The sequence below is a fragment of the Helianthus annuus genome, chromosome 3 (assembly GCF_002127325.2).
Source record: "Helianthus annuus cultivar XRQ/B chromosome 3, HanXRQr2.0-SUNRISE, whole genome shotgun sequence".
Classification (NCBI taxonomy): Eukaryota; Viridiplantae; Streptophyta; class Magnoliopsida; order Asterales; family Asteraceae; genus Helianthus; species Helianthus annuus.
The window spans coordinates 102,447,921-102,520,009 of record NC_035435.2 but is presented as its reverse complement, the minus strand read 5'-3'; the positions used below and the strand labels follow the sequence as shown (position 1 = coordinate 102,520,009).

The window sequence follows — 72,089 nt, the reverse complement described above, 5'->3', positions numbered from 1 at the left end:
CAAAAATTAGAGTGCAGTGATAGTGTAGCGTAGGCGAGAATAGCGAGAAATAGCAGGTAAGCTCGTACAAAACCCCTACAGGGTATGCACAAGTCGGTCTGTTGGTACCTAACTATAGACTAGGTCGTTTCTAAGACATCGACCCGGACTAGGTCGAGTCTTGCCTAATTCCCTATAGTTATGGCTCTGATACCAATCTGTCACACCCCAACCGATGGCGGAAACATCGGGGCGTGGCACTGAGCGAAACAGATTGTCCAGAAGTTTCCATAACAACTACGATTACCAATTATTTAAAGCATCACGTCCCATACCATGACATAATAAGTAACATAATTATTACAGGCAAAATCAAGACAAATTGTTCTGTTTCGACAACGCAGAATTTAAATACAGACAATTCGTTTATTTGTTTCAAGACCTTTCCTAGCCTCGATTTCACAGCAAGCCAGGCATTTAAACATCTTAAGCACCTGCCACATACGTTAAAGTAAAAGTCAATACACATAGTGTAAAGGTGAGCATCCAAGTTTAATAGATATAATAGAGTTCGAAATCGTTTACGCATAACCAACACGTACACAGTGTGAAATGAAGCACGTAAGTTATCGACATGATCCAATCAATACCAATGACTACGGGTTGACTGCGCAAGGCAGTTCGTAATACATGTTCACCACTGTGACCGATGTGATTAATTGTCCTTAACAACCCCTGAGTGAACAGGTGCTGAGTCCAAACTATAGTACTATCGTTGCTAAGGCAGGAAGATGATGGAGAGGGTGAAACCCGAGCTTTAGAGTGTCTAAATATCATGTCTTATGTGCGTTTGATGTGTTTATTTGCTTAGAATGAAGTAACTATGAGATTTTGGTGATTCGCAGGTAAAGCGCGTAATTCGATGCATTTACGGTGATTAAAGATGAAGTTACAAGCATTGGATGGGATGTTGCAGCTCAAGAATGAATGTCGAAGCTTGTTCGGGTGATACAAAGGCTCACGAGTGAAAGGAGTGTGAGAAAGCAAAGTTCAGGGACTAATTCGGTACTTTATGAAAGTTGTGTGGAGCTTAGATATGCAAAAAATAAGGAGTAATAAAGTTCGAGGGTCATTTGGCAATTAATGGAAAGTTATAATATAGTGAACATGTGAGAAGAATGAAGAAACAAACTAGAAGGGGCCAATATGTAAGTTGTTGAAAGATGTTACGTAGAAAGGCAAGGAACAGAGATCACAAACTGTAAGCTATGGATTCTGTTCGTAGCTTACGAGTTGTTTGTGCCATTTGGAATTTTGGACAGAAATTTTGTTTCGTAGGCTACAGTTTTTAGCTGTAGCTTACGAGTTGTCATATGCATCAAGAATTGGGCCGATCATTACTAGATTTTTGTTTTAAGGGGCCCATGATTTGGGGAGAAAAAAAAATAACATAATCATCATCAATATCACGGCAGACAAAAAAAAAAAAAAGAAGTCAACATCATTAATTGGGAGGATCACACCTTTGATGGTCAACATCAAGTGAAGTTTTTGAAGACAATCATCATATAATCCATCATCACAGCCGCCACATGCGACCTTGGGGGACGAGATCAAACAATTGAGTTTTATTAATTTTATTATCATTCTTTATATTATATTATAAGGAAGATGATGATTTTGATTACTATTCAAGCCTGTGAAGATCGTTCAACCAATATGAGCGGCTAAATTTTTTGTGGTTTCCTCCGGATGGAGGGTTTTTGTAAGTTAGACAATTCTATGTGTTTGCTACAATCGTTTTATCTTGGTGATCTAAGCATTCGATGCTTTTCACTTTGATTTGATTTGATTTATTGGTTGTAAACAATTGCATTTATTTAAACCTTAATTTCTAAGCATTCAGTTCCCGAGAGTTCTAGTAATTGGGATATATTTGACATGGGGTTAGGGTTTGTAAATTGTAATTGATAATCATTCGATAACCTCCCGTTATGTATTGACCGGAGTACTTAGTCGTTGGTTATCACAATTAGTTAATCAGGTTTAACACCTATGTCTATGTAGGTAACGATTAAACACATAGTTGAAGTTAACTGGAAAACCTGAAATCTGGAGGAACCATTTTCTCACCTATTGATTTAAACCTTAGTTTTTATTCGTTAACTTAGACAATTCTCTCAAACAGTCAAACTCTGAATTGATTTTTATTTCTTAGCATTAATTAATTAAATACTTAGCATAATAACACTTTCCACAATCCTCCCTTGGTTCGATACCCTGCTTATTCTATACTAATAGTTTAAATAGGTTTTTGCATGTCCATAACGACAGACATCAAAATGGCGCCGTTGCCGGGGAGGCGTGCGCAAAGTGTTTAGTGTTAAGTTTTAGTTTTTAAAAAAAAAAATTCCAAAAATAGTGTCTTTTTAATTTGTTCTGTTTTGTTCGGATTTACGCGAGGTTTTCTTGTTTTTGTTTGTGAAGGTGATCTAGGAAGTGTATGCATCACACTCGGAATTCCGGGAAGTCATCACCATTAGTGTTCGACCCAGAGATCGAGAGAACAGTAAAGCATACAAAGCGAGTACTACATCGTGAGAACAAGATTCTACAATCACCTATACCAACATTTAAAACAATGGAGAACTTAGCAACACCGGAGAAACAACCCGCAACTTCACAACCACAACAATTCTCGCCAACACCTACCCAACCTTCACCAAACACTACCATACCAATTCCACCACAACAACCGCAATCTACACAACCTACCTCTACATCTCCAGTACCATCATTCTCAACCTTTTTCCCAAACTTTGATAACAATCAACCAACTTCCACCCAAACAACATCTCTTCAACACCCAACTACGACCCAGACTGTTAATTTACAGCAGTCGTCTCCTTACGTTAGAATCATTCCTGATGACACTCCATTACCGAGTCAAACTCAAGCACCTAACGCAACATCAATTCCGTCAGCCGCCCGACCAGTTATTTCACAGCAAAGTCAGCCAATGCCAAATATTTATAGATCAACCATCTATGATCAAGGAAATAACTCAGGTGATTTTGATGATGGCTATGAGGAATATGATAACTACATGGGTCAGAACGATAGACAAGTGGTCAACACGGGTAGCTATGAGAGGCAAACAGTCGGATTGGGTGCGGCCGAGAGAGTCAATCAAGGGAACGTAGGGTATCAACAATATGTGCAATCAACGCCTATACAACAGATTCCACAACAATATCATCAACCTGACCCACTCAATCAGCAGCCTGCTCCGAGAAGGTCGGTAGTGGACATTCCATTACCACCGCCGGCACCTCAGATGCAGGGTCAGGCAAGACCGCTGCCACGAAACTTACACCGACCAGTGATTTTACCGGAAGGAATTCCACGTCGAAATAATCAAGGTCCAGTTCGGGGCATAGAGAGCCACTTCAGGCCTGCTATAGTTAACAACCCATCACCGGTTGTGATCCCGCAATTACAAGGAGGGCGGTCATTCGAAGTTCGAACGCAATCAATATCCAGTCTGCCTAAGTTTCATGGTCACGCACATGAAGAACCATATCTACACATTGCTGCATATGATGCACGTTGCAACACAATCAGAAGCCAAGGTTTCTCAGTTGATGATGTGAAATTGGTCCTTTTCCAATTCACACTTGAAGACAAAGCGCAACAATGGTTTCATTCGCTACCATCAGCTTCGATCTTCACATGGGGCGAAATGCAGCAACAATTTTTAGATGAGTTCTATACTCATTTGCGTACTAACAATGCAAGGAAGGATATTCGAGCGTTTCGACAACAACCCGGTGAGTTATTTCACGAAGCGTTCAATCGTTTCAAAATGATGCTCAAGAACTGTCCACATCATGAGATATATTTATGGGAGCTGATTAATACATTCCACGAAGGCCTAACCGATGAAGATGCCAGGGATGTAAATTCAATATCCAATGGCACTTTTGGAATGAATTACGAAGAAGATGATTGGGAATATTTGGAGAGAAACGCAAGGGCGTCAAAACGCAAGGCTCAATCCTCTAGAAGTGCACGACATTCGACAGTGAGAGCAGTAGAGAATCCACCGGAGGTAAATGGTCAGTTTCCATTGTGCGGACATTGTGGAGATCTAGGGCATATAGCGGATCAATACCCAAGCATAATTGGTGAAAATGAAGATGTGAACTATGTGCAAGGTGGGGGTGGTGGAAGAAATTTCAACATGCAATCTAACACATATCACCCGGGCCTTAGAAATCACCCGAATTTTAGCTATGGGAATGCGAATAATCAGCAAAATCCGGGATTTCAAGGCAACAATCAGTCTGGTAGTCAAAGAAACTTCAATCAGAACAGATTTCAGGGTAACTTTCAAGGTGGCTACCAAAATGATCAAAGAGGACAAGCTGGGTCGTCTAACACTTCGGGGGGTAACGATATGATGGAGATGTTGAAATCAATTCAGCTCGACTTACAGAGTCAAAGACTTGAATTGAAAAATCTTGCTCAGAAGGAGGAGATGCGAGAGAAAGCCGTTCAATCATTAACCACACAAATGGCCCAACTTGCAACCGATGTGAAGGAGCTGAAACAGAATAGTGGGAAACTACCAAGTGATACAACACCAAATCCCGCTCATCAAAAGAAGGGCAGTCCAGTTGGCCAGGTAAGTACTTTACGTAGTGGTAGGAATTATCACAAGGTCGACACTCCACCACAGCTCGTGGATGGTGTGGTGGAGGATTTAGGTGAAAATGGTGAGAGTGACGATGAGTCGGAACCTAACATTGTTAAAAGTAATGGTAAAAACACCCGACCTACAACTTCTGAAACAATCAAGGCTAAGGACGGGGAACATATTCTACCTCCCTTTCCTGAAGCCTTGAAGGATCCGGGTAACACGAAAATAATCAATAAAAGGGGACCTCAACCGGAGGAAATTTTAGAGGTATTTAAACAAGTAAAAATCAACTTACCCTTAATCGACGCCATTAAACATGTTCCGGCTTATGCTAAGTATCTAAAGGATTTGTGCACTCAAAAACGGCAGCACAAAGTCCCTAAAAAAGTGGATCTCACTGATGCAGTTAGTGCCGTATTGAATGGGGTCCTTCCACCTAAGCTACGAGATCCCGGGACGCCTTTAATTTCTATACAAGTTGGCGATTTTAAAATGAGTAGGGCGTTGTTGGATCTCGGAGCTAGCGTGAGTATCCTTCCGGGAAGCTTGTACGACCAATATGATTTTGGTCCACTGCGTCGTGCCGACACAACTGTTGTGTTGGCAGATTTGACCCCTAAGCTTCCTCGAGGGATAGTTCGCGATGTGATAGTTAAGGTGGAAGAGTTCTTTTTCCCTGTAGACTTTTTGGTGCTAGATTATGTTTCTGCTGATAAAAACAATCAACCAAATGTTATCTTGGGCCGACCTTTCTTAGCCACTGCACATGCTCAGATCGATTGTCGCACCGGCACGGTCGATATGACATTCGGCAATAGAAAGGTCCGATTGAATGTGTTTTCTAATGTTTCTGACATGTTTCAAAGTGATGAATGTTTCATGGCAGATATTATAGATGGATGCGATCCTCATGTTGAGGATGAGGTGCCCGAGTGTTGTTTGTTTTGTGACAGGGTAGAAGAAAATCACATATGTGATTTGGAAGAGGAAGTTCGGAAGTTGGAAGCACAAGCGGTGCAGGAGAGAAGGCCTCCATGGTCTCATCAAGTGGAGAGCCTTCCAGCTGAGATTTCTTCAGGGTTGAAACCGTCCCTAGTCAGCCCACCAAAGGTAGAGTTGAAAGAGCTGCCCGCGCATCTAAAGTATGCGTTCTTAGGAGAGGATCAGACTCTCCTGGTAATTATTGCAGCTAATTTGGAGAAAGAACAAGAAGAAGCACTACTGAAAGTGCTGAAGACCCACCGAGCTGCGATCGGGTGGACTCTCGCTGATTTGAAAGGTATAAGTCCTTCTGTTTGTATGCATAAAATTATTACTGATGCAGATGCGAAGCCTGCACGGGATACACAAAGGAGGCTTAATCCTAACATGCGAGAAGTGGTAAAGAAAGAGGTAATCAAGTGGTTGGACAATGGGATCATATATCCCATTTCAGATAGCGCGTGGGTGAGTCCAACCCAAACGGTGCCGAAGAAAGCAGGCATTCAGATTGTCAAGGGTGATAATGGTGAGCAGATAGCCACCCGGCCGGTAACCGGGTGGCGGGTATGTATCGACTACCGGAAGCTAAACGCTGCCACATCAAAGGATCACTTTCCTTTGCCCTTTATTGACCAGATTGTCGAAAAATTATCAGGTCAGAAATTTTACTGCTTTCTTGATGGTTATTCAGGGTATAATCAGATTGCTATCCACCCTGATGACCAAGAAAAGACCACCTTCACATGCCCCTATGGCACATTCGCATTTAGGCGAATGCCATTTGGGTTGTGCAACGCCCCAGCCACCTTTCAAAGGTGTATGATGAGCATATTCTCGGATATGGTTGGGGACACCCTAGAGATATTTATGGATGACTTTTCGGTCTTTGGGTCATCATTTGATACATGTTTAGATGAACTATCTAGGGTATTAGAGAGATGTGTCCAAACGAATCTAGTGCTCAGTTGGGAGAAGAGCCATTTTATGGTTCAAGAGGGTATAGTGTTAGGACATGTCGTGTCAAGTAAGGGGATAGAAGTCGATAGAGCAAAAGTGAGAGTCATTTCTACTTTACCTCCCCCTACTAATGTGAAAGGCGTTCGTTCCTTTTTAGGACACGCCGGCTTTTACCGTAGATTTATTAAGGGCTTTAGCGTTATAACGAAACCTTTATGTAATCTTTTGTTAAAAGACGTTCCATTTGAATTCGATGATAAATGTTTAAACGCTTTTAATGCATTAAAAGAACAACTAGTACAAGCCCCAATTTTGCAATCACCTGATTGGACAAAGCCATTTGAAATAATGTGTGATGCAAGCGATTTCGCTATTGGGGCTGTACTTGGCCAACGAGTAGATAAGAAGCCGGTTGTTATTTACTACGCAAGCAAAACCCTCTCCGATGCTCAGTTGAATTATACCACAACGGAGAAGGAGTTGCTTGCTGTTGTTTATGCTTTGGATAAATTCCGGTCTTATATTTGTGGAAGCAAAGTAATTGTTTACTCTGATCATAGTGCAGTCAGGTATTTAATGGAGAAAAAGGATGCCAAACCGAGACTAATTCGGTGGGTCCTACTGTTGCAAGAGTTTGATCTCGAAATCAGAGACAAGAAGGGGTGTGAAAATGTAGTTGCTGACCACCTGTCACGACTACCGGTTGAAGTAGAGGAGTTCACACCCGAGATCAATGAGCATTTTCCGGATGAGTTTATAATGGCTGCGAGTTCCGGACCTTGGTATGCTAACTTTGCAAATTATCTTGTGATTGTAGATGGCTAAACAACGAGTGATTCAAGAGCCTAACTTGGCTAATTTTTCGAGAGGAACAAAACCTTGCCCTCGGTTTTCACCGAAAACGCCCAGATTTGCACGAATCAAGTCGAGCTCGAAGAACCCTAAAATTCAAATTTGGGGCTTTTTGCTCAAACTTCATATACAAGCTCTCTAAGTGTTCTCCAGCCTTTCTAAACTAAAAAGGTATGATTTTTACTACAATTTTGCTCTGAATTGATGAAGTCAAGGTATTTTTTGTTATATTCATGCTTTGTTCTTGGTTGTTTAGTCATTTAATGGTTAAATGAGCATGTAATAGGTGATGGAATCATGATTTTATCTTGGTTAATGAATTGAAACGGGGCAAAATTGCTATATGAGGGGTTAGATTGATGTTATGGCTTAAGGGGATGTTGTTAAATTTTTTTTAAGCTAGTTAATGAACCACATTATGAGTTTTGGACTGAATTTGTGAATTGAAATTATTTTGGGTAATGATTTAACTAGTAACAAGTTGAGCCATGGTTTAGAACAAGTGTGGGGAGGTCTCACGGGTTATACACTTGTTCTAGCATATTAATATCCACTGATTCGAATTAACTTGAGGTGTTTGGTTGTCGTTGTGTGATTGTAGATGGCTAAACAACGCAAAGGAAAGGAAAAGGAAACTCAATCAGTAGAGAATGTAGCGGTTGGGTCGAAAAGAGCAAGGACGGGAACCGGAATTGAGATTAGGGAAACGCCAGTAGATGATTTTGTTCAACCTCCACGAGGGCACGGTGATGTTCCTTACCACCCTACGTGGAGAGATGGACCTTTGCATAAGCAAAATGCAGCATACCAAGCTGAGTTATTCTATGCAAAGATGGGCGATACACATTCTATTAGAACAAATACTTGTTTCGAGAAGCGCATCAATATAACCGATCTACGGATGTTGGGGTTGTATGAAAAATTTGCTGCACTCGGTTGGGAAGAAGTGTTGGGCTTTCGAGGTAACGAGAGTGGAGAGGTGTATCTTAAAAGCGTTACAGAGTGGCTAAGTACACTAACGAAGGATGATGGCAATGATCCGCCAAGAACCGTCACATTGACAGGGAAAGTTAATGGGAAGCCGGCGACCATGTCTTTGGATTCGTTGAGCCAAATTGCAAAATTTGATTCTAAGGGGGATAACTTCTACACTTATATCAAAGAAAAGGATTACTTCAGTGACCCGAAGGATATTGTGGCTGAAAATGTAATGTTCTCGGAATTGTTTTTGCTGGAAAAAGGGGTCACACTGAAGCGAGACAACCTCAAGCCATTGGTGAGGGTGTTATTGAGTTTGGTATTGTCGAATGTAGCACCCCGGTTGGGGGATATGATGGGTATACGGAAATGGGAGTTGTTGGTGCTTTACGCTCTCATGACGGGGCAAATTCATTTGTCGTTTCGGCAGTTGGTGATGCTTCATATATGGCAAAGCCGGAACAAAAGACAAAAGAAGCTGATTCCGCATGCTCGTTTGATTAGTGTTTTTCTTCGGCAACAAAGGGTGGTACCGATTTCTGAAAAGGCTTTTCAAAAGCCACATGCTACTTGGTCGATCGCTGAGACGTGTGATGGGGATAGAGTAACCTATATGAAAACCAAGTTCTGGATAAAAATCAAGTTCGGAGATGGAGCTAAATTGAAGGTGTTGCAGTGGGGGAAGCAACCTCCAAGTCGAGGCGAAATGGACGATTTGGATTCTAGTGATGAAGAGGTATTGAGGTTGAGGCGAGAAGCGGGTTTGCAAGTAAGAGAAAGTGGAAGTGGGCAGCATGAGGGGCCACGGCAGTCAGATTACTCTTGGGGAGTGTTTGATGACGATATGCAGGCAAGGGTGCAGAGTAGCCAACCGCCAGAATATGCGGGTTGGGACAGGTGGCAACAGTGTTTGTATGATCAAGGCTCGCGGTTGGAAATAAGTAGGGAGAGGCAACATCGGGAGTCAATGGAAAGTAGAGAGAGACAACATGAGGAGATGATGGGATTTCTACGACGTGCCGACCGGGCACGTCACATCAGCAATGAAATGGAATTGAACATGAGGGCGTATGACGACAACCAAACGCGCCAGTATTTCAATTATTATAATGGAGTTCCATTTTGCGAGAATCCACCTCATGTGGACTTCAGTCAGTTGCAGCCATATGAGCCAGGTATGCCCCGTCTTCCGATGCCCCAGGTTCATGGATCGATGTGGTTGCCAAGAGAATACTCGGAGCCGCATTTTCAAAGCTCCTACCCATATCGACCTCCACCTTATGATTACTCGGCTCGCCAAAGTCAACCACATACAGCTCAAGCGTCTTCTTCTCAGTCGCAGCAAGGTCCGCAAGGAGGTTTAGCGGACATTTTTGATATGAGCTCATTTTATGAGCATTTGGGTGGATATCGTGGTGGACCGCCGGGTCCATCATATCATTGAGCACTCTCTGACATGTTCAGGTCCACGTGCTTTTTCCTTTCTGAACAATTAATTGTCTTTTTATCTTTCTTTCGTTTCATGTTTTGTACTTGGTGGTGTTTAAACTCTATGTGTTGTTTTATGGGATGTGTGTCGTTTGGTTTGTTTGTGATGAGTTAGCCGCTTATTTAGGATAGTGGTTTGTTTTCCCGGGCTTATATTTTAAAAGTACCATACATTGGTGTGACAACTCGAAATTTAGAACCTTTCGTTGTAACTTGCTTGTACGTTATGTGACTAGTTTAAATGATAACGTGAACCTTTTTATGTGATAAGTGCTTTGTTACGTGTGTATTGTATTTATATGTGTACGTGTTATATGTGAACCGAGAACCCGACACGAAACAACAAGGAACCCGACTCGAGACCATGAGGTCTCGAGTGACTAGTAATCGGTTTTGGGCCTTGGGCCGAGAACCTTTGGCCGGTTGGGCCTTTGGGCCGTAAACCCCACTCGAAACCCACTAAGGGTGCACACTTGGAACTAGCCTATATATAAACTACCCTTAGTTAGTTCTTGCCATTTGTTGAACAATACAACACACACACTCTCCTACTTCTCTCTCTAAGCCTTAAGAACACAAACACACCTCCAAGACTCTCGGATCTAATCGGTTAGCACAAGGACTCTCGGGTTTGGAACTTTGGATCGGCACACACACACCTCACCAACCGGTTAGTATTTCTTGTTGGATATTGTTGAATGCATAAGTGTCAAATATGTTCATGATGTGTTTGTGCTTGAATAAATGTATGATGAGATTATGTGACAATATGTTAAGTTGTTAAGTTTTACATAATGTTTTGAAAAAGAAATCGGTTCATGGTATGACAAAAAGGTGAATGATGATATTGGTTGCATTTGGGTTTGATCCGAAAAGTTTGGGTGTTTATACTAAGAAAAATCGGCTAATAAATATGGTTGTCAAGTAGGATGCATGCTAGAAAATTGTATCTTGATGGTTGTTCATGATTTTGGGTGAATAAGTGTTGTTTATGTTATGAAGAACTTGAATATATGCTTTGAATATGTGAAGAACACTTTGAATGATAGTTAAGAATGTGAAAACCCTTGTGATTTTGATCCATCTTTGACTAGTAACCTGATTAGGAAAACTGTTAGTGGAATGCTATTGGTAGTTTCCGGATTTGGGCCTGATTATACTGTACCATTAATCTGACCATCTGCATCAACACGTGAACTTGAAAACGACTGCTACCGACTCGCAATCACGCAGTTGCGACTCGCAACCACAGCGTGATGACTCGAGACCACGCGGTTGCGACTCGCAACCATAGCAGGACAAGCCGAAACCACAGGTTACGAGTCCCGTTGCGACTCGAGACCTCAGCATGATGAACCGAGACTACGGTTGCGACACCGGTTGCGACTCGCAACCATCCATAATCAACACACAGCATGACTCGAGACCATGCTTGCGAGTCCGGTTGCGACTCGAGACCACACTTTTTGGGCCTTAGTTAATGGGCCAGACTGATGGGCTTCTGTGTTAACTGCTTTTACGTGTTTGGGCCTAAGTAGTTGGGCTGAACTTGTGAACCGTATGTGCTACTGTTGACTGTTAACTGTTACTGCTAAACGTGCTTGCCAAACATGTTGAACATTTGTGCACTACTTGGTTCGAATCTGATTATACGTGATATCCGTGTTAGGACGTTATTGACTACTTGCGACTTGATTGACTTTCTGTGTTTGACTGCCGAGCAAACCAAGGTGAGTTCACACCCTTTACAAAGCATGGGATTCCCTGGGTTGGGAACGGGGTTAAGGAACGTGGTTCCTCGTCTACCTTGGGTAGGACGTCAGTGGTTCAGGAATGTGATTCCTCGTCCGGATGGACGGATAAACGTACTAGACTAAAACTCTATCACGAAGTCCCTCCTTTTTGTATCGACTAATCGCCGGGCCAATGGCGAGCGGGTCATTAGTTAGATAGCGCTATTTAGGTCTGACAAGCCTCACACCGTGCCGCAGAGGACGGGCGTGAACTAATGGATCTGGGGCACGTCAATGATGATAGACATTGATGTTTTCAGGGCACATAAACATGACTACAGTCAGCAATCGATACGGTAACGAGTCTAGTATACACATGGGGTAGCCCCCACGGCTGGATAGCCAGATGATGTACATGGGGTAGCCCCCACGGTCGAAATGCCTGATAACTACATGGGGTAGCCCCCACGGCCGGAGTGCCGGAGTAACTGGGAACGAACTGGTCACGTTTTTAAACTATGGGGTAACCCCCACGGCAGGATGCCAGATAAAGTAAACTGTTTTCGAAACAACTAAAACGAACGCCCACCCGTGAACTCACTCAACTAGTTGTTGACTCGTTACTACATGCTTTGCAGGACCATAGGTACTCAGTGGGAGCTTGCATGGAGGAGGATCGTTGTGGGACAGGGATTGCTACAAGACTATGTTAAACTTGAAACTTTTGGAACTTATGTTATAACTTTAAACTTATGCTTCCGCTTGCAACTTAACTTGTTTGTTTTGAAACACCAATTGTGATGGTTAAACTTTTATAACTACTTATATGCTTGTTCAGTATGATTGGTGGCTGGATCCTGGTCAGTCACGCCCTCGGAGCGGGCGTTATCCGCAGGTGGATTTTGGGGGTGTGACAGATTGGTATCAGAGCCATTGGTTATAGTGAACTTGGTTTTAATAAAGGAGAAACGTTTTTGTTAAAACCAGACTATAACCGGTTTAGTGCTCAACGGTCCACAACGACACTTCGCTCCTCATGCAAGGCTCGACGTTCTAGGTAATATGATGTATGTATATTGCCTACTTGTTAGTTACGTAGTACATTGCTCATGGCATGCTTGATTAGTATAGCTACTGTTGTTTGAACGCGTGTGTACTTACTCTGTCCTACTATCGTGCTTTCGCGAACCTCTCTCACACGTATTGCTTTTATTATGAAGAACCATGTCTGGACGCGTTAACATGACACAAGCCCAGTTGACGGCTTTGATCAACGAGCGAGTTGCCGCAGCGCTCGCAGCTGCACACGCAGGAGGTATATCCTGCAGTCCGAAATTGTCCTAGGATCATTTGGATCCTACTCTCGTGAACCAACCTTTGTGTTAAACTCTGTCTTTTCTTTCACCTACCTTAGGTCAGGCACCGGTGTGCACTTTTAAGACTTTTATGGACTGTCGACCCACGACTTTTAGCGGCACTGAAGGAGCAGTAGGTCTCCTACACTGGTTTGAGAAACTGGAGTCTGTGTTCGAAATGTGCGAATGCCCTGAAGCGCGCAGGGTGAAGTATGCTACTGGTACTCTCGAGGGTTTGGCCCTCACGTGGTGGAATGCTCAAGTGCAGATGTTAGGGTTGGTTGCTGCCAACGCCACCCCATGGGAAACTTTCAAGGAAATGATCAGGGAGGAATACTGCAGTCGTGACGACATTCACAAACTGGAAGATGAGTTCTACAATCTTAAGATGTCGGGGTCAGAAATTGAGGCATACACTAAGAGATCGCATGAGCTTGCTTTGTTGTGTCCTACTATGGTGGATCCTCCCTACAAGCGAATTGAACTCTATCTCAAGGGCTTGGTGCCAGAGATCCAAAGTCATGTGACTTCAGCAAGGTTGACTACTATCCAGCAGGTTGTACAGTTGGCTCACCGTCTTACTGACCAAGCGGTGGAGCAGAACAAGTTACCGAAGCGTATAGGTGCTGCAACTACTTCTGGTGCTTCTAGTGGGGATAAACGGAAATGGGATGGAACTTCAAGCAGGGGTTCAACTTCAGTACAAACTCAGTCTCAGCAGAGAAAGACGGACGATCACAAGAGCCCCAGTCAGCAGTCGTCTGGTGGTCAAAGTCATGGTGGATACAAGGGGAATCACCCCAAGTGCAATCGCTGCAGCCTACACCACAGTGGGCCATGCACCAGGGGCAACTGTCATCGATGCAACAAGCCTGGTCATGTTGCAAAGGATTGCAGAAGCGCATACCCCGTCAACCAGAATCGTCAGCAACCTCAGCAGAATCAGCGACAGCAGCAGGGTAACAACAAAGGGTGCTTTCAGTGTGGAGCTGAAGGTCATTTCAAGAAAGATTGTCCCCAACTGAACCAGAACAACAACAACAACCAGGGGAATGGTAACAATGGAAACAACAACAATGGTGCTAGGGGACGAGTGTTCGTGATTGGTCAAGGTGAAGCAAGGAATGATCCCAACGTGGTGACGGGTAAGTTCCTTCTCGACGACTTTTATGTTACAGTCTTATTTGATTCGGGTGCCGATACTAGCTATGTGTCACTAGAAGTTAGTAAGATGCTTAAGCGTATTCCTACACCCCTGAGCGACAAGCACACCGTAGAGCTAGCTAATGGTAAGAGTTTGGAAGCCTCACACGTAGTCAAGGGTTGCCAGCTTATTCTCGCTAACCAGACCTTCTCTATCGATCTTATTCCTATTGTCTTGGGTAGTTTCGACGTTGTCATTGGGATGGATTGGTTATCCCAACACCGAGCAGAGATTCTTTGCAACGAGAAGATCGTTCGTATTCCTGGTCTAGGTAGTGAACCTCTCATGATTCGTGGCGACAAGAGAAGTGCTGTTGAGAACATTATCTCTCTTCTTAAGGCTCAGAAGTGCTTACGAAAGGGCCACACTGCGATTTTGGCTTTAGTTACTGATACCACAGAGAAGGAGAAGAAGTTAGAAGATTTTCCCGTTGTACGCGACTATCCTGAGGTATTCCCTGAGGAATTACCTGGTCTTCCGCCCCATCGCCAAGTCGAGTTTCAGATTGATCTAGCTCCTGGAGCCGCGCCTGTAGCCCGTGCACCTTATCGTTTAGCGCCATCAGAGTTGGAAGAACTCTCCACGCAACTACAAGAACTCTTGGATAAGGGTTTTATTCGTCCTAGCTCATCGCCTTGGGGAGCTCCAGTGTTATTTGTGAAGAAGAAGGACGGTACCTTCAGAATGTGTATCGACTATCGCGAACTCAACAAGGTGACTGTGAAGAATCGTTATCCTCTACCGCGTATTGACGACTTGTTCGACCAGTTGCAGGGGTCGAGCTACTATTCAAAGATCGATCTGAGATCGGGATATCATCAGCTGAGAGTTCGGGAAGAGGATGTCTCTAAGACGGCCTTTAGAACTCGTTATGGGCACTATGAGTTTCTGGTCATGCCGTTTGGGCTGACGAACGCACCGGCAGTTTTTATGGATTTGATGAATCGAGTGTGCAAGCCGTACCTGGATAAGTTTGTTATAGTCTTTATCGACGACATCCTGATCTATTCTAAGAGCAAGGAAGAGCACGAACAACATCTACGACTTATTTTGGAACTCCTTCGGAAGGAACAGCTTTACGCGAAATTCTCGAAATGCGACTTCTGGCTTCGAGAGGTCCATTTCCTAGGGCATGTGGTGAACAAGGATGGGATTCACGTTGATCCATCCAAAGTGGAATCTATTAAGGACTGGCCTGCGCCTCGCACACCAAAGGAAATTCGCCAATTTTTGGGATTGGCAGGTTACTACAGGAGATTCATTAAGGATTTTTCTAAGATCGCGCAGCCTCTCACGTTGTTAACACAGAAAGGCGTTGTTTATCATTGGGGAAACGCACAAGAGTTAGCTTTTCAGCATCTAAAGGATAGACTTTGTAGTGCACCTATCCTTTCATTGCCAGAGGGCACAGAAGATTTTGTGGTTTACTGTGATGCATCAATTCAAGGTCTTGGTTGTGTATTGATGCAACGAGATAAAGTCATAGCCTACGCCTCACGACAACTCAAAGTTCACGAGAAGAACTACACGACACATGATTTGGAACTGGGAGCTGTTGTTTTCGCACTTAAACTATGGCGGCATTACCTGTACGGAACCAAGTGCGCCATCTACACCGACCACAGAAGTTTAGAACACATATTCAAGCAGAAGGAACTGAATATGCGGCAACGACGATGGGTCGAACTGCTGAATGATTACGAGTGCTCTATCAGGTATCACCCGGGCAAGGCCAATGTTGTGGCAGACGCCCTCAGTCGAAAGGACACTACGCCTAAGCGTGTAAGAGCTTTACAACTCACGATCCATTCTAGTCTACCTTCGCAAATACGAGCTGCTCAGATAGAAGCACTGAAGCCAGAAAACGTTAGAGCTGAAGCTCTACGCGGGTCAAGGCAACGCTTAGAACAGAAGGAAGACGGTGCTTATTATGTAACAGGACGCATTTGGGTCCCACTCTATGGCGATTTACGAGAACTTGTGATGGATGAAGCGCACAAATCTCGCTACTCGGTACACCCTGGTTCGGACAAGATGTACCACGATATTAAAACTACGTATTGGTGGCCTAGCATGAAGGCCCACATAGCAACTTATGTCAGCAAGTGTTTGACTTGTGCGAGAGTTAAGACGGAATATCAGAAACCTTCAGGCCTACTTCAGCAACCAGAGATACCACAATGGAAATGGGAGCAAATTTCCATGGATTTCGTTACTGGCCTACCTAGATCACAGCGCGGAAACGATACTATCTGGGTGATCGTGGATCGACTCACGAAATCCGCACACTTTTTGGCAATCAAGGAAACGGATAAGTTCTCCACTCTAGCGGAGATATACCTCAAGGAAGTTGTTTCGAGGCACGGGGTGCCCACTTCTATCATCTCTGATCGAGATGCACGTTTTACTTCGGAACTGTGGCAGGCAATGCACAAGTCTTTTGGCTCACGTTTAGATATGAGCACAGCGTATCACCCACAGACGGACGGGCAGTCCGAGCGAACTATTCAGACCTTAGAAGACATGCTTCGCGCTTGTGTAATCGACTTTGGCAACAGCTGGGAAAGACATCTGCCACTTGTAGAATTTTCGTATAATAACAGCTACCACACCAGCATTAAAGCTGCTCCGTTTGAGGCATTGTACGGACGTAAATGCCGGTCACCCCTCTGTTGGGCAGAGGTGGGGGATAGTCAAATCACTGGTCCAGAACATGTGGTAGACACTACTGAGCGGATTGCTCAAATACGACAACGCATGGCGGCCGCTCGTGACCGTCAGAAGGCCTACGCCGATAAGGGCAGGAAACCACTTGAGCTCCAGGTTGGGGAGCGGGTATTACTCAAAGTTTCACCCTGGAAGGGTGTGGTTCGTTTTGGTAAACGCGGCAAACTCAACCCACGATACGTTGGACCTTTCGAAATCCTTGAGAAAATAGGCAAGGTGGCTTACAGACTGAAATTACCAGCAGAACTCGGTGCAGTTCACAACGTTTTCCATGTGTCGAATCTGAAGAAGTGTCTGTCAGATGAGACGCACGTAGTTCCTCTGAAGGAACTCACGATCGACGAACAGTTGAAATTCGTCGAAGAACCTGTCGAGATCACGGACCGGGATGTTAAGGTCCTCAAGAGCACTAGAATACCTCTTGTTCGAGTTCGTTGGAACTCACGTCGCGGCCCAGAGTTTACCTGGGAGCGCGAAGATCGGATGAAACAAAAGTATCCCCAACTGTTTGAGAACAGTACAAACGCTACTGAGGCTGAAGCTACGGAATTTCGGGACGAAATTCCAGATCAACGGGGGGTGGATGTGACACCCCAGGAAAACCGGGAAAACCATGCAACTTAACTAGCTTCCTCAGTGAGTGCCATCAAATTTCGGGACGAAATTTCTTTCAACTTGGGGATGATGTGACAACTCGAAATTTAGAACCTTTCGTTGTAACTTGCTTGTACGTTATGTGACTAGTTTAAATGATAACGTGAACCTTTTTATGTGATAAGTGCTTTGTTACGTGTGTATTGTATTTATATGTGTACGTGTTATATGTGAACCGAGAACCCGACACGAAACAACAAGGAACCCGACTCGAGACCATGAGGTCTCGAGTGACTAGTAATCGGTTTTGGGCCTTGGGCCGAGAACCTTTGGCCGGTTGGGCCTTTGGGCCGTAAACCCCACTCGAAACCCACTAAGGGTGCACACTTGGAACTAGCCTATATATAAACTACCCTTAGTTAGTTCTTGCCATTTGTTGAACAATACAACACACACACTCTCCTACTTCTCTCTCTAAGCCTTAAGAACACAAACACACCTCCAAGACTCTCGGATCTAATCGGTTAGCACAAGGACTCTCGGGTTTGGAACTTTGGATCGGCACACACACACCTCACCAACCGGTTAGTATTTCTTGTTGGATATTGTTGAATGCATAAGTGTCAAATATGTTCATGATGTGTTTGTGCTTGAATAAATGTATGATGAGATTATGTGACAATATGTTAAGTTGTTAAGTTTTACATAATGTTTTGAAAAAGAAATCGGTTCATGGTATGACAAAAAGGTGAATGATGATATTGGTTGCATTTGGGTTTGATCCGAAAAGTTTGGGTGTTTATACTAAGAAAAATCGGCTAATAAATATGGTTGTCAAGTAGGATGCATGCTAGAAAATTGTATCTTGATGGTTGTTCATGATTTTGGGTGAATAAGTGTTGTTTATGTTATGAAGAACTTGAATATATGCTTTGAATATGTGAAGAACACTTTGAATGATAGTTAAGAATGTGAAAACCCTTGTGATTTTGATCCATCTTTGACTAGTAACCTGATTAGGAAAACTGTTAGTGGAATGCTATTGGTAGTTTCCGGATTTGGGCCTGATTATACTGTACCATTAATCTGACCATCTGCATCAACACGTGAACTTGAAAACGACTGCTACCGACTCGCAATCACGCAGTTGCGACTCGCAACCACAGCGTGATGACTCGAGACCACGCGGTTGCGACTCGCAACCATAGCAGGACAAGCCGAAACCACAGGTTACGAGTCCCGTTGCGACTCGAGACCTCAGCATGATGAACCGAGACTACGGTTGCGACACCGGTTGCGACTCGCAACCATCCATAATCAACACACAGCATGACTCGAGACCATGCTTGCGAGTCCGGTTGCGACTCGAGACCACACTTTTTGGGCCTTAGTTAATGGGCCAGACTGATGGGCTTCTGTGTTAACTGCTTTTACGTGTTTGGGCCTAAGTAGTTGGGCTGAACTTGTGAACCGTATGTGCTACTGTTGACTGTTAACTGTTACTGCTAAACGTGCTTGCCAAACATGTTGAACATTTGTGCACTACTTGGTTCGAATCTGATTATACGTGATATCCGTGTTAGGACGTTATTGACTACTTGCGACTTGATTGACTTTCTGTGTTTGACTGCCGAGCAAACCAAGGTGAGTTCACACCCTTTACAAAGCATGGGATTCCCTGGGTTGGGAACGGGGTTAAGGAACGTGGTTCCTCGTCTACCTTGGGTAGGACGTCAGTGGTTCAGGAATGTGATTCCTCGTCCGGATGGACGGATAAACGTACTAGACTAAAACTCTATCACGAAGTCCCTCCTTTTTGTATCGACTAATCGCCGGGCCAATGGCGAGCGGGTCATTAGTTAGATAGCGCTATTTAGGTCTGACAAGCCTCACACCGTGCCGCAGAGGACGGGCGTGAACTAATGGATCTGGGGCACGTCAATGATGATAGACATTGATGTTTTCAGGGCACATAAACATGACTACAGTCAGCAATCGATACGGTAACGAGTCTAGTATACACATGGGGTAGCCCCCACGGCTGGATAGCCAGATGATGTACATGGGGTAGCCCCCACGGCCGAAATGCCTGATAACTACATGGGGTAGCCCCCACGGCCGGAGTGCCGGAGTAACTGGGAACGAACTGGTCACGTTTTTAAACTATGGGGTAACCCCCACGGCAGGATGCCAGATAAAGTAAACTGTTTTCGAAACAACTAAAACGAACGCCCACCCGTGAACTCACTCAACTAGTTGTTGACTCGTTACTACATGCTTTGCAGGACCATAGGTACTCAGTGGGAGCTTGCATGGAGGAGGATCGTTGTGGGACAGGGATTGCTACAAGACTATGTTAAACTTGAAACTTTTGGAACTTATGTTATAACTTTAAACTTATGCTTCCGCTTGCAACTTAACTTGTTTGTTTTGAAACACCAATTGTGATGGTTAAACTTTTATAACTACTTATATGCTTGTTCAGTATGATTGGTGGCTGGATCCTGGTCAGTCACGCCCTCGGAGCGGGCGTTATCCGCAGGTGGATTTTGGGGGTGTGACAATTGGGGACAATGTATCCCAAGTGTGGGGATGGGGGAGCCCGGGAAGGGATTTGCAGATAAAGCTTTGAAGCGATTGAAAGTGGTTGAAATCGATGAAAATTGGAAATTTTGAAAAGTTTGAAAATTTTTCATCGCCTTAAACAAGCTAATTGGATACGAAAACCTAAAGTTTCAATCACTAATAGGCTTCTTACCGGTAGTAAGCTAGATTAGTCCCTTGTCATGGATGTCCCTTTAAGTTTCATGAGAGTAGGTTTGACAAGTGTTTTTATAGAAAATGGTTGAAAAGAGATGTCTATCTAGGGGTAACATGTTTTAATTGCATATGCTACATGTCGTCAACCTTTTTACCTTTTCTTGGTGAGATTTTGAGCCTGTAGACGGATAGGATACACTATATTATGAATTCATTTGTTGAGTGCAGGCGACGTGTTATTTTGTGTTAGAACTTGTGTGATTCGATGCATGCTAAGACTGTGGGTTTGACATGTGCACATAGATGATAAAGGCATTAGGATTTCCTGTTACACCCTTTGTGTTTGTGCTTCTTTTGCGTTATTCACCAATTTCCCTTAGTAGCCCTGTTGAGCCTAACTACCCTTCGTTTGTTTACCCATTATCTATTGTGAAAAAACCGACCGTGATGATATTGTTAAAAAAAAAATAGAAAAATAAGTGAAGAAAAATGAAAAAGAAAAGAACAAAAAATATAAGTGTTGTGAATATTGTCTATGTTCTTGGGTAGAAACAAACCCAATAATATAAGTTGTGTTTGAATAAAGTTATCACGGTTTGGTTATTGTTTGTGAGCCAATTAGAAAAGAAAAGAAAAGGAACCTAAAAATATTCTCCTACCTTTACCTCAAGCCCAAAACCCGGAAGTCCTTTTGATATGTGCCATGTTAGACAATACGGTGGAGGTGTGATTGTCATACAAGCCTATGATGACAAGATTTCATGTTTGCTTATTGAGTGTTTATATACTAGCACATTACACGCTAGTCCAGATATTAACCCGAGAGGAGAGTATATTGTGAGGGGTGTGTAGCATGTGTTAATTGTAAACATGTTAGTTTTAGATAGACAAGTCTTGAGTTTTGAAATTGCATCATTTACTTGTCAGACTGTCAATCTCGATTGTGTCAGTCTATGGGATAGGTATGACTTGGGACTGAACAGGTTGAACCGGTTAGGGAGTTTAGAGGTGTTGTTGCTATGGTGATTAGTTCTAGTTGGTTTGCTTGGGGACAAGCAAAGGCAAGTGTGGGAATGTGATGGAGAGGGTGAAACCAGAGCTTTAGAGTGTCTAAATATCATGTCTTATGTGCGTTTGATGTGTTTATTTGCTTAGAATGAAGTAACTATGAGATTTTGGTGATTCGCAGGTAAAGCGCGTAATTCGATGCATTTACGGTGATTAAAGATGAAGTTACAAGCATTCGATGGGATGTTGCAGCTCAAGAATGAATGTCGAAGCTTGTTCGGGTGATACAAAGGCTCACAAGTGAAAGGAGTGTGAGAAAGCAAAGTTCAGGGACTAATTCGGTACTTTATGAAAGTTGTGTGGAGCTTAGATATGCAAAAAATCAAGGAGTAATAAAGTTCGAGGGTCATTTGGCAATTAATGGAAAGTTATAATATAGTGAACATGTGAGAAGAATGAAGAAACAAACTAGAAGGGGCCAATATGTAAGTTGTTGAAAGATGTTACGTAGAAAGGCAAGGAACAGAGATCACAAACTGTAAGCTATGGGTTCTGTTCGTAGCTTACGAGTTGTTTGTGCCATTTGGAATTTTGGACAGAAATTTTGTTTCGTAGGCTACAGTTTTTAGCTGTAGCTTACGAGTTGTCATATGCATCAAGAATTGGGCCGATCATTACTAGATTTTTGTTTTAAGGGGCCCATGATTTGGGGAGAAAAAAAAAATAACATAATCATCATCAATATCACGACAGACAAAAAAAAAGAAGTCAACATCATTAATTGGGGGGATCACACCTTTGACGGTCAACATCAAGTGAAGTTTTTGAAGACAATCATCATATAATCCATCATCACAGCCGCCACATGCGACCTTGGGGGACGAGATCAAACAATTGAGTTTTATTAATTTTATTATCATTCTTTATATTATATTATAAGGAAGATGATGATTTTGATTACTATTCAAGCCTGTGAAGATCGTTCAACCAATATGAGCGGCTAAATTTTTTGTGGTTTCCTCCGGATGGAGGGTTTTTGTAAGTTAGACAATTCTATGTGTTTGCTACAATCGTTTTATCTTGGTGATCTAAGCATTCGATGCTTTTCACTTTGATTTGATTTGATTTATTGGTTGTAAACAATTGCATTTATTTAAACCTTAATTTCTAAGCATTCAGTTCCCGAGAGTTCTAGTAATTGGGATATATTTGACATGGGGTTAGGGTTTGTAAATTGTAATTGATAATCATTCGATAACCTCCCGTTATGTATTGACCGGAGTACTTAGTCGTTGGTTATCACAATTAGTTAATCAAGTTTAACACCTATGTCTATGTAGGTAACGATTAAACACATAGTTGAAGTTAACTCGAAAACCTGAAATCTGGAGGAACCATTTTCTCACCTATTGATTTAAACCTTAGTTTTTATTCGTTAACTTAGACAATTCTCTCAAACAGTCAAACTCTGAATTGATTTTTATTTCTTAGCATTAGTTAATTAAATACTTAGCATAATAACACTTTCCACAATCCTCCCTTGGTTCGATACCCTGCTTATTCTATACTAATAGTTTAAATAGGTTTTTGCATGTCCATAACGACAGACATCAGAAGACAACAATCCATATGTAAACATAACAAACAAGCATTCATTAAGTCACGTATAGCATGCGGTAACGGTTAGCATTATAGTATTGCGTAGTGTGTTCGATTTGATTTAGAATAAGAAACGTATGTAACACCCAAAAGTGCATAAAGCAAAAAGAGTTCGAGTATAGTCACAGCCTGATCAGAACGATAGCATGAACGATAAGCAGCGCGTAAAACGGAGCAAAGTGTCAACGGATCGGATGGTAATCCGATCGGATGGCAATCCGATCGGGTGGCCATTCCATTGGATTGTCACCTTGTTTGGTGAGTGATGCGTTTGTGTATGATGGTTTGTACTTTGAAGTTTTCATTGTAGCATTCTAAAAACAGAGAGGTATCTCTACCCTTCAGGTCGGTCGATCGAACGGCGGTCCGATCGAACAGCGATCCGATTGGCGAGGCTTCTCAGTTTGAGAATAAGTTCACAGTAGGACGGTCACTCGATCGGATGGCTATCCGATCGGATGGCAATCCGTTGGAACTGTTAATGCATTGAACATGTTGAAAATTGTTTAAGTGTTGAAGTTCAAACATCACATGGTCGGGTGGTAATCCGATCGGATGTCAATCCGATCGGACGGCAATCCGTTCGATGTTCAAAACCTCAAAAAGTTGAAATAAAAGTTAAGTGGGGGGCCAAGGTGCAAGCCGATCGGGTGGCAATCCGATCAGACGGCCATCCGTCCCGGTAGCCTGATCGTCTTGTTACTTGGTCGTTTTGATAGTCTGCGTTTTCTTGAGACTGTACGATCTCGTGTCAAACAACAGAAACCTCGTCAAGACTTAGTGGCCCGATCGGGTAGGAATCACCCTAGTCCGACCAGTCAACTGTTCGAGATGGTATTTCATGTTTAACCCGAAATCGGTAATCTCTTGGATAGAATCCAGATCTTGGACCAACACATCACTAAGAAGGAGTAGAAGATCAGAACAAGCTCCGACTCTATCGGTTTTGAGTGCATTGAGTGTAAAAGAGTTGAAAGAAAGTTAGAAACCATCTTTCAATCCTTTTCACCTTGAATGTGTTCAGATCTATGCAAGATCTTTGTTTATTCATGTGGAAATCGTTCAGATCTAACTTGTTCTTGGTGGATTGAAGTCAAAACATGAAGTTCATAAGAACTCCATGATGACATCATCATAGAACACCTTGAATCTGGTGATTTCACGGTTAAAAGTTAAGATTCAAAAGATAGAAAGGTGTAGGAGTGCGTGTAGATCAAGAAAATACAAGATTTAGGTTGAAAATTTACAAGAATCGCGAGGAATCGGAAGAAATAGAGGCTGAAGCAAGCTGGTCGAGTGAGAGGCTGTCAACATCAAGTGATGTTGACATATGAGGGGTATTTATAGGGTTTCCATAAAAGGAAAGTGGGGAAAGTGGCTGGTCGATCGGGTGGCAGCCCAATCGGGTGGCCACTCGATTGGAGTGTTCAGCGCGACGAGTTTTGCTGTTTCGATTCGCGTGTTGAGCATTGCGATGTGATAGTGTTTCTTATTAAATTAATTTTAATCCCAACAACTATATCTAACATACAATCATCCGAATTAACTTACGTTTAGCGTTTGCGATTCAATTGTCAGCTATTTCTTTGGTTGTCAAATATTTGATAATAGGGGTTTTTTTGTTTAACAGGTGGTGTAGGGAAGAGGGGTAGATTATTAGAAGTGAGTGGTGTAGGGTTGAAAATTGGTTTAGAAGTTGAATCCTTAGGTCTGTAAGATTTATAGAAAGGTTTTGAGTAGGAGTATGATGCAAGAAGTTTGAGATTATCATCTTGTTGCCTAGCCAACATATATGCCTCAGGTAGGTGGACTGAAAATTCGAAGGAGTTTTAGAGGATTACCAATTTCTGGTTTAAGTGCTTTCAAAAATAGGCTAATTGCATATTCTTCACAAAGAGATACCCGAGTTAATGCTAAATCAAATTCTTGACACAACTCTTGCACAGTCCCTGTTTGTGTGATAGAGGCTAATGAACTCATAGCATTTTGGCCCATATGATGGCCGATTCAATACACCTCACTCTGTTCCATTCATTGATTACATTCCATGTGCTAATTGTCAGTATATCATTCATTGTATTGCATGTAACAATTAAGTGCAAATTCAATTTGAAAAGTGATAATAGTATTGACGGCTCATAAATTGTTTCAATAAAATTGCATGTGATCGTGATAAAATTTGTCGGCCATATGATAAAAGATGAATACCCGTGTGAATGTTGACTAATTGATTGTTGTCTGACATTTATTTTTGAGGTCCAATTAGATTGTATTGATTGTCGGCCATCTACAATTTGATTGCATGTAAGTTGATCTGCCACGTGATGCTTTGAGTTTATGTAGCAATTCATGAGATATTTGCATTTGAGAATTCATTAAATGTCAATTTCATTGTATAAGTCAAAGTGAAAATGCCACCCAATCGATCAAGACTTTTGTCTTTTGTGACATCAAACGAGTGGTGGGTCGAACGGACAACCCACTCTATTCAAAGCATAGTCAGCCGACCGGACAACATATTTGTCGTGTAGTGCTGATCGATCGGACAGAGGCTTGAACGATTGACACCCTATCTATTGCATAAGTTGTTTTGAAGTGTTACCCGTTCAGACAGCAACCCCACCCGAACGGACAGCAATCTCAACCGATCGGACAACATACACACCCGGTCGGACAGTATTCCCATCCGGTCGAACAACTTCTGTTCATCCGCTCGGATCACAAAGACTCATCTGAACGAAGTTTATTTTTGGCCCATCCGATCCAAGTGTTTGATATTTTAGTTGTAACTAATCATTGTTATTTGATTGTGTCTTGTTTTGTGATTTACGAGGTGTGAATATCGAGGAAATAAAATCATGGATGAAATAAAGGAGAAAACTCGAGAAGAAATTCTGAGTGAGAAAACCGATAGAGAAATATTCATTATTGGGTGCAGAATGGAGAAAATGCAGGAAGAGTATGAAAATGTTGTAAGAAATAAAAGATGGGACAAGAAGCGAGAGTGTTATGTCAACAAAGATGGTGAACTTGTTGTCCACAGGAGTGACATAGTTCATGATGATGTTCTTTTAGTAATTCCTCTATCCGGCGAGTATTACTCAAGTGTTGAAAAAGACAAAACCTACAAGAAAAGGCTAGATAAAATCATCAGAGATGCTATGACATCAAGTCTGAGGAAGAGAGATGAAGAAAGAATGAAGAAAAATGTTGAGTGTATGGTGAACGATTTGAAGAAAGTTGCTGAAAAGGTTAAAACCGAAGTTGTTAAAGAAGAAGATGTGAAGATTTCTGAAGATGTGAAAGAAACTGTTACTGAAGAAGAGAAGGTTGAGAAAGTTGTTAACAAAGAACAGCAGTTTGATGAGATGAAGAAGAAAGAAGAAAAAGAAGAAGTGAAGATAGAGAAGTTGAATGCTGATGTTGGAGATGATGCTGGTGATGAAAAGAAGAAAGATGCTGATCAGACTGAAACAACAAAGAATGCCGAGGTGCCAATCACTGAGGTAAATTCTGATTCTGAAATCTTAAAAACTGTTGAACAGTGCAAGAAATGCATGGAACCATGCAGTGCTTGTACTGAAAAAGACGAAAAATTCAGAACAAGAGATCTTGAATTCAATAAAATCGAAGAAGTTTTCAAAAATAAATGCAAAGAAATGTTAGAAAACGAAAAGATTTTAAAAGATAATGACGAAAAACTTTCAGAAAAATGTAAAAAGTTAGAAAAAGAAAATGAAGTTTTGAAAGAAAATGTTTTGAAAAAGACAGAAGAATGTGATAAAAAAAAGAGAATGTTTTTCAAGAGATGAAAAAGAAATACGACTCAACAAAATTGGCATATCACATTAGAAAAGAGTCATATGAAAATGTGAAAAGTCAAATGAAACATGTTCAATCCAGATTGAAATACTGTTATGAAATAACTGATACGCTTAAGCGACAGTATTCAATAGAGCAACAAGTTGTCAATTCTTACATTGAGGATGTTGCTAAGCTAAAGCGTCAAATAGCTGATTTAGAACAGGATAAAAACAAGTTACAAAGTTATCATGCATCATCATATGTGCTTGAAAGAATTTTCAACATAAAACCGGGGGATGATGATTCTGAGAAAAACAAGAAAGGTATTGGCTCAGAGTTTCATCAAGTTCCACCACCGGAAAAGTTCACATTTTATGATGATGAGAAGGTCGAAAAAGCTTTCAACATGGTTGATCACTTGCCAGATAACATTGACGTAACCTATTCCAAATCTGATGATTCAAGTGATTCAGAGGTGGTAGGTAAGGTCGTTGAAAGTGTTTTGAAAGAAGAGTCTGTTGATACATGTAAATCTGAATCACAAGATGAAAATGAAGGTCCAATCTTGACTTTGACTTTGACTTTCGAAACACGGGGTGTTACACGTGACTCTCATCGTTGAATAAGATGTGACACCCATAATAGCATTTAGTGAAATCTGTGGATCAAGGACTGCCGGACAACTAGAATCCCATTCTTCACCCTCTTCCTCATCTTCCCACACTTGTATAGAAAATAATTGCTTAGCCTTACATTTATGGGTTAAAGAATACTTTTCATTGCAACCAAAGCACTCTCCCCTTGCTCTTTTGTCAGCTATTTCTTTGGTTGTCAGATATTTGATAATAGGGTTTTTTTGTTTAACAGGTGGTGTAGGGAAGAGGGGTAGATTATTAGAAGTGAGTGGTGTAGGGTTGAAAACTGGTTTAGAAGTTGAATCCTTAGGTCTGTAAGATTTATAGAAAGGTTTTGAGTAGGAGTATGATGCAAGAAGTTTGAGATTATCATCTTGTTGCCTAGCCAACATATATGCCTCAGGTAGGTGGACTGAAAATTCGAAGGAGTTTTAGAGGATTACCAATTTCTGGTTTAAGTGCTTTCAAAAATAGGCTAATTGCATATTCTTCACAAAGAGATACCCGAGTTAATGCTAAATCAAATTCTTGACACAACTCTTGCACAGTCCTTGTTTGTGTGATAGAGGCTAATGAACTTATAGCATTTTGGCCCATATGATGAAAAATCGGTTAGCTATTGAACCTCTATACTCAAACCAAGGCATACCATCAATATTCCCCCCTTTGGATCTAACAAACAATTGATGCCATAACAGAGCAGCTTCTTCAAGGTGAATAATAGCAAGTCTGACCTTAGCATGCTCAGGAGTGTTGTCAATAGAATAGAATTGCTCCAGGTTGCACAGCCACCCTTCAACGTTTGTACCATTGAATTTGAGAAATTCGATCTTGCCCAAACAGCTGTATCCATGGTGATTATGGTGCTGAAAGCCCTGGTTGACCATATCATCTTGTTGGTGTTGATGTGTATTAGGAAGACTATCCTTCATAGACTGAATTAATTGCATCAACGCTTCTTGATTAGAATCGATTTTAGTTTCCAATCTAGCGAAATTAGCACCATGATCATTGAGTCTCTGTTCGAGCAACTACTGGCCCCTCGTACCTTTTCACCCTTTGGTTTTTTTTTCAGGACTTGATATCATAAATTAGTGCCTAGTTAATACTAGCTTTTTGAGATCTTTAAATGGTTGACTCTAAATCAACCCTCCAGGTCCTGACTTATAACAGGCATAATCCATAACCAAACGTCCACACCTTGAAAATCACTCTTTCAACCTCGAAGAGCTCAAGGTTGCTCACTCGCACTCTCTTATCAATAAACTGAATTCTTTTTTTCGAACCCTGATAACTGGCTATACAGAAACTATCACCTGTGATTCTGTACACTCCTATTAATGAATTCAGATATCCAAATTTACTAAATGGCAGATAGAATTACAATCATTTGCTTGTAAGTTTCTTTGTCCCGTCCGTTTAGCTCAATAACAGAACTTTTTGGCTGCTAAGTGTAATAACATAATTGAAGAGAAACAGAAGGGACAACAGATAATTTAGAAGAATATCAGAAAGATTTAGGATAAATTCATTTTTCATTCCGAATGCTAATAAAGGTTTTCTACCATTATAATAGCCATCACAATAGTTATCAGGGTTAGAGATAAAGAATTCGATTTATTGATTATAAATATTACGAGTGGGCAACCTTGAGCTCAAGCTATGGACCTTGTGGAGTTGTAGGAATGCTCGGGTTTTCAATGGAAGGTTTGGGCCGTGGTTCAAGATGGTAGAATCTGTAAAGGATGTATAAGATGGGAGAACCAACATTTTGAAGAGAAAGAAGGTGAACTGATAAAGGAAAGCATCAATGCAGTTATTAGACGTATTCGGAAGCCAAGACTAGTTCAGAAGAATTCAAAAATAAAAAAGTGAATGAAACCCGTCTGACAATAAAAACAGATTGCCTACCATAACGTGCCAACGGATTAGTTCGGTGATATGCTATGGTGTGGTTGCACGTGAGAACAGTAAATCCTACCAGTTTACAGACTACTGACTACAAAAGGAATCCGTAAAAACATAACTCCCTGTTTCTTTCTTTGTCAAAATAGTAAAAAATAAATATAAAAAAAAAACAGATGCTTGAAAAGATTAACAGAAGGAGCTAATACTAAAAGTCATCACTTTACTGATAAATTCTCTACCATTAACAGTACTAAAACTGCAAATTGGAGGGGTGCGCCAGGCCAAGGCAGTAGTGCAACGCCAAGGCGACGCTCAAAGACCCCAATAGCAAGCTATTGTGATGGGTCTTTCCCCATAAAAAATAAGATTAATATCGAGTGGGCCGATGGCCCACATATCAGATATTAAACTGATAAGAACAGATACTACACTTGATCTTAGCCAAAAGGCCGAGAAAGGTATGCTTTCTCCTTCCTTGGGCTGCTGTTTATATAGACTCCCTCTGCATCTTTGTACTCTTCACTCAGCCGATGTGGGATTCGGTGACACCTTTTTCCCCTTGCTTTCTCAATAATATCTAATTCCATAGATCTGTTTTGGTTTCTTCTAATGCATGAATCCTAATAATACTAGCTAGCTTTAACAGTTCATTTTATGCACTCTCTTATCAATCCAACCCTGATAAATTCAGATATCCTAATTTGCTAAAGGGCTGGCTGATAGAATTACGATCCATTTGCTTGTAGAGTTTGCTTGCTTGCCTTGTGTGTGTACATCCAATGAACCTAAAAAAAGGCAATCATCAATGATAATAGGACTTATTGACTGCTAGGTGGATTCACATAAATGAATACCCTTTACTACAACTGTAACATGTTTGTTCATAGCAAATAGTTCATAAACTTGACCGCCCCCGTCCGTATCAGTGACAAAAGTAATTAGTAAATACATATAATCCACATCCTCAGCAACTTGCATCATTTTGTTAAGAGACATTATTCATCACTCAAGGGAACTCGACCCAGGCACGACATTATCATTTTCTTACAGACATCGAACAAGCTACTGCTGTATCATATAAAAATATCGCTCTCTATTACTTATTCGTTCACTCATATTACTCTACTGAGTTGTTAACTGCAACATTAAGTTGAAATTGGCAAGAGGCAGACAATGCGAGCGTGTCTGTGTAGGTATCGGTATGGCGGGAAAAGCGAGTCGGTGATGTTTTGGGAATTTGCAGAGTACGTAGAGGGTGTTTGGGTTAGCTTATATTTGGAAGAAGAAGAAGAGTAAATTGCCATTCTAGTCCCTAAGTTTTCTTTTTCTCCTCTAGGTCCCTGACTTTTCCTTTTTATTGCTATTTTGATCACATTGCCTAACTTTGTCTAAAAACCAGGTTATAATCAGGGTTAATTTTGGCATTAAATTATTATGAGGTTTATAAATTATGTTGTAAACTACCCCTTGTTATCACTACACAACAGTTATGCCAAAAATACCCCTCGTTATAACCAGATTTTTAGACTAAGTTAGGCAATGTGATCAAAATGGAAAAGTCAAGGACCCAGAGGACAAAAAAACACTATTTCGACCAAACCTCAGGGACTAAAATGACAATTTACTCTTTGGAAGAACTTATAACTTATAGAGTTATAAAAGTTAATAATTATTTAAGTTATTTTTGTGTGTTGAGAAGTTGAAAATGATAAATTACTATTTGTAACTTATAATTTAGGGTTTTTTACATATATCCCCCTGCTAAGATGAGTTATTACATATTTACCCAACCCTTAAAATCAATTACATATTTCCCCTTCTTAAACCATATATATTACATATTTCCCCTTCCTAAATTATATATATTACATATTTACCCATTTTATTAAAATTATTCTCATTAATTCCTATTTTACCCTTAATGAATTTATTGATTACTTTAATGAATTTACTTGTTACTCTAACAGTGTGTTTTGAAACTTCAAATTTAAAACATCAAATTGCATCTTCTTCTTCCTAGTCCTACTGTACATTACAGACAATTGAAATTTTTATAAATATTATACATTTATGAATGTCATGTATGATACTATATCATCAATAAGTAACAGTCCAGTCCACTTTACTTAATCCAGCTACACCAAACACATTTTGGCCATACTTTAGCTGTATAACTTTCTTACTTCACCTGAACTATCCATTACCACATGAGCTTCTGGATAGTAGGTAAAATGGTACAAGTATGTGGCGAAAGGGGAAGTTGGCAACTCGATCATCTTAGCAGGTAATAAGATACAACGCCTAAAAGAATCTGATATTGTTTCGAATAAAAAAGCCTCAACTTATTATTTTATCAAACATACAATCAACAAACAGATGAGAAACAAGAAGCAGAAAATGTGGCAGACCAATCATTGAATATGGCTTTCTCATACAAGAACGCACATCATCTCCGTTTAATTCCGCTACCACTGTGGCTATTTCGCTTGTTCCCGATTTCAATTGTTTCTTTCTAACCTGAATCGCCGACCTATTTGAAGACGAACCGCCGCCCGTCGCTGCCCTCTTTTGTTTCAACGTTTGAACTTAGATTTTACTTTCTGGAATTTGTTACCATACACCATCGGGATCTTTAGTGTGTTCTTGATTGAATTGGTCCAGGTTCGAAGCTCCAGAGGCCGTACTAAATTGAAGAAGATTTTAAAATCCCATAGTTGGAATTTGATGGGTATTGGAACTGAGGTGATGAAAGATCGGAAAGAGAAAGGATTTATGGATGGGTTTGAAGTCGGTATTGGAACTGAGGTGATGAAAGATCTAAAAGAGAAGGGATTTTAGTGGGAAAGAAAAACATTTTAGAAAAAGGGTAAATGGGTAATTTCATGTATAAAGGAGAAATATGTAATAAATTTTAAGGATTGGGTAAATATGTAATAACTCATCTTAGCAGGGGGATATATGTAAAAATCCCTATAATTTATGACTTATATAAGTTAACAAGTTGTTTTTAGAAGGAATCCCAAACACCCCTGTAGTGTTATGTGTACCAATAGTCAAATGGCACCTTCTTTATCAGATTTGTATCGCTTTTTAGACACTAAGACCACACGGTGTGGAGGGCTAGAAGAATAGGCGTTATTTAACATGTGGACGTTACGTCAGCGTGCGTCAAAATAGCGGCGTGGTGGAAAAAAAGGGGGTATGGAAGAGGGGCGTTATTCGACACGAGGCACCTACTTAATATTATTATTTTCTATTAAAAATTATATATTTTCTATTAGTTTTGTTAAAAATAATATTATTAGTAATTAGTAATATAATAATTAACAATAATAAAAAAAATTACGTAATTTAAATAAAAAAAAGATTACATAACTAAAACACTGTTACATAACTAAAAAAAAGATTACTTAATTTAAACTAAAAAAACGAAACATAAAAAAACGAAACTAAGTACGATATTTATCCATTATATCTTTTTTTAGTTTCTCGTACATTTCTCGCTCTTCCCCTTGTAGGTGATCGATCTTCTTCGTTTGTCCACGGGTGTACACGACGATCCTCTTTTGCTTTTTCTTTTTTCGACTCGGTTTTTTATGGTTTCATTTTCTTCTCGTAGAGGATTCGGGTGGTGTAGGTTGAGTTTTCGGTACGGAATTGGGTGTAGGTGGGGTTTGTGATAGCGGAGTGAGTGGTTGTTGTGGATACCTAAAAGGTAGGTTGGCGAGAAGATAATCGTACGCTAATAAGTGGGCATCGTTAAATAGTGGTTGCATCGGTTGAGACCCTTGAGGCGGCGAAGAGGTGTTCGGGATTTCACGGAAACCATATGAGTTGTTCGGATCAAAGTTGCGGTTGTGTGGATGCATTATTTTTTATAAAAGTTGTAGAGATTTTATAAAAAATGAGAGTTGAGAAGGAGTTGGATAGAATGAAAGTGTTGAAAATGGTAGTTATATATATATATATATATATATATATATATTGGGAATTTGCAGAGTACGTAGAGGGTGTTTGGGTTAGCTTATATTTGGAAGAAGAAGAGTAAATTGCCATTTTAGTCCCTGAGTTTTTATTCAATTTGTCATTTTAGTCCAAATAGTTTTTTTTTCTCCTCTAGGTCCCTGACTTTTCCTTTTTCTTGCTATTTTGATCACATTGCCTAACTTAGTCTAAAAACCAGGTTATAATCAGGGTTAATTTTGGCATTAAACTATTATGAGGTTTATAAATTATGTTGTAAACTATCCCTTGTTATTACTACACAACAGTTATGCCAAAAATACCCCTGGTTATAACCATATTTTTAGACTGAGTTAGGCAATGTGATCAAAATGGCAAGAAAATAGAAAAGTCAGGGACCCAGAGGAGAAAAAAAACTATTTGGACTAAAATGGCAATTTAGACCAAACCTCTTGGACTAAAGTGACAATTTACTCTTTGGAAGAACTTATAACTTATAGAGTTATAAAAGTTAATAATTATTTAATTTATTGGAAAAATTACAAGTTTTGTCCTTTATCTTTATACCACTTTTCAGGCGGTGTCCTTTTTAACGAATGTTGACAGACGGTGTCCTTTACTAGGTATTTTGTTGCAAGTTTAGTCCTTTACACCCAACCTAGTTAAATAACCCTGTTAATTGTTGGGTGTAAAGGACTAAACATGCAACAAAATACCTAGGTAAAGGACTAAACTTGCAACAAAATACCTAGTAAAGGACACCGCTTGTCAACAATTAACAGAGTTTTTTAACTGGGTTGGGTGTAAAGGACTAAACTTGCAACAAAATACCTAGTAAAGGACACCGCCTGTCAACATTCGTTAAAAAGGACACCGCCTGAAAAGTGGTATAAAGATAAAGGACAAAACTTGTAATTTTTCCTAATTTATTTTTGTGTGTTGAGAAGTTGAAAATGATAAGTTACTATTTGTAACTTATAATTTATGACTTATACCCAATCGCCCACGTTAAATTCCCTTTCTGACATTTTCTTGTCTGCAATTTGCTTCATTCGGTTCTTGGCTTTGGATAAATTAGCTTTTAGAGAAACTAATTTAGCTTCCCTTAGTTGAAACCAATCTTCTATAGAAGCAATGTTAGTGTCATTTGGAATGTAGGGAATGTGAATAGGAGGTGGAATCCTATAAAGAGCTTCAAAAGGGGACATGTGAATGGTTGAATGATAAGTGGTATTGTACCACCATTTTGCAAGAGTTAACCACTTAGGCCATTGCTTAGGTTCATCCATGACCATACACCTCAAATATGTTTCAAGACATCTATTAAGAACTTCAGTCTGTCCATCACTTTGTGGATGATAGGCAGTAGAAAAATTCAATTGAACCCCCTACAATTTCATGAAATCCTTCCAAAATTTACTTATAAAGATTGGATCCCTATCAGATACAATGGTTGCAGGGCATCCATGTAACATGAACACAGTATCAAACATGAAGTGAGCTATGGTTGAAGCTGACTAAGGATGAGTTAGGGGTAAAAAGTGAGCATATTTGTTTAGTCTATCAATAACTACCAATATGGCATCCTTACCAGCAGCTTTAGGCAGTCCTGTAATAAAATCCATAGAGATATCCGAAAAAACTGAAGTAGGAGTAGGCAGTGGTTGCAAGAGCCCTGGATAAGCAGCTCTATCATATTAGCTCTGTGACAAGTTTCACAATCGTTGACCCATTGTTTGACATCTGCATCACATTTCTTCTAGTAGAATAGCTGCTTCAATATTTTCAAAGTAGCATAATAACCTGAGTGACCACCAGTGGCAAAAGAATGACATATGTGAAGGATGTCCTTTCTTAATTGGTCATCATGACCAACTACCAATTTATTCTTCCTCTTTAACATCTTACCATCCCATGACCAGCTTTTAACATTAGAAGTATGTTGCAGCCTATGAATAACAGCCTGCAATTGGTCATCAGTTTCCCAACTCATGATAATTCTAGGCCACAGACAAGGTTCAATAGAGCTCAATCCCATTTCAAACAGTGCTAAACCTTCCACTCTTGGTAGGGCATCAGCCACTTGATTATTGATTCCTTCCTTATATAAGATTTCATAATCATATCCCAATAGCTTTGCTAACCATTTCTATTGTAGAGGAGTACTAATCTTTTGGTCCAACAGATATTTGAGCTCCTTTGATCAGTTCGAATGATAAAGTGCTTGACAATAAGATAATGGTGCCAATGTTTAACAGCCATTAATATTGCCAATAGTTCTTTCTCATATACTGATAAAGATTGTTGCTTTATTGAGATACATCTACTGACATAAGCTAATGGGTGCCCCTCTTGCATTAGGACAACCCCCAACCCTTTTGCAGAAGCATCTATTTCGATAATAAACACTTTTGAAAAATCAGGGAGAGACAAAACTGGTGCGGTAGTTAGGGATTCCTTCAACTGATCAAAAGCCAACTGAGCCTCTACACTCCAACTGAAAGCATCTTTCTTTAGCAAAATGTGCAGTGGCCTTGCTATACCTCCATAGGACTTGATAAACCTTCTATAGTAACCAGATAGACCCAAAAATCTTCTGAGTTGTTTGATTGTAGTAGGGACTGGCCAATTAGTCACAACTTCAATCTTAGAAGGGTCTGTACTAACACCCTTAGAAGATATAATATGTCCCGAATATTCGACTTGAGATCCTGCAAATGAGCACTTTGATCTCTTGGCTAACAAAGAATTAGCCAAGAACAGGTTTAAGACCGCCTCTAAATCCAATAAGTGTTGTTCCAAAGAAGAACTATACACTAGAATGTCATCAAAAAAGACTAACGCGTATTTTCTCAATAATGGTTTGAAAGTTACATTCATTAAGGCCTGAAATGTAGCTGGTGCGTTAGTGAGACCAAAGGGTAGTACCAGGAACTCAAAATGACCCTGATGACCCTGATGAGTCCTGAATGCAGTCTTATGTATGTCTTCATCGTGCATTCTCACCTGGTGGTAACCAGATCGTAAGTCTAGCTTAGAGAACACTGAAACACCTCCAAGCTCATCCAACAATTCATCAATGAGAGGTATTGGAAAACTGTTTTTCATCGTAGCTTCATTCAGCTTCCTATAATCCACACACATGCGCCAAGAACCATCCTTTTTTTCACTAAAACCACAGGAGCTACAAAGCACTTGTGCTTTCTCTAACAATTCCCAAATCCAATAATTCTTAGCAGCTGGATATCTGTACGGTTTCTGAGCCACCATTTGAGAATCATTTTTCAATGAGTAAATTGCCATTTTACTCCCTGAGGTTTGACCAAAATTGTCACTTTAGTCCAAATAGTTTTTACTTGTCATTTTAGTCAAAATAGTTTTATTTTCTGCCATTTTAGTCCCTGACTTTTGTCATTTTTTGTCATTTCCATCCCCACTAACTCCGTTAAAAAAATTTAGTTAATTTAGGTGATTTTTGGTCAAACCACATTTTTCTTTCTTTTTTTGCAGGTGCGATAGTATAGGGATGGTGTTGTGCCGGTTTACAGTGAAGATAATGCCGGTGGTTGTTGGTTTTATGATGATGGCGATTGTGTTGGTTGATGACGTGGATGGTGGAATAGTGGCCGGTGGTGCTGGAAATGGTGGGTGGTGATGGTGGTGGGGCGGGTTGGTGGGGGGTGACGGTGCAAGCAGGTGGTGGCGATGATAGAAGGTTGTGATGGGGTGGGTGTTGGGAGGTGGTGGCGGTGGTCTATGAAAATGACAAAAAATGAAAAAAGTCAGGGACTAAAATGGCAGAAGACAAAACTATTTGGACTAAAATGGCAAGAAAAAAACTATTTGGACTAAAGTAGCAATTTTGGTCAAACCTCAGGGACTAAAATGGCAATTTACTCTTTTTCAATATTATTTTGTGGTCACATGATCGTTTAGGAGGTAATGATGTTGGTGTTTCAAAAATAGGTTCAAATCTGCTCAAAAGGTCATCTAATTGGGTTAAATTTGAGCTACCCTGTACCGATGGTACATGGGTCATTTCATCAGTTTGCATGCTGACTAAATGCCCCTGAGCCACTCCTTTTGAATTGCTAAGCATGCAATCCATTCTCTCACTCGAACACAAGGTAATATCAGTTGCTTCTTTAGAACCTTTTAATTCAAATACCTTGTCATGCATCTTGAATTTCATGGTAAGTTCCTTAAAATTACACGTAATATCTGCCAAACTTTATAACCATTGGATGCCTAAAACCATATCATAGTTAGGCAAAGGAACCAGTAATACATCAGTTTTAAACCAATAAGCCTGCATCATCCATTAAACACCTTCACAGCCTTTAGTGCGTGACATTATATTACCATCAGCAACTGTAATTTTCATAGGGGGTAGAGTTTTTGAAGGGCACTTCATCTTGGATGCGATGTTTTCATCCAAGAAATTGTGTGTTGATCCTGAGTCGATTAAAATATGCAATTTCTTAGTGCCAATTGAACCCGTGATGTCACACCCCAACCGATGGCGGAAACATCGGGGCGTGGCACTGAGCGAAACAGATTGTCCAGAAGTTTCTATAACAACTACGATTACTAATTATTTAAAGCATCACGTCCCATACGATCGATGACATAATAAGTAACATAATTGTTACAGGTAAAATCAAGACAGATTGTTCTGTTTCGACAACTCAGAATTTAAATACAGACAATTCGTTTATTTGTTTCTAGACCTTTCCTAGCCTTGATTTCACAGCAAGCCAAACATTTAAACATTTTAAGCACCTGCCACATACGTTAAAGTAAAAGTCAATACACATAGTGTAAAGGTGAGCATACAAGTTTAATAGATATAATAGAGTTCGAAATCGTCTACGCATAACCAGCACGTACACAGTATGAAATGAAGCACGTAAGTTATCGACATGATCCTATTAATAACAATGACTGCGGGTTGACTGCGCAAGGCAGTTCGTAATACATGGTCACCACTGTAACCCATGTGATTAATTGTCCTTAACAACCCCTGAGTGAACAAGTGCTGAGTTCAAACTATAGTACTATCGTTGCAAAGGCAGGTAGACAGCAATCCATGTGTAAACATAACAAACAAGCATTCATTAAGTCACGTATAGCATGTGGTAACGGTTAGCGTTAAAGTACTGTGTAGTATGTTCGATGTGATTTAGAATATGTAACGTATGTAACACCCAAAAGTGCATAAAGCAAAAAGGGTTCGAGTATACTCACAGCGATGATGGATTGAAGGGAGCGCTAGAGTGAGATTAGCCTGATCAGAACCATAGCATAAACGATAAGCGGCGCGTAAAACGGAGCAAAGTGTCAACGGATCGGACGGTAATCCGATTGGATGGCAATCTGATCGGGTGGCCGGTCGATCGGATGACAATCCATTCGGATGGTCACCCGATCGGGTGGCCATTCGACTAGATTGTCACCTTGTTTGGTGAGTGATGCGTTTGTGTATGATGGTTTGTACTTTGAAGTTTTCGTTGTAGCATTCTAAAAACAGAGAAGTATCTCTACCCTTTAGGTCGGTCGATCGAACGGCGGTCCGATCGGACGGCGATCCGATTGGCGAGGCTTCTCAGTTTGAGAACAAGTTCACAGCAGGACGGTCACTCGATCATGGCAATCCGTTGGAACTGTTAATGCATTGAACATGTTGAAAATTGTTTAAGTGTTGAAGTTCCAACATCACATGGTCGGGTGGTAATCCGATCGGATGTCAATCCAATCGGACGACAATCCGTTCGATGTTCAAAACCTCAAAAGTTAAAATAAAAGTTAAGTGGGGGGCCAAGGTGCAAGCCGATCGGGTGGCAATCCGATCCGTCCCGGTAGCCTAATCGTCTTGTTACTTGGTCGTTTTGATAGTTTGCGTTTTCTCGAGACTGTACGATCCCGTGTCAAACAACAGAAACCTCGTCAAGACTTAGTGGCCCGATCGGGTAGGAATCACCCTAGTCCGACCAGTCAACTGTTCGAGACGGTGTTTCATGTTTAACCCGAAATCGGTAATCTCTTGGATAGAATCCAGATCTTGGACCAACACATCACTAAGAAGGAGTAGAAGATCAGAACAAGCTCCGACTCTATCAGTTTTGAGTGCATTGAGTGTAAAAGAGTTGAAAGAAAGTTAGAAACCAACTTTCAATCCTTTTCACCATGAATGTGTTTAGATCTATGCAAGATCTTTGTTTATTCATGTGGAAATCGTTCAGATCTAAGTTGTTCTTGGTGGATTGAAGTCAAAACAAGAAGTTCATAAGAACCCCATGATGACATCATCATAGAACACCTTGAATCTAGTGATTTCATGGTTAAAAGTTAAGATTCAAAAGATAGAAAGGTGTAGGAGTGCGTGTAGATCAAGAAAGTACAAGATTTAGGTTGAAAACTTACAAGAATCGCGAGGAATCAGAAGAAATAGAGGCCGGAACAAGCTGGTCGAGTGAGAGGCTGTCAACATCAAGTGATGTTGACATTTGAGGGGTATTTACAGGGTTTCCATAAAAGGAAAGTGGGGAAAGTGGCTGGTCGATCGGGTGGCAACTCGATCGGGTGGCAGCCCGATAGGGTGGCAGTCCGATCGGGTGGCAACTCGATCGGTTGGCAACTCGATCGGTTGGCCACTCGATTGGAGTGTTTGGCGCGACGAGTTTTGCTGTTTCGATTCGCGTGTTGAGCGTTGCGATGCGATAGTGTTTCTTATTAAATTACTTTTAATCCCAACTGCTATATCTAACATACAATCATCCGAATTAACTTGCGTTTAGCGTTTGCGATTCGATTGCGATAGCGTTGCGATTGTGTTTCGATTAATCAACACAACATAAACATAAATAAACCATGCACAAGTAACACATAAGTAGCATACACACGTAAAACAATATCCAGAACGCATAACTTGAGTGGCGAATGCGATTTGTGATGCGATAAGTGATAAAACATGGTGATAAATAGCGATTAAACCTCGATTATCAGCAAGTACTCTACGTAATACAACTAACGTAACAAAGCAAATAGACTATCTACAAGTCAAAGAAGTCAAAACATGAGTTCAGCAAGGAGTGACAGATCGCAATTAGCAATCTTTTCTTCCTTTGACTTCAATCTTGACTTTGACTTTGACTTTCGAAACACGGGGTGTTACAGCCTCCCCTACTTAAGGGAATTTTGTCCCGAAATTAGGCCGAAGCCGTAACAAACAACTGCGGGTACTTCACCTTCATGTCGCTTTCGAGTTCCCAAGTGAAGTGATGTGGTCTAAATTATACATATTTTTATATAAATATTCCTTCACTTTTGAGTAGTTTTAAAGTTGATTTGTATTAAATTCTACTCGTTTCTGCTTCATTTCAAAAGTTTAACTGTTTTGAGAGATAACAAGCTAAATTGGAATGTTTTGATTAAATTGAGTGAAAGATGAAGTATTGAATTGAAAAGATTAATTATGAGCCAATTAGTGACACTTTAAATGAAGTGCATCACCTAAATCAATTGAAATTGTGTTTACGTGATTTTCTAATCACAAAAAGAAATCAAATGCATTCTAATTAATGATTTTAATATGTCATACATGCAGGACTTGGCTAATTCTTTTCTAAAAAAACATAAGTGGCTGTGGGCATGCATTGATAGTGGACGCACAAGAAAAAGTGGTGGATCCCTATTATTTTTCAACAAACATCGAAAGAGGGACCAGACCTTGTTGGATTCGAAAACATCAGGAGCTTGTTGGGCCGAAGCCCATTTAATTGGGAGTGGACATCGAAACAAGTAAGGCGGCTGTTCTAAATTATTTAGAGGAGATAGGAAGAGACACAAACAGTAGAAGTGCAGAGACCATAAAAAGGACGATCTCTTGGTGGTGAAAATCACGGATCAAATCTAAAGGTTAAAGATAAGAATCGAGTTCGAGAGAGAAACGGGTTATTGTTTGGTTTGTTTTACTTTGTGTTTTCAAACTTGATACCATGACTTATTTGTTATTCAAGACTTGTTTCTTTTTCTTGAAAAAAATGAAAAAGTAAAAAAAAAGTAAGTTTGTTGCGAGTCCCGATCCTTTAGCGCATAGAAAACAAGAGCCTTTTCAAAACGTCTGTCAAAAGCGGTTTTTAATTGTCGAATTTACTTTACGAGTCGAGAGCGCATGTTTCTTTAAGTTGCTGGATAGTAGGTTGACTGAATCGGTTTTCGGGGAGTAAAAGGTTTTGGGATGCCTAGGATAGTGGATGGAGCCGGAGAGTTAATTGGTTGTGCATTGTCAATATCGGTAGCCCTATTTTCCACATGTTAGTGAGATTTGAGCCTTTATATGTTTCATATATTTATGACCATTACTTTCGTTTCATGTGTGTTTACCGACTTTGTTGCATTACTTTAGAACTTGTGCGTTTTGATACAGTTTGAGATCTTCGGTTAGGATTTGACATGGATGTGATAGAGGCATTAGGATCACCTTGTTTATGTAGCCTTTGTGTTTGACCCGTTTCACCACTACCCTTAGATAACCACTTTGAGCCTAAAACCATTCGTTTGTCACCCATTTGTGATTTGATAACCGGATCGTGTTATGTTATTATATTTACATGAAAAAAAAGAAAAAAAAGAAAATATGAAAAAAAAAGAAAAAAAAAGTGGAAAAGAAAAAAAAAAGAATAAATTTATGGGTCAAAATGACCAATATGGTTAATATGTGTTTAGTGCTTATCCGGTCTATCGTGTGATCAATTGTGTTTAGCCATATATTCCCAAATAAAATAACCTACCTTAGCCCTTACCTACCCGTTAAAGCCCTCTTGATCCGTGTCGAGTTCTAACAATTAGGTGGAGATCTGATTGACGTACAAGCTTATGATAGTTGTGTTTCATAGTTCGGTTTTGTGCGTTCACTCGAAATTACATATTTATTAGCCGAGAGATGAGTGACATTGTGAGGGGTGTTGACAGTGCATGATTGATTGCTTAAAGGTAAGAAAAGCTTGATTAGGTAGGCCCGTTTTCATTTAAATATTATGATTCGTCAACCTTTTGAACGTGGTAAGTCTTGCGAAACCGTTGTGTTTGATGATTTCGTAGTTCGCGTTATAACTTGTTCAAGACTTGCGTTATTGTTAAGTGTTTAAGTTGGACATGTTGCTTGGGATTTTGCTTAGGGACAAACAAAAGGTTAAGTGTGGGGATATTTGATGTGTGGTAAAATATACATATTTTTCCCGTGTAAAGTGTATTATTTTTGTATAGTTTTTATTGATTTTTATTTAGTTTGAGTGTTAGTTTACATTATTTTGTGTCTTGGCAGGTCCTGGTGCAAATGGAGCGAAAACGAGTAATAATTAAATAACCAGCCAGTTGAGTAGAGTAGACCTCCAGTGACCAAAAGAAATTTGCCGCTATTTTCTGTGAGTGGGCCGAGCCCGCTATCTCTATCTTATTTATTAGAGACTACATATCTCACATGACCCAGAGAACAAAATGATATGGAATGAAGAATTAAAGTGGAATTATTAGTCTATTGGATGACTAAATGGTAAATGTTGGGCATAAATCAATTTAGGGAGCTGTATATCTCATGTGATCGAGTAACAAAGAAAAAAAATAAAAGAAGCCCAGAAGCTTCTTGGTCAAAAAAGGTCCATGCCCGAGTTAAGAAAAAAACATTAGATGAAGCATGGCCCGCTATTGTGTTCGAGGATCTGATCCCAATTTAGTTTGCTGTTGGGCCGTTCCATGTATTGCTAAGTTAAGGACATAGGGCATCTTGAGGAGCAATAAAAAAGGGCAATTCGACAACATCAGCCGACTAGAGGAAAACTTGGACGGCAGCAACATCAGACGCGACTAGAGCTGCAAATCGAAAAGAGAATTCAACAGAGCAGAAGGGGATTGGTTTGAGTTTCAAGTCACGGTTCAAGATTCAAGTCTGAGTTCGAAAACGAGTTAGCTTTACAGTTTTTAATTAGACTTTGTGTTTTTTTAGACTTGTGAACCTGATGTTTTTGATATCTCAGACTTGTTTATTGTTTATGACTATGATTCTTGGCTAGTTATTTTTCTACCGGGTTTGTGATGATTATTCGTGTCAATTGGTAATTTGTCGGCTTTTGGTAATTTTGTGATGGAAAAATATTAAAGTAAAAGACCTAATAATAATTGGCTAGATGTGTGTGCGTGCTTTATTCTAATTTATTATCGTTCAATCGTTCCTCATGTGTCTTTGTGAATGTCTTTCATGTATAGATGCATGTTAGATTACCTACTTTGTGTTTGTAACTAGTTTATGGTTTATGGTGCACGTATTCCATTGGAACGTTGTTTGATAATTTAGAGGAGTTTAGTGTTCTACCTATTCTTGAGACCGGGAGGAGATAGATAGTTAGGTTTGTCTTTGGTGCTAGGTATTTAGGTGCAGTGAGACCGAGAGGAGATCTGTCTAAGTTCCCTAGTATTATTTGCTTTCCTAAGTCTTGTCAAGTGTTTTTAGGTTACCCCGTACACTCTAGGGTGTATTGTGATTAGTGAGACCGGGAGGAGATTCAACCTGTCTTTAGTCTTAGAGTGTCGTATTATTAGAACCTGGTTCCATCATAGTTACCATTGCCGAGAGAAAACTGAGAGTCACGAATAGGATTCCAAACCTGGGTAGTACTTTCTCATCCTTGATTTCACCTTAGTAGCCTTCAACCTGCGTCTAGATAGTTTAGTTCGTCTTAGTTAATTCCTTTAGTTTAATTAGTTAAAACCCCAAAAATCCAATCTAATCAAATAAACCAGTTAAGTAATTAGTTGAGTCAGAGTCTAGTGTAGCGTCGCTAGTGTCTCGTGGGTTCGATACTCTGACTTCATTAGGCTTTACTACGTACGATAGGTACACTTGCCTGTCAGTGGTCTATCAGTTAGAGAGTCTTAGTTTATAAATTTAAAACTAGGGTGTCTAGATTAGGTTAGTTTTTATTAGACCATAATTCAGAACATCATGAACTCTGCGCCTCGTTTGCCTTCCCATCGAACCTTCACAATGGGAATGCGCGAGCGTCTGAGCTGCTTGGTTTGGCGATCCATGATCTCGAATGGCTTCTCCACGAAGTGTAGTGTTTCGTTTATTTGCAGATCATCAAGTGGTACATACAAATCATTCTCGGCCAGACACTTTCTGAGGTTTGACACATGGAAAGTCGGGTGGACGTTATTAAGTTCCTCCGGTAGTTCGAGTCTGTTAGCTACTTTTCCGATCCTTTCCAGAATCTTAAAGGGTCTAACATATCGAGGCGCGAGTTTCTCTTTCTTGCCTAATCTGACCACACCCCTTCAAGGGGCTTGCGTCGTCTATCGGCGTAACTTTTCTGACGACTCCGAGCTTTCAGCAGGTTGTCTCGAATTTGGAGGATTTTGTCAGTCGTTTCTTGCAATAGCTCAGGACCGGTTAGTTGCGAGTGTCCGATCTCATGCCACACAATAGGCGATCAACATTTTCTTCCGTACAATGCCTCAAGCAGTGCCATTTGAATGCTGGAATGATAACTGTTATTGTCCGAGAATTCGACTAAGGGTAAATATGCGTCCCAATTACCACCGAAATCTATGACACACGAACGGAGCATGTCTTCAAGGGTACAAATCGTTCTTTCAGTCTGACCGTCGGTTAGGGGATGAAAAGTGGTAATTAGACTTGAACTTAAGAATTTTGCCTTAATATAAGCTTCAAGATAAAATTACTTATATAAGTATAATGTAATGGATATTGGTAGGCCATAAGAACGACGATTAGCAGGCAATAGCACTTAATTGGTATTTATTCTTGTTTATTGATATTACTTAGTCAAGAATAAAGATATGAATGGAAATACAAATTTCCTTGATTCTGGATAAAAGCCCTAATAAAAGAGGCATTTTTAAAATCTTGAAAAGATACTATTTATGGGAAATAGAAAATTTTCTCCGGCAAAACTGGATATAGAGTAGCAGACTCTCCAGCTTGTCCGGATATACTGAGATTACCTCTCTGGCGTGAACTGGATAAGACGGGGTATATAGTATGTCAAACAAGTGACAAGATTTCCCTAAATAATATCATGACCTAATATCTGACTTGTCTTTGGAAATATGAATCTGTTAAATACATTGACCTGATAGAGGGTATGTATATTACAGCATGTGAAATACATGATTATATGGATATGTATATAAGGAATTCCAAAAGCCAAATAGGAATAAAGCACAAGCATTTGTGTCTAGATTTCTTTATCAGGAATCTCTTTTCCAATATCAAACATTATTTCGTTTGATCATTTACCTCGTAACTCGTACAATGAGAACTCTTTAAAGTTGGGATATCATCAAAAGTATAAGAATTTCCAATATGTTACCATAAACCATTAACGCAAGTAAGAAGCATATAAAGTTGTGCTAATACACAAGAAAACACATGAAACTTAAACGTCCACAAAGGTCAAAGTATATCACATACGACTTCCAAGGCAAGATCTTCGAAAAATATAAATTAGGCACGATGACACCAATGCTAATTCCGTCAGTAGAAAAACTACTAATCAAAATGAAGCACTTTTCCATATGATCCTACAACCGACATAAATCTTGTTGAGGTACATTGTAACAAGATTTCACAATTATCGGTGCACAGTATAATCAGAGTCATAATTATTATCATTGCTGACGAGGTATGACCCACATCGGTCAACCCGACTCGGTTACAACCTATTATTTTAATATAAATATAAATGATTATTCTAGAACTTTCCATATCCGCATGGAAGTTACACAACCAAATCTCCAACTTTTCAGGAAGATCATGTAAATCCCTAACTTATCGGAATATATCCTAGGTTAGAGGAAACCCTAATGGAAAACCTATAAATAAAGGTAAACGTATAAGGTATGATCATCTTGCTCTCATATAACTTTCTCTTCTCAATTTCCTTTCACTTCCACAAACCGAGACTTATTCTCACGCCGGAGGGTGGTTACAGGAATAACCCCATTCCTGTAACGAGTCCTTACGGTGTTTCTGTTTTGCAGCCAAACGTTCAGGTCACTAATCATCGAAGTCCTAACCCATAATCACCGCATAGGTCAGTGTTTCTTCGTTGGCGCCATCCGTGGGACCTATTCAGTGACAGAACCTCATGGCAAGTGATCAGAACGTAGCAGATCAAACGATGACAAACAATAACCTGACGTTGGGGACGAGCCTCGGCGCCACCACACATTCCTCCCCAGCCGTTACAAGGTCGCTGGACCTAGAGTTCGAGGCAGAAGGACCACCGCCAGGTTTTGACAACATCACCGCCGTCTCTTCCCAAACTGTGGTGACGAGTCCGTTTCTTTACATGCCCTCACAACTGCAATCAAGGGAGTTAGGGGGAGTTAACGGTAATATGTTTACCCCAGCGACAACTACTAATGCACAGGCTTCACGCCTCTCCTCCGTCCCTGTTATCACATCGGCAAGCCCCAGCACCGTCACACCACAAACTAGCAGGCCTCAATACTATCAACCTTTGACTACCAACTCGATGCCACCGTTATACTCAGCGGCGCTTACCGCGGCATTATCGACGCCGCCTCATCAGCCGGTCGTCATGCCGACCGGAGTTATGAACGCCCCCATCACACCAGGAAACCAAATATACTTCCCTGGGTATTGTTATGCACCCCCTTATGGATATTTACCCTCGTACGAGGGTTCGGCGTATCCGCTCCAGGGAACGACGCAAGGTAGCACTCAATCGCCGTACGCGGCTTACATGCCGCCTTGGTGGAGTGTCCCAATGCCACAACCGGTTTATACCCAGACTCCGCCTACGACTGAGCCTGTGTACGACAGGGGAAACACGGTCAGGCCCCGGGTGTCTCCAATAGGAAACTCCAACCCTATAGTGGGAACTGCCCCGGGTATGGACGCCCCACCAGCACAGCCTGTAAATGTGGAAGAAGACGAACTTACCAGACCGTACAAGCCGATAGACGCGACGTTCCGGTCTAAATTCACTCGAAGAATCGCCGAGGCTCCTATCAAGGAAAAACCCAAGATGCCCCAAACGGTTGGCAAGGATGATCATCTCAACTTATTCAAGAGTGCCGATGAAGTAGCCTGTTGGTCCATGCCCTTATGGTGCAAAATGTTTGTACAAACGCTAGTGGGCGCGGCCCGATTTTGGTGGGATAGCCTGCCTACAGGTGAAATAGACAGCTTTGAAGATTTAGAATCGAAATTTATCTTACAGTTCAGCCAGCAGCGCAGACACACGAAAGATAGAAACGAGCTCCTCCACATCCGTCGGCGAGATAATGAGACGGTAGAAAACTTTATCATCAGGTTTAACAAGGAAAGCATGGCGATCCCGGGCGTGACAAATGACCTGGCATGTGGAGCTTTCCTTCAGGGGGTCAATGATGATGAGTTACTGAGAACGCTACATGGAAGGGATGGCGTACCCCCAACAATCGATTAAATACTTCGAATAGCCAAAGTATACGTCATACAAGAGAAGGCAGTGGCAGCTAGCCATGCAGCCAATAGGAAAAAAGAAGCCCTAAAGAACCAGGAGGAAAAAGATCACCGGGGATCTAAAGGCAAAAGTAGGGGAGACCGATACCAGAGAAACGACAAAGACGCGCGGTACGATATACACCGAAACTCCTATTCAAGGAATGAGCCGTCGAAACCTCGATCCGAATACCCCAACTTAAGCAAGACACCGGCTGAAATTTTAGCCTCAGAAAACCTCAGGTTTAACCCACCAAAACCACTGAAAAGACAACCCTAACAAAGATATGAGTAAATACTGTGAGTACCACAAAGGGAGCGGGCATGACACCAACGATTGCTTTCAGCTTAAGAAACAGATCGAATATTTTGTAAAGGCGGGCAAATTGGCACACCTAGTAAGAGATATCAAGCAAGGCCCACTTGTCGTCAAGGAAGAAAGTGACAAGGCGGCAGGCAAGAGGCCGCGTGAATTGAACATGGTACACGCGGATATGGGAAGGGGGCAAAACGGAGTTTCTCCATGCTCGAACCTTGGATGTTGGCAACAATGACCATAGAACCTCGTATGGAGGACTTGCACCTCACTACAGATGCCCTGATCATATCCGCAGCAGTAGGAGACTACCGCATGAGGCGAATCCTGGTCGACACCGGGAGCTCGGAAGACATTATCTATGAGCATTGCTTCAACAGAATGCAACCAGAAGATAGAAAGTTGCTTGAATCAGTACACGCCCCTATCAAAGGGTTCACAGGGGAAAAGGTTGACCCTATCGGTCAGATCACTTTCCCGGTAACTTTTGGGCAATCACCTAAAGAAAGAACCATACTCCTGACTTTCCTTGTGGTCCGCGCTGAGTCATACCACAACGTGATAATCGGAAGATTCACCCTGGGAAAATTGGATGCCATAGTCTCCACGGCAAGAGGCTTCATGAAGTTTCCTACACCGCGAGGTATTGCTACTGTGTTTCGCGACAAGATTGGAGAAGTACTGAGTACCAAAAGATGCCGCCAAGGACCCACCGGAGCCACGGGCCCAGAAAGATGGGTACTAAGCACACGCCATCCGGACCAGATGGTCACAATCGGGGACACTTTGTCTCCAGAAGTTAGAAACGACCTGAAGCAACTGTTAAAAAGAAATGTTGACATCTTCGCTTTTGAGCATTCTGACATGACAGGAGTCCCCCGTGATAAAGCAGAACACAAACTTGCAACGCTCCCAGGCGTTAAGCCGGTCGCACAGGGTAAACGTAGCATGGCCCCGGATCGACGGGCAGCAGTTGTCAAAGAAGTACGGAAATTAGTGGAAGCTGGAATCCTCAGGGAAACGCAATACCACACATGGGTATCCAACCCGGTTATGGTAAAAAAGCCAGATGGCACATGGCGAATGTGTATTGATTTCAAAGATCTAAATAAGGCGTGCCCTAAAGACGCATACCCGCTGCCCGAGATTGATTTAAAGGTCGATTCCTTGGTACCCTACCGATTCAAATGTTTCCTGGACGCGTACAAAGGGTACCACCAGATCAAGATGTCTAAAGAAGATGAAGAAAAGACAGCGTTTCACACCGATGTGGGCATTTTTTTGTTACACAAAAATGCCTTTTGGTCTACGGAACGCCGGAGCTACCTATCAGAGACTAATGGACAAGGTGTTCGAGACACAAATCGGACGAAATTTGGAGGTCTATGTCGATGACCTTGTAATCAAAAGCAGGGAAGAAAAGCAAATGTTAGCAGACATCGAAGAAACTTTTCAGCGGCTTAGAGAGTATAACATTAAATTAAACCCAAAGAAATGCTCTTTCGGGGTGGAAGAAGGGAAGTTCCTAGGGGTAGTAGTCACCCGAGATGGCTTCAAAGCCAACCCGAAAAGGTGGCCGCCATAACGCGGATGCCTTCCCCACGAACATTGAAGGAAGCTCAAGCCCTGAATGGGCGGTTAGTGGCAATCAACAGGTTCTTGGCAAGACACGCCGAGAAATCCCTGCCTTTCATAAAAACGTTAAAAGATTGCCTCAACAAGAAAAACTTCAAATGGACCAACGAAGCGGAACAAGCTTTGCAAGACATGAAACGCTTCATAGAAGGATTACCCATGCTGACAACACCAAGGCCTAATGAAGTATTAAAGATGTATTTAGCGGCAGCTCATACCGCGGTAAGCGCCGTGCTCATGGTTTAACGAGATGGAAGGTAAACACCAATATATTACATAAGCCGGGTATTAGCGGGGCCCGAAACGCGGTATCCCACGTTAGAAAAGCTGGTCTTAGCGTTGGTACACGCCACGCGGCGACTGAGAAGATATTTTCAGGCGCACCGCGTGCAGGTTCTAACCAATTACCCACTGCAACAAGTCCTGCACAAGCCGGAGATTTCTGGCAGAGTGGCCAAGTGGGCAATTGAACTCGGCGCTTTGGACATCGAATATCAGAAACGAACAGCAGTTATGGGGCAAGTAATTGCCGATTTTCTAGCCGAAATACCTGAAGGAGAAGCTATCGCGGACCCAGTCGTCCAGGACATCCCGGAATCCAGCACCGCCCGGCAAACCTGGAAACTATACACAGATGGGTCATCTAGTGGAAAGGGATCTGGAGCCGGTTTAATGCTGATAAGCCCAGATGAGATCAGGCTGATGTACGCCTTACGCTTCGATTTCGAGTGTTCTAACAACGAAGCGGAGTGTGAGGCACTGTTAGCAGGTCTAAGAATGGCAAAATCTATGGGGGCGACAAGGGTAGACGCGTATGTTGATTCGCTGCTGGTCAACAATCAGGTAAACGAAACGTACGAAGCCAAAGATGAATCAATGGCAAAATACTTGGCGAAAACAAAGGAGCTCATGGATTCTTTTGACAACGTCACGCTCAATCACGTGCACAGAGGCAAGAATCAGATAGCAGAAGCTCTCAGCAAACTCGCCACCTCAGGTATGGAAAAGGAAGTCAAAGTCGAAACGCTGCAGACACCATCAATCGAACCACGGAATGTTTCCGCTGTTACAGCGGAAGATCCTTGCTGGTACACTCCGGTTCTACGTTTCCTGGAAACGGGGGAGCTACCTCCCGCCAAGGGCGAAGCACAGAAGATACAAACGAAAGCGCTGCAATATGAGATCAATAATGGTGTCTTATACAGAAAGTCTTACCTGGGCCCACTGCTGCGATGTGTCTCCCCAACAGAGGCAAAATATCTCATCAGCGAAATCCATGCGGGCCTATGCGGCATACACGCTGGACCCCGGGCGGTGGTAGCCAAAATTCATAGCGCGGGATATTATTGGCCTGGGATGCACGAAGACGCTGTAACAGAACTTCGAAAATGCCGCAGCTTCCAGAAATTCGCTCCTCAAACAATAAGGCCCAAGAACAGCCTAGTACCGGTGACTGCAGCATGGCCTTTCCAGAAATGGGCCGTTGATATCGTGGGACCCTTCCCGCCGGCCCCTGGAAAGCTAAAGTACCTAATCGTGGCAGTTGACTACTTCACCAAGTGGGTGGAAGCTAAGCCTTTAGCCAAAATAACGGCGGACAATGCCAAAAAATTCCTCTGGGAACACATAGTATGCAGGTTTGGATTACCACTGTACCTGGTAAGCGATAACGGAACACAGTTTACAGACAGAATTTTCCAAGAATGGTGCACTCATCTCCACATCCAACAAATCTTCACGTCAGTAGCACACCCCCAAGGGAATGGCCATGTGACAACCCGAACTGTACAGGTTAGTGTCGTTTATCTTAACAGTTCTAAGATCTTTATTATTTTCCTTTGTTGTGCATTATTCGACTTAGGCGTGTTAAACGCTGTGTGTTAACTCTAATCGGAAGTGTTAACTGATTTCACAAACCTGCATAAGTCTAAGTATAGCATTGTGGGCCGATTAGTGGGTCGTGCCACTTATACCCATGGGTCGGCTATCAACAGATGGGCCGGTTAGTAGGTTCTATATGTACACCTATACAACAATTATACATAACAAGCTCATGCAAACACTTACATAGTAAGCCGATAATTATACACACTTGGTTATGGAGTAGACATGTTATTTGGGCCGCAAGTGGATAATGAATTGGGCTGGTTCTTTTTTTGTAATAGGGTAATAAGCCGGTCCTTTCATCAATATATGAGCATGTACGTGACCTATGTGTGAATAGCTATCATAAACCCTAAACCAACCCTACCCCCCTCTCAAGATCGCATACAGCAGCAGATTTCCTTTCCCCATCGAATAAACCTGATATTTGGGAGGATCACTGGTTTGTTTCTATTAATTGGTATGTGCACTGCTACTTTACGTATCACTTAAATTATGTGGGGTTTATATGTGTTAGTAACTACATGTCTTAGTATTAGGGATCATGATCTTGTATCTTACTGACCGATTGTGACTCATGTGGTACAATAATTAGTGTTGAGTGGTATAATGATTAGAGCGGAACGAATAAGTTATTAATGTTGTCAATGAGTACATATGTGAATCATAATGTGATCTTTGCATGTGAAGTTTTGGTCCAATCAATGAGAATGTGGTATAACAATTGCATGTGGTATAATAATTGCATGAAAGCTTTGTTCCAATCATATATGATCAGTTCATGTTAGTTTAATTTGATTGATAATGTTATGTTGGAAATTTAATAATAAGTGAGGTTTTGGTCCAATAGGATGTATGTATACTTAAACAAAAAAAAAAGGAAAGAAAGAAAAGAAACAGGGGCGGCCATGTGCTAGCTACTGGTTGTGCATTAGTTTAATCAAATAGAGGGTACACTACGAGAGTATTGTCAGTAGTGTATTGGAAAAATCATTTAGACCTACAAGACTTTATTTGTGGAATGTATATATATAATTGGAATCACAAAGAATTGAGTGGGCAACACAGACCTGGATAGCTTAGGGCCGCATAACCGTTGGGCCGGGTACAAGGTTAGTGTTTGGGCCTTATAAATAGGCGTGAGAAAATATTTGAGCCTACGACGTCTGGGACTGTAAATTCAAATGTTACTTGTGTTGCTTGTTTAGATAAGTTGATACACATGGTTATTCATGCAATGATAAAAGGAGCTGTTGAGTTGTAAAACTGCTACTCGAGCTAGGGACTTGTGTAGGGAATGTGTTTGATGTGAATAATTGCAATGTGCTGAGAGATGTTCAAGTTTAATGCCAGTGCACTATTGTGAAACATGTGACGGGTATAAATGTGAAACTGATTGATATGTGTAATATGATAGGGCTTGACTGATCATTGTGTGAAACGTGTAACTAATCCTACCGAGCAAAACAAAGGTGAGTTCACTACATTCGAGCATGCGTCCCAGTGGTTGGGGACAGTCAGTGGGTATCCCATGGGGGGATAAGTCTTTGGGTAAAAACGGGTATATTGGTTAATATTCTCACCTATCATCTTTTGTAAGTCCCTCATCGGGTATTAGTTAGTAGCGCTACTTAGGTTTGGCACCCTCACCCCGTGCCTGTAGAGGACGGAGGTGAACTAATGACCCAGTCTGGCCCAGTACTAGATAGGAGTACGTGGGAAGGGCAGTCATGTATTTCAGGAGCCGTCCGTGTTTGGAAATGAGATATTAACAATATTACTTGCATTGGGTATTGAACTATTTTATATACAACGGGTAATCAATCGTTTTCTAAAACTGTGAACTCGCCAGCTTTGTCTGATACACGTGTTACATGCTCGCAGGTCCTTAGGTACTTGGAAAGCAGGAACTTGCTGGCTGGAGGGCGCGAGTGGTCATGGTTGCTTGATGGATTTATTATTAGACATTTATATTACGATACATTAACGCTTCCGCTAAACTTATGGTTTTGAATAACTTATGTTGGGATTTCAGTATCTTTAAATAATGAAGTTTTATTTCAAACTTGTGATTCAATGTAATTGGTGGCTCGTTGCTAGTCGTCACACGCCTAGCAGGGACACTCCCTAGGTGGTAATTTTGGGGGTGTGACAGTTTGGTATCAGAGCCACTGGTTATAGTGAATTGGTTTTAAAAATGTTTTATAAAACCAGACTATAACTGAATTGATACGACATACTGATACGACATGGACCATGACACTCAGCTCCAGGCAGCAAGGTTCGTCTCTTGTTTACTATTGTATAATATAGTTAGTACATACTCATGATTGATATCACACACTCGAACGCACACATGCCATTACTATACGAATTACTATGCTACCTGTCCATACTACGTGTTTTTAAGAGTAGGACTCTTCTTGTGTTTACATGATCTATGTTGTGATATCGACGGTCGTACTGTATGAATTAGGGGAAACCTTCTAACATGAGTAGGGAGGAACTGAGATAAGCATGCAAATCAGGTTATTATTATGGGTGCACACATAATAACAACGTGAGGTGCATGTGAGTCCCAGTAAATCTCGACTAGTGTGAAAAAGGAATCCCGCGTTGTTAGTCAATGTTGTATTAGAACCTCGAAAACTGTGAATACTATAGCAATACTTGACATTCGCCTGAAATGGTCTGTTAATTTGTTACTTCTTCCCATACTTATAGAATCATGAACGGACGTCGTGGTGGACGCGGTGGGCGTGGTGGAGGCCGCGGTGGCGGACAAGGCGAAATCCATATGACTCAAGCTGAGCTAGAGGCATTACTCAACGCCCAGGTGGCTGCAGCCTTGGCAGCTTATCAGGCTGGTATGACATGTACCAGACATTCTTTCCTTTGAATCGTGAACTTGAGCCTTACTTGTTGGTTTATTTTCTTTCGTTAATAGGTCAGCCGGCGCCACAAAACCAGCCTCACCCACCGGTCTGCACTTTTAAAACTTTCATGGATTGCAAGCCACAGACCTTCAGTGGCACTGAAGGGGCTGTAGGACTTATACGCTGGTTCGAAAAGGCGGAGTCAGTGTTTGCGATATGTAACTGCCCAGTTGGGGATAGGGTAAAGTTTGCAGCAGGCACGCTTCAGGATGGTGCCTTGACCTGGTGGAATGCCCAGGTCCAACTGCTAGGTATTGAGGCGGCAAACGCCACTACGTGGGATGATTTCAAGGAACTGATGAGAGAGGAATATTGCCCTCGAGACGAGATACAGAAGTTAGAGAATGAGTACTACGATCTAAAAATGGTGGGGTCTGAAATTGAGGCGTATGTGAAGCGGTCGTACGAGTTAGCTGATTTGTGTCCGACTCTGTCTCGACCCATGTCCCGAAGAATCGAGTTGTTTATTAAGGGGTTACCTCCACGGGTGAAGGGTTTAGTTACAGCGGCGAACCTCAATAACCTAACTCAGATTGTTAGATTGACGCATAAGATCGTTGACCAGGAAGTGGAGAGCGACTCATTGCCACCTCGTATTTCTAGCACTACCACAGCTGCCACTACTTCCACTGCATCTGCTGTTGATAGCAAACGTAAGTGGAACGATGCGGACAAGGGGTCCAACTCTGCACAGCCTCAGAAGAAGACGGATACTGGCAGCACCCGCAGTTTCAGTCAGACAGCATCAGTAAATCAGAACTCGAGTAACAGATCAGGGCAGGGATCATATGCGGGGAAGCTACCCTTGTGCAGCAAGTGTGATTTTCATCACAAGGGGCAGTGTACTCGAGTTTGTCATCGGTGTAATCGACCGGGGCACAAGGCCAGGGATTGTAGGACCACACTTCCAGCTCAGCAGCAGCCAGCGCAGCAGGCGGGTAGGCAACAGCCTCAGCAAACTCAGGGTAATCAGAAAGGGTGTTATCAGTGTGGGGCCGAGGGGCACTTCAAGCGAGACTGCCCTCAGCTGAGACAGAACACAGGGGGTGGTAACGGGAATAACAATGCAGGGAACAACGGGGGTAATGTTGCGCGTGGGCGCGGGTTTGTGCTGGGAGCTGGGGAAGCGCGGAACGACGGCAACGTGGTTACTGGTACGTTTTCAGTAAACGGTGTTATTGCTTCTATTTTATTTGATTCTGGTGCCGACTGGAGTTACGTGTCTTTAGAGTTTAGCTCCCAATTAGGGTTAAGTCCTACACTTCTTGTAATGAAACACATAGTAGAAATCGCAAATGGTAAAACAATCGAAGCTACACATGTTCTATTTGGGTGTAAAATCGATCTTCTGGGTCAAGTTTTCGACATTGACTTGATTCCTATTACTCTTGGAAGCTTCGACGTGATCGTTGGTATGGACTGGTTGTCCAAGTATCAAGCAGAGATTCTCTGTAAGGAGAAGATCATACGTGTTCCCCTTCCCAGTGGGGAATTCCTATCAGTTCAAGGTCATCGCAGCGGGACCCCAGTTAGCATTGTTTCGGCAATGAAGGCTCAGAAGTATTTGCGTAAGGGCTATCCTGCTATATTAGCTCTTGTTACCGATTCATCGTCTGATGAAAGGAAGATCGAGGATCTTCCAGTTGTTCGGGAATATCCTGACGTATTTCCTGAGGAACTTCCTGGTTTACCTCCACATCGTCAGGTGGAATTCCAGATTGACCTCGCCCCAGCGGCAGCCCCAGTTGCTCGTGCTCCTTATCGTCTTGCGCCAGGAGAACTGCAGGAATTATCAAACCAACTCCAAGAGCTGTTGGATAGGGGTTTCATCCGACCTAGCTCTTCCCCCTGGGGAGCCCCAGTCTTATTTGTGAAGAAGAAGGATGGGTCCTTACGAATGTGTATAGATTATCGCGAGCTCAACAAGATGACGATCAAAAACCGTTATCCTTTGCCTCGTATTGACGACCTGTTTGACCAGTTACAAGGGTCGAGCTTTTACTCTAAGATCGACTTAAGGTCTGGTTATCATCAAGTGCGAGTCAGAGAGGAAGACGTTCCCAAAACCGCGTTTCGGACGCGATACGGTCACTATGAGTTCTTGGTTATGCCATTCGGGTTAACCAACGCACCAGCGGTTTTCATGGACCTCATGAACCGCGTGTGCAAGCCATACCTTGACGACTTCGTTATCGTTTTTATTGACGACATTCTAATTTACTCCAAGAACAAGGAGGATCACGAGCGGCACCTACGCCTTATCCTAGAACTCCTGAGGAGGGAGCAGTTGTACGCAAAGCTTTCTAAGTGTGATTTTTGGATACGGGAGGTACATTTTCTGGGGCATATAGTCAATGAGGTAGGCATACATGTGGATCCTGCCAAAGTTGACGCCATTAGAAATTGGGCGGCACCAAAGAACCCTTCGGAGGTGCGGCAATTTCTCGGTCTAGCAGGGTATTATCGCCGTTTCATTCAGAACTTCTCAAAGATTGCACAACCACTCACCTCGTTAACACAGAAGAAAGTAGTTTACTCTTGGGGGACGAAACAGGAGGATGCTTTCCAGCTTTTGAAACAAAGGTTATGCAGCGCACCAATCTTATCTCTACCGGATGGCACTGAGGATTTTGTAGTTTATTGTGATGCTTCGATTCAGGGTCTCGGTTGCGTGTTGATGCAACGCGAGAAAGTGATAGCTTACGCTTCTCGAAAGTTGAAGGTTCACGAGAGGAACTACACGACACATGACTTGGAGTTAGGAGCAGTAGTGTTTGCGCTAAAGATTTGGAGGCACTATTTATACGGTACGAAATGCACAATCTACACCGACCACAAGAGCCTTCAGCATATCTTCGACCAAAGAGAATTGAATATGCGACAGCGTCGTTGGGTGGAATTGTTCAATGATTACGAGTGTGCCATCAAATATCACCCAGGTAAAGCTAACGTTGTGGCGGATGCACTTAGCCGCAAAGAAACGAAACCTAAACGCGTTCGCGCATTACAGCTCACTATCCATTCCAGTCTTCCTGATAGGATTCGTACGGCCCAGACTGAGGCATTGAAGGAAGAGAACATTAAAACTGAAGGTTTGCGCGGTATGGAAAAACAGTTTGAACAGAGATCTGACGGCATCTACTACATCATGGGAAGAGTATGGGTTCCTCTGTTTGGTGATCTTAGAGAACTTGTAATGGATGAAGCACACAAGTCACGATATTCTATTCACCCGGGATCGGACAAGATGTATCACGATCTTAAGGTTATGTATTGGTGGCCGAATATGAAAGCCCTCATCGCCACGTACGTGAGTAAATGCTTAACTTGTGCTAGAGTTAAAGCGGAACACCAGAAGCCTTCGGGTCTACTACAGCAGCCAGAAATACCTAAGTGGAAGTGGGAACAGATCGCTATGGATTTCGTTACTGGATTACCAAGAACTCAGGCTGGAAACGACACTATATGGGTGATTGTTGATCGACTCACGAAATCGGCACATTTTCTAGCAATCAAGGAAACAGATAAGTTTTCGCAGCTTGCAGCAGTATATCTTAAGGAGGTAGTTGCTCGGCACGGAGTGCCAACTTCTATCATCTCAGATCGAGATCCGCGCTTTACTTCTGAATTATGGCAGTCTATGCACAAATTGTTCGGTTCGAAACTTGATATGAGCACCGCTTACCACCCACAGACGGATGGTCAGAGTGAGCGCACTATTCAGACACTCGAAGACATGCTGCGGGCATGTGTGATCGATTTTGGGAAGGGATGGGAAAGACACTTGCCGTTAATAGAGTTCTCCTACAACAACAGCTACCACACAAGTATTCAGGCAGCTCCGTTCGAAGCATTGTATGGGCGGAAATGTCGTTCTCCTCTCTGTTGGGCGGAAGTAGGTGACAGTCAACTCACAGGTCCTGAACTCATTCTGGAAACTTCGCAAAATATAGCTCGGATAAGGGATCGTATGGCAGCAGCGCGTGATCGTCAGAAAAGTTATGCTAACAAGCGTAGAAAGCCTTTAGAGTTCGAAGTTAATGATCGGGTTATGTTGAAAGTTTCACCGTGGAAGGGCGTTGTACGCTTTGGGAAGCGTGGCAAGCTTAATCCACGTTACATTGGGCCATTCAAAATTCTTGAGCGGATCGGTAAAGTCGCTTACAGACTCGAGTTACCTGCGGAATTAGGTAATGTTCACAATGTCTTTCACGTTTCGCAACTAAAGAAGTGTCTGGCTGATGAGACACTGGTTGTGCCATTTCAAGAGCTCAAGTTGGATGACAAGCTGCAGTTTGTTGAAGAGCCTATTGAAATCATGGATCGGGAGGTCAAGGTGCGTAAACACAGTCGAATTCCGATTGTTAGGGTTCGTTGGAATTCAAGGCGTGGACCGGAGTTCACGTGGGAACGCGAGGATCAGATGAAACTAAAGTACCCTCACCTCTTTCCCAAAGACAAGGCAGAGTCAAGCAAAACTAGTGAATCTCGGGACGAGATTCCCCTTCAAGTTGGGGATGATGTAACACCTGGGGAAAATCCGCAACAATCTTGAATTGTCACTTCACTCTCTTGTACCTGCTTGCCAAATTTCGGGACCTGGGGAAAATCCGCAACAATCTTGAATTGTCACTTCACTCTCTTGTACCTGCTTGCCAAATTTCGGGACGAAATTTCCTTCAAGTTGGGGATGATGTGACAACCCGAACTGTACAGGTTAGTGTCGTTTATCTTAACAGTTCTAAGATCTTTATTATTTTCCTTTGTTGTGCATTATTCGACTTAGGCGTGTTAAACGCTGTGTGTTAACTCTAATCGGAAGTGTTAACTGATTTCACAAACCTGCATAAGTCTAAGTATAGCATTGTGGGCCGATTAGTGGGTCGTGCCACTTATACCCATGGGTCGGCTATCAACAGATGGGCCGGTTAGTAGGTTCTATATGTACACCTATACAACAATTATACATAACAAGCTCATGCAAACACTTACATAGTAAGCCGATAATTATACACACTTGGTTATGGAGTAGACATGTTATTTGGGCCGCAAGTGGATAATGAATTGGGCTGGTTCTTTTTTTGTAATAGGGTAATAGGCCGGTCCTTTCATCAATATATGAGCATGTACGTGACCTATGTGTGAATAGCTATCATAAACCCTAAACCAACCCTACCCCCCTCTCAAGATCGCATACGGCAGCAGATTTCCTTTCCCCATCGAATAAACCTGATATTTGGGAGGATCACTGGTTTGTTTCTATTAATTGGTATGTGCACTGCTACTTTACGTATCACTTAAATTATGTGGGGTTTATATGTGTTAGTAACTACATGTCTTAGTATTAGGGATCATGATCTTGTATCTTACTGACCGATTGTGACTCATGTGGTACAATAATTAGTGTTGAGTGGTATAATGATTAGAGCGGAACGAATAAGTTATTAATGTTGTCAATGAGTACATATGTGAATCATAATGTGATCTTTGCATGTGAAGTTTTGGTCCAATCAATGAGAATGTGGTATAACAATTGCATGTGGTATAATAATTGCATGAAAGCTTTGTTCCAATCATATATGATCAGTTCATGTTAGTTTAATTTGATTGATAATGTTATGTTGGAAATTTAATAATAAGTGAGGTTTTGGTCCAATAGGATGTATGTATACTTAAACAAAAAAAAGGAAAGAAAGAAAAGAAACAGGGGCGGCCATGTGCTAGCTACTGGTTGTGCATTAGTTTAATCAAATAGAGGGTACACTACGAGAGTATTGTCAGTAGTGTATTGGAAAAATCATTTAGACCTACAAGACTTTATTTGTGGAATGTATATATATAATTGGAATCACAAAGAATTGAGTGGGCAACACAGACCTGGATAGCTTAGGGCCGCATAACCGTTGGGCCGGGTACAAGGTTAGTGTTTGGGCCTTATAAATAGGCGTGAGAAAATATTTGAGCCTACGACGTCTGGGACTGTAAATTCAAATGTTACTTGTGTTGCTTGTTTAGATAAGTTGATACACATGGTTATTCATGCAATGATAAAAGGAGCTGTTGAGTTGTAAAACTGCTACTCGAGCTAGGGACTTGTGTAGGGAATGTGTTTGATGTGAATAATTGCAATGTGCTGAGAGATGTTCAAGTTTAATGCCAGTGCACTATTGTGAAACATGTGACGGGTATAAATGTGAAACTGATTGATATGTGTAATATGATAGGGCTTGACTGATCATTGTGTGAAACGTGTAACTAATCCTACCGAGCAAAACAAAGGTGAGTTCACTACATTCGAGCATGCGTCCCAGTGGTTGGGGACAGTCAGTGGGTATCCCATGGGGGGATAAGTCTTTGGGTAAAAACGGGTATATTGGTTAATATTCTCACCTATCATCTTTTGTAAGTCCCTCATCGGGTATTAGTTAGTAGCGCTACTTAGGTTTGGCACCCTCACCCCGTGCCTGTAGAGGACGGAGGTGAACTAATGACCCAGTCTGGCCCAGTACTAGATAGGAGTACGTGGGAAGGGCAGTCATGTATTTCAGGAGCCGTCCGTGTTTGGAAATGAGATATTAACAATATTACTTGCATTGGGTATTGAACTATTTTATATACAACGGGTAATCAATCGTTTTCTAAAACTGTGAACTCGCCAGCTTTGTCTGATACACGTGTTACATGCTCGCAGGTCCTTAGGTACTTGGAAAGCAGGAACTTGCTGGCTGGAGGGCGCGAGTGGTCATGGTTGCTTGATGGATTTATTATTAGACATTTATATTACGATACATTAACGCTTCCGCTAAACTTATGGTTTTGAATAACTTATGTTGGGATTTCAGTATCTTTAAATAATGAAGTTTTATTTCAAACTTGTGATTCAATGTAATTGGTGGCTCATTGCTAGTCGTCACACGCCTAGCAGGGACACTCCCTAGGTGGTAATTTTGGGGGTGTGACAGGCCAGGTAGAGCGGACAAACATAAGTTTGCTGGATGGCATCAAAAAATGATTAGGCCACGAGGGAAGCTCATGGGTGGAAGAGTTGCCAAATGTCCTCTGGGCACACAGAACAATGCCCAAAACCAGCAACAATGAAACTCCGTTTAGCCTAACCTATGGAGCGGAAGCAATGATACCCGCTGAAGCGGGATTACCGTCACTATGCCGCCTCAACACAAGCGATGACTGTGATAGATCTCTAAGAGAAGGCCTGGACTTACTGGAGGAAAGGCGCGAGGCAGCCGCCATCAGCGAAGCAAAATATAAGAAGGCATTGGAAAGATATTATAACAAGCGTGTGGCCAAAAAAATTTCAAAACAGGAGATTACGTCATGCGTGACAATGAAGCGAGTAGAATGGAACCTTCAGGCAAGCTGGGCCCAAACTGGGAAGGCCCTTATGTCATTCAAGAAGATCTGGGCAAAGGGGCCTATCGCCTATCTCGGCTAGATGGCACACCAGTACCACGCACTTGGAACATCGCTCAGTTTAGGAAATGCTACCTGTAAGACCTTGCTCCTAACAGCAAGAGTTAACTATTTTTCTCATTTTACAATTGTAACTCACCCGCAGTGGTGTCTTTTCGTTTACATTAGTTCAATAAAAGACATTTACTTTTATCATAGGATACCATCGCACAACAAGTGCATACAACGGTAAAACTACAAACAACACCCTTAAACACGAAATATTTTCAATTACACAAGTCATAGGGTTAGAACATACAGCGCTTAAGGCGGGTATCTTGGTAATAGATACACAAACCGCCACAAAACAGATAGGCATTTTTACATACACGTAACCTATCTTAAATAAACCAAGTACTTGTCCCTGTCGTTAAAAGCCAACACATGGGAACCAAAAAAGCAGAACATGTTCAAAAACATCTACTGATGGAAGTTGGGTGCCATCACCACTGCAGGGGTATGCAGCACCACAACACCATCAACAAAAGTAGCTGGATCAATAGTCAGGTTGCCAGATGATTCACCATCCACCATCGGAGCCACCATTTCTGAACCGTCCATCTGTCGTTGCTTGGGAAAACCACCGGGGCGACGTTGGTACGTAAAACGATATCGCTGGTCATGATCCACTGGGATAAGACCTGTCAGGACGTCAGCTGACAAGGATGGCATTCCAAGATCCATCGGCTGGGGGTCCTCGATGACAACACTTTGACACGCCTGGTTTGCCCGGGCCGGAGCAGCATAGGAAGTGGCCTTCTTCGTCGGAGCATCGACTTTGTCACCGGATGCTGCAACTGGTGTAAGCCATCGGCAGCATCCAACACTCGGAAGATTTCAGACAGCCTTTGCCTATACCGTTTTCTCTCCATCTTGTCCAATTACCAAATAAGGAAAAGGAAGGCAAATTTATAGAGAGGTTAAAAAGACTTGACAATGGTGACGTTTGAAGCATTAATGGAAAATAATCATTACACGTCACAGAGCTATATTTTCAAAATACGGCGGTGTCAGAAATCATGACATTAGCATTAAAATGGCTGTCAAATCAAAACAGACATGGGCACCAAACCCAAGTCAAATAGTGTCATTAGCAAAATCACAAGAGTACATAACAAGCGAAACAAAACAAATCTATCATTCTTCTTCAGATTCCTCCGCGGGGTCCAGCATCAAACGCAGCGACTCTATACCATCTTCATTCACCATGTCCATCAAATCGCCATAACAGGGAAGTGGCTCGGTGTATGCCGCTTCAAGGGCATTGGACATGTCACTTTGGAGTTTGCTTTTGACAGCATGAAAGTCTGGAGGTATCTTGTCCAACTAGTGGCACTCCATATAGCCTTTATACACGTCATCATGATGTCCGGATTAATAAGCAGCAGCGGATAGACGATCAATCAGATTGGTAAAGGGGGGCAACTCGCGTAAATACTCAAACGCCCCACCAGCCCATTGGTTATCAACCAGTTCCTGTCGCCGCGAATAGCCGCCAATTGGCTAGTCAAATCATCCACCTCGGCGTTAGATTGTGCCAACGCATTTTCAACCTCCTTCAGCTGGGAAGCGGATGATGTAGCAAGCTTGTTATTCTGGGTGACAAGAAAATCACAATGGTCCTGGAGCTCCTTAACCTTTCCCTCTCGCTCTTCTAGCTCCGCCTGAAGTAGCCGGACTTTGGTATGGGAAGCTTCTACTTCGGCGGTCAGGCCTTGGTATCGTTCCTGAACCTGAGACACAAAATCAGTGTCAACACGGAACTTTTCCAATTGTGTCGATAATTCAAGTCTCACCTTTTGGGCCTCCGCTATGGCCTTGCGCTCCAACTCTTCCTGTATGTTCTTGGCTTGAGCCAGAACTCGATCTTTTTCCGCCACATCGCGGGCCCACATTATCCTTTCATCAGCAAGATGGGCAGTAACCCTTTTCAAATCCTCCTCAGCCTTGTTCTTCTCTGACAGAAACCTCGCTTCCTTCAACCCAGCGGTTTGAAGTTGACTCTCCAAGCGATGTTTATCATCCGTCAACTCTTGAATAGTAGCCCGCACTTGGTGGAGTTGGGTGTTATCATGCATCCATCTACGACAAATTTCTATCAGCCTTCATGGTAGGCTCACAGAATCAGATATCGAGGAATTCATCAGATCTTCATTGTTCAACCCCTCCACGTACGCCGCCTCGGTCGGGGGATACGCCCGCTCAACCCAGTGTTGAATAACAGGGGGAAAATCAGCCTTGAAGATTTAGCGATTTTCCATTGTGGCTGATAGTGTTTGTCTTGAGCATTGGGATCCCACCGAACGGTCGGTAAGAACAGGTCATCAATCAGACGGACACCGTCATCAGCAATGCCGCTGCTTGACCCCCCAGCTTCACTAGCAGCAGCACCACCAAGGCTAGTCACCTCCTGTGCCACGGACACGGCGGTAACTTCTTTCTCAGCAACAGAAAAAATACTTATGGGCGAGTCAAACAAGGATGTACCAACGCCGCATGTCCGTGGTGTAACAATAGGGTCGACGGTCACAGCTACAGATAAGGTAGGAGTGGGAAGCGACATGGCACAGCTAATAGCAGCAGTAGCAGAAGCCTGGGTCTTGGGCTCCGTGGATACGCCAATACTGGAACCAGGCACCGACAACGCCACAGTTGACACATGAATTGATGCAACAACCCCAGGTTGTACTCCTACAGAGGTACCTGCACAATCAAATGGCACGATTTAGCAACATGAAGTTTTCAACTTATATCAGCAGGCCAAAGCGGTTAGTACATACCTATTGGGAAGGCATGAGCAACTTGTACTGCCTCGAAGGCACCTAGAGTAGGAACAACAAATGTTTTCCTCTTTTTCAAGGCACGACCAGGGCTCGTCACAACGGCGGCCAGAGAGATACCACGCTCAACACAGGCAGATTCCTCAATGGAGGTAACAGCCACATTAGTCATCGTGTGTTTCTTCCCGGTCAGCTTTATCCGAGCGGGTCTCTTCTCTGATGCAGAAACGCTGGTATTTGAAATAGCTGGCAGGGGGGAAATGTATACAGCAGGGTCCGCTGGTACGGCGGGTAGAATAAACTGCTTAAGATGCATCCCTAGCACATCCAGTTCTCCTTCGTCCAACACGCGGTCAGCAGGCTTCAACACAAGATGCCGTGGAGGATCAACAAAATCAAACATACTCCACTCCCCTGCGTGATGCGTGGGCGTTATTTATGAAATTTAAAGGAAATATGACAAAAGACAGGTTAAACATACCTGCATCATCCCTTTGAAATGAAGGGTATCGCCGGATATCACGCCACAACAAACTCATACCAGCCATCACCAGAGCACCTTCAGGGATAACCGTGCATTCGAAAGGACGACCACACAACTTCGTGTACAGAACGTTCGATACAAACGCGTCCTCAGAAGGCCCATCATCTTTGACTTTATCCTTTGGCCCCTTTTCCCTCTAGTACATTTCACCAGGGATAACAGAGGCATCAATATAGAAAAACTTTTTCTTCCAATCTTTATCCCTAGAACTGGTAGGAATGTCCCTAAGGCTGTAAGACCCTAATACGTATTTGACTAAAAGTCGCAGCGGAAATTCGTGTTATAAAATTTCTTTCCTTATAAGTACCTTGACTTACTTTAAAATTTCATTGTAACATAACTCTTTCACATAAAATTATCAATCGACTCATTTACTAAGTAAAAACATGGCTTCTGTTTACTATATTACATACATCGACGTTCCCGTACAATCTATCTTGTGACTCGGTCCTCGATCTCTATTCCTTGATGATCCACGTGACTCGTACTACCTGCGCTCACCACATAAAATTCATAACATTAGTACGCACTATAAACATACAATATTTATTCATGTTTACTTTTCGTTCCGTTAACTCTTTACATCCCAGCTTTCCATCCAATCACATGATCCGTGGTGAGACTTCTTTGCTATTCCTGCGTTACACTTCATTCACTAGGCACGCTAATATCATCGTTAGTACTCAATTTCATTGGTTACATGCGTACCTACTTTCAGACATACTTATACACAATTATATGTTCACACATAACTATTTACATAAATACGTACATACCCACATATAAACACATCTACATCATTACATACGTATCTACGTACACACATACCTACATCATTACGTACACTCATAACATTATACACATATATATACATACATCCCTACTAGCAACATACCTAACTCATACATGCCTGCTCACATACATACCTTCATTTATCCGCATATATTTGCTCGCATACTTATAGCATACATACGTAGGTACATACGGGCTTACATACATTTCCACATACGTGTATAGAGACGTACAACATACATACATACCTATCTACATGTGTGCATACACTTATACTCGTAAAAACGTAAGTTTAATTAGTCGTATGCAGTTTGGAACGCATTTAAACGAGTTTCCAAGGCAAAACGGAGAAATTAAACACTTTTCGGCGAATCATTTATGACTTTTATGTATGCTACGTATGTATGCTATAAGTATGCGACTAATTATGACTTTTTCAAAACAATCATTTAATCAAATAGCTTGTTTGTAATCAACTTTTAAGACCATTTGCCCGTTTTACCCATCAAGGGTGTTTTTGTCAACTTTGACCCATCCTTTACTACAAAAGACTTCATTGCATAATTAACCAATCATGCGACTTATCTACAATTGTAAATGCACATACCTAGCTCGGATCAAATCTATGACCCGTTTTAATACTTCATCCACTAAATTGCTAGACAATAGCAACGCAAATCCTTTTTTCTATACATTCTGCAGATTCATAATACTTAACAAAGCAATTCATTAGTCGATAACGCCAAAGGGTGACATCTTCACCATTTGACCCGTTAAGTCTAAATGTCCATTTTATTCTTGTGGGATGTTAGTTATTCATTATCCCATCCATGTAACTTATTACTTCGTTAACTTGCAACCAAAATTACCATAATGCCCCTTTTACCCTTTTTAACCATCAACTTAGTTTCTTGACATAACCACATGTTCCGACCCGTACCAAGACTTGTCGGAACATCATAATTCACATATTTACTTACCATGTTTGTAAATCTAAACACTGAATAGATATTTTACAAAAGTGGTGTAAGTTTTACTTACCTTGCATCCGAACATGCTTCCCGTTCGCATTAGTCCCGTTTGACCCGCTTCTTTTCCAAGCTTCCATATCGCTTATTAAGCTTCAACTATCACATACATTCTCAAGATAGTTAGCTTATGCATCATTCATCAAATCCTTTTTTATCACACGGATCTCATATTAAGTTTATCATTTAACCTTAAAACATGCTAATCCATCATTTCTTATTCAATTTCTTTAAACATACTTACACATAATATGATTTTCAACATTATTAACATAAACATATCATTACTTCTATCATATCATAAAAAAACCCACTTCATAACTACTTTGTTAATCACTTACAAGTGATCAAATCTTAAGTTCTTCATAATTTCATCATACTTTCGATGTGTGTACTACCTCCTAAGCATAGTGTACAACTAGTTCATGCAGATCCTTCTAGTCTCATTCATAATTCATAAAATTCCTCCTTCTAATCAACATAAATCATTCATGCATAAACATCAAACATACTAGTATCACATTTCTTTCAATTCCTCTAGCAAGAATCTACCGTACATATCAAAATACATCAACATTAAGCAAGAATTTAGACATGGATGATTCATTCAAGTCATCATCATCACCATAATCAATGGGTTTCATCTCTAAACATCAAATTAACCTAAACCATGCATAATCCATGCTCTATATGACAATTCTAACACATACTCATACTCAATTTCATACAAATTCGTGATTTACAACATAACCCACTTCGTGCATAATCACCAATCTAACTTTTAGGACACACCTTGTGATCCCCTTATGAAGGTGATCATTAATCCGTGTTTATTCATGAATTTAAGCATCATTTAGCCTTTCAATTTGATGAAAATGATGAAGTTAGGGTTCTTGGCTCCATGGGAGTCTCCTGCTCAATCTAGAACACACAGGAAGTGTGTGTTTGGTGTGTGTTAACTTTTATAAATAAAACCCATCTTTCCATCTTAACGGTTTTGGTCCCTCAATTTCGTTTTGATTGCATACAGGACTAAAAACTTATCATCTTATTACTTATATACATGACACCACTAGGCTAGTTTATTCCTAATTATTTTATTTATGGGTTCACTTTTACTACTAACGGTACTTTACCCATTCCTTTATCTTAACCGGGTTCTAAATTACCAAGCCCGTTTTTTTGGGGTGTTACAAGTCTACCCCCCTTAAATAAGGTTTCGTCCCCGAAACCTTTCTCATTTTCATTTACACATACACATCTATGTTTGACTTCGTAGTTGCATCATGATTATAAGTAACCATCCGATCTTAATTCATAATTATTCGTACAATTGGCTTCTTCTCAATAAGTCTATACTTTCCATGGCATACCTTCACATCACATTCCCATTTCCTCGATCCGTTAGTAACAGGTCAATATACATATTTATTTAAACTTACAATAATGCTTGTTTTCATATGATCCGTTTATAACAGATCTAGTACCTTCATCTCATCCTTTAATATTACATTCTTTACATATATTACATAACATTAAATTTTGCTTCGTTATAACAACGAAGTTACTATTTCATAGTCATGCCTTCGTGCTTAACTTCAATGTTAACATCATTATTCATTTTCTATAGTTATTTGTATCATATATACCCTTACGTTACCTTCAAAATCATTCATTCTACATCACTATTCTTCTCATTTCATGCATTACTTAATTTGCATGAACATACATGTCATGCAAATTCATTATTCGAGAGTTTAGCCAATACTCAAAATTTTCACTCGAAACCTTTAAGATTCACTTCTTAATGACATAGTTTTCTTCTTATGTCAACTATTAGAAATCAAACATTCCCTACTTTATCATACCCATTCCATCATTCCTTTCATAGGTCATTTTCAATCTACCCATTTCATGTTTATCCAACATAAGTTAAACCTTTTACTAACCTCATCTTATATCAGGAATCGATGATCCGTAACCCAGATCGATCCGCATTTTCACGAGTAACAGCCGTACTATGCTAGATTTCCTTCATCCATATAATGTGCCTTCGCTCGTGCACAACTTCCCACCAAATCGATTGGTTTCGTCACCTCAGGGTTCTAACATTATCATCAACAAATTTAGCAGTTAACACATTTCATTCAACATTCATTCTATTAGGCGATTACTCACCTATAGTTCTTCTACAATTTCTTATGTACACGCTATAACGTGTCACACATTTCATTTCTCTCATGCAATTCTTTCATTTTAGTTACTAGATTCGTCAACCTTTGCAGTTTGACCTTTTAAGGTTAAACAGACTTTGCTTACTTATCATAGATGCATTGAGGTTCACATTTGTGCTTCCTTCCATACATGCTTACTTACAAAGACATTCATTACATCATTTCAGTATTCTTAGCAAACTTACCCTTCTTGTTCATACTTAAGTCATTGTCCGGGTCGTAGCCCGTCATTTATTCTGACTCCTAAGAGTCGATACTAACACATTTAACATATAACTTGTTCAAAACTTCTTCCTCTCGTTTTAAATGTCACACCCCAACCGATGGCGGAATCATCGGGGCACGGCACTAGGCGAATCAGATTGCTCAAGAGAATCCATAACAACTATATTGCGATAATACTTATTACATTTGTCATCCCATACTAACAAACAATACAATCACGTAAGTCATCACAGATTTCTTGTCCTCTCGAACAATTCAAATCCGACAACCTAGATTTTAGATGAGTTTCTAGACTTCCTAGCTTGATTTGATGTAAACTTCGGCTAAACCTGCAACATACGTTAAAACTTTGTCAATACAAAAGTATTGGCGAGTATACAGGTTTGATATGTGTAGTATGATAGATTAAAAGTGCTGCGAATTTCCACATGCATAAACGTAATACACGACATATATACTCACAAAACTGATACTACCAGCTAAGTCCTCGATGCTCGACTCTTGATGGCATAACTAGACCCCGTCGGGCGAAATAGTACTATACTAGTCTTGGTGGGACGTCACGAGTATAAGTCCTAGCATACATGTACTAGCATCACGTATATCTATGCAGACAGTTATTCGCAAGTGATAAATAGTCCAATTAAATCATTCGTTTGATAAGTTTGGTTTTTATGGAACGTATGTTACACCCAAAATTCGATAAAAGGGGTCAAGTATACTCACTGTGGTTGATCGTGAATTGAGAGGAGCACTGAGAATAGGTTAGCCTGAATAGATCGATAACACAACGATGAGTAACGCGGAAAAGTAAACAATGTACTTGGATCGAGTAGGCCATTCGATCGGACAGCAGTTCGATCGAGTGGGCTGTTCGATTGGTTTGAAAGTCCGTTCGAACATCCATTCGATCGGCCGGCTGGCTCGATCGGCTGGTTCCTTCAAGTGGATTGTTTCTTCCTTTGATGTGAAGGATGTGTTTGTGTATGACGGTTTGTACTACCTTTCAAGTTGGCCGATCGAACAGCTGTTCGATCGGTTAGCCCAACCGATCGGCTAGCACTTCATTGTTTTCAAATATGTCACTTCGGTCGGTTGGCATGCTCGATCGGGTGACATTCCAATGTTTCGAAAAGTCTAAGTGTTTTGAAGTGTAGTATCTCATGATTCGAGTAGTAATGATCACAATCGAGTGGCTCGATCGATCGAACAGAACTCTGTCAATATTACACTTCATGAGTTTGTGGGACTAAGTGCTAGTCGATCGGTTAGTCTAGTCGATCGGCTGGCATAGTCGTTCGGTTGGGCTGTTCGATCGAACAGCCTAGCCGTTCGGCCAGCTTCTCGATTCGGTTAACCTTTCACTTAACACTTGGTTATTCCCGTTAATTGTTGATGTTTTAGAGATATTTTGACTACGAGTTGACCCACAAAGCTGAAGTCCCTACTTAGTCTACTGACTCGAGCAGGAATCACCCAAGCTCGGCCAGAGGCGGTTTGAAACTTAAGTTTAACGTTTAACCCGAAATCGGTATATCTCTCGGTAGAACCCGAATCTTGAACCATGTGTTTGTTCAGATTGATTTGTAAATCGGTTCAAGTCTCGTTTTCACCTTTTTTGAGCGTAAAAGAGTTGAAAGATAGATGAAAACCCATCTTCCAATCCTTTTCCACCGTGAAATGTTAAGATCTTTGGTAGATTTTAGGTTATTCATGTAGAAATCGGTTAGATCTAAGTTATTCATGGTGGAATGATGTCAAATCTTAGTGTTCTTGAAGAACACATGATGACATCACCCAAGAACACCTAGATCTTGGTGATTTCATGGATGAAATCCAAATTTTGAAAGATAGAAAGATGTAGAATCGATTGATGAACAAAAACGTACAAGGATTAGAGCGAAATACTTACCGGTTTGAGAGAAATCTGAGATTTAGTGAGAAGAAGAGGCTGGTCGGTCAGAGCTTTTCCAAAAGTGGAAAGCTTGACAAGAACAGCCCTATTTATAGGCTTTCAAAAGTGGAAAAGGGTTGGCTGATCGAACAGCATCCCTGATCGAGCAGCTGCCCGATCGAACAGCCTGTTCGATCGGCTAGCCTGTTCGATCAGGTTGCCCTGTTCGATCGGCTAGCCTGTTCGATCAGGTTGCCCTGTTCGATCGGCTAGCCTGTTCGATCAGGTTGCCCTGTTCGATCGGCTTGCCTGGTTTTGAGTGTTTCGCGACGATTTTCGGTATTCCGACGTAGAATGATGATTTGAGGATGATAGAATTTCCTAATCAAATTACTTTTAGTCCCAACTACTATATCTAACATACAAGCATCCTTACACCATGATTTGGATTCGATTTCGATTGAGTTTGATTCACCTTTGATTCTTGATTGATTTGATTGATTCACCACACACTTTAACATAAAAGTGAACATG

General features: G+C 41.4%; 3 protein-coding genes and 1 non-coding gene across 4 annotated transcripts; 3 read left to right on the top strand and 1 right to left on the bottom strand.

Moving 5' to 3' along the window:
• The first annotated feature begins 7,454 nt into the window (after positions 1–7,454).
• On the top strand, positions 7,455–9,959 carry LOC110929143. The gene is made up of 2 exons (XM_022172265.2): positions 7,455–7,642; positions 8,073–9,959. Exon 2 carries the CDS (start codon positions 8,073–8,075, stop codon positions 9,891–9,893), a length of 1,821 nt encoding a protein of 606 aa, XP_022027957.1. The 5' UTR covers positions 7,455–7,642; the 3' UTR covers positions 9,894–9,959.
• Positions 9,960–25,835: 15,876 nt separating this feature from the next.
• LOC110931578 (uncharacterized protein DDB_G0286299-like) lies at positions 25,836–32,162 on the top strand. The gene is made up of 2 exons (XM_022174963.1): positions 25,836–26,483; positions 31,986–32,162. The coding sequence occupies exons 1-2, from the start codon at positions 25,836–25,838 to the stop codon at positions 32,160–32,162; spliced, it is 825 nt and encodes a 274-aa protein (XP_022030655.1).
• Positions 29,591–29,786, bottom strand: LOC118490977. The gene has a single exon (XR_004890202.1). It is a non-coding gene; the product is annotated as a U2 spliceosomal RNA (small nuclear RNA).
• An 18,119-nt stretch (positions 32,163–50,281) lies between the features above and the next one.
• Positions 50,282–51,652, top strand: LOC110931577. The gene has a single exon (XM_022174961.1). The coding sequence runs from the start codon at positions 50,282–50,284 to the stop codon at positions 51,650–51,652; it is 1,371 nt and encodes a 456-aa protein (XP_022030653.1).
• The last annotated feature ends 20,437 nt before the right edge of the window (positions 51,653–72,089 follow it).

Coding starts and splice junctions, on each gene's coding strand:
- LOC110931578 (XM_022174963.1), top strand. CDS start 25,836: ATGGATGAAATAAAGGAGAAAACTCGAGAAGAAATTCTGAGTGAGAAA. Junction 26,484..31,985: donor CCGAGGTGCCAATCACTGAG/GTAAATTCTGAT, acceptor GAATTGGTCCAG/GTTCGAAGCTCCAGAGGCCG.
- LOC110929143 (XM_022172265.2), top strand. CDS start 8,073: ATGGCTAAACAACGCAAAGGAAAGGAAAAGGAAACTCAATCAGTAGAG.
- LOC110931577 (XM_022174961.1), top strand. CDS start 50,282: ATGGGGCAAGTAATTGCCGATTTTCTAGCCGAAATACCTGAAGGAGAA.